The sequence below is a fragment of the Phocoena sinus genome, chromosome X, assembly GCF_008692025.1.
Source record: "Phocoena sinus isolate mPhoSin1 chromosome X, mPhoSin1.pri, whole genome shotgun sequence".
Lineage (NCBI taxonomy): Eukaryota > Metazoa > Chordata > Mammalia > Artiodactyla > Phocoenidae > Phocoena > Phocoena sinus.
In genome coordinates this window covers 120,862,276-120,934,364 of record NC_045784.1, presented here as the reverse complement: position 1 = coordinate 120,934,364, position 72,089 = coordinate 120,862,276, and positions in this window count along the sequence as shown.

The following is a 72,089-nucleotide window of genomic DNA, read 5'->3' as shown; positions in this document are numbered from 1 at the left end:
AGTAAACAGTATCACCATTCACTCAGCTACAAGGCCACCATTGCAAAGAGACCCTAATGAAGCCTAATACCTACTTCCAGGTACTCACATCTTTTTATAAGTCCCTCTCCTTCAGTATAGGCAGGACCTGTGACTTGCTTCTAACCAAAAGAACATGACAAAAGTGATGGATGTCACTACTGTGATAATGTCACATCATATGACTCCATCTTGGTAGCCAACTCACTATAAAAACTCTCCTTGCTTCCTTGACGAAGTAAGTGGCCATGTTGGGAAGGCCTATGTGGCAAGGAACTGTGGGCAGCCTCTAGCAACATGGTGCATTATTGGTACAGTGAGAGTAAGTTAGAGCATAGAGAGTATTGGACAGAAGAGATTATGGGAAAAGAGCCTGGAAAGGTGGTTTAGGGCTAGATTGTGAAAGACATTATCCTGCCAAGTGAAGGATAATTTGTTACTGTGACAACAAAGTAGTTAACTCATTAAATAAATGGTTGTTCCATGCTTACTAATTGCAATCAATTTTCTAGTCACTAGAGATACAGCTGAGAACAAAACCCCTGGCTTCAGAAGCTTATATTTGTAGGCAGAGTCACTGAATGGTTAAAGCAGGGTATATGTGAGGTCACATGTGGATGTTAAAAGAAAAACTAAAATGAAAGATTAAACGACAAATATCATATGATATCGTTTATATGTGGAATCTAAAAAAATGGTACAAATGAACTTATTTACAAAACAGAAATAAAGTTACAGATGTAGAAAATAAACTTATTGTTACTGGGGGGTGAGAGATAAATTGGGATATTGGGATTGACATATACACACTACTATATATAAAATAGATAACTAATAAGGACCTACTGTATAGCACAGGGAAGTCTACTCAATACTCTGTAATGACCTATATGGGAAAAGAATTTAAGAAAGACGGGATATATGTATATGTATAACTGAATCAATTTGCTGTACAACTGAAACTAACACAACATTGTAAATCAACTATACTTCAATAAAAAAAAAAGAAAGAATGATTAAAATAGGAGAAAGTGGAGGCAGGGAGAACTGGAACCCAATTCTGGAAAATTGTTAACTAATAAAAAAATATAGAAAATACCAGATAGGAAGGAGAAGGGTGAACGTGGCAGGGCAGGAAGTATAGCTACTTACTACAAGCAAACACAACATTAGGCACACAGTAGGGCATTGAATGATTGCTGATATGAACCCAGCTTTTGGCTTCATTCTAACTTTTTCCTACTCCCAGCCAGGTGGGGCTAAGCTACTTGGATCTGGGTCCATTAATGCGCATTCTGTGATTGGTCTTTTTAAACAGGTAAAGTTTGGTTCTTTAATTTGACAGCTCTTTCTCTGAGGTGGTAGTTTTTAATCCAAGAATATGTTGGCCATGTGTTGGCATTATTAGAACAGTAGCCCTTCTGCCACTTGGAAATACAATCTGCTTCTGAGAGCAGCTGTTTGTCTTCATTGAAAAAAGTCACTGTATCTGAATTTTACACTTTCCTACTTGACTCTGGGTTTTCATTCTCTATCTGCTACTGATGAACTTATCCTTATTTGGAAGAACTCTTGAGTTTTTGCAGGATCATATTTAAGGCAGAGTAACATTTTCACAGCAAGTTACATATACTTCAATGAGATTTTCAGACTATACTTTAAGAAAAGAATATGTGGGCCTAAATATAAGGGTAAAGGTAGTTTGCCATGTTCCCCTTACTCATATGTATCATCAATGTCCCAAAATTTAGGTCAGGCCTGGGAAGTGAAAATGGGATGAGAGAGCATTCTAATGGAGAAGATTAGCATACTTACAAGTAATTAACACCATATAAGAATTTACATAGCAAACAATATAGTTATCTTACTAAACTGCATGCAGCCACCTTAAAATTTGGAGCCCACTAAAAGTAAATTTGGGTTGCTTCTCAGCACTGGCATTGACAGGTTCATTTTTTATGATGCCTTAATCTAAAGTGGTTTTGTGAACTGAATTTATGTGCTGCTACTAGGCTAATAATACACAGTACATTTTATTTTTTAAAATTTTTAAGTTTTATTTTTTTATACAGCAGGTTTTTTTAGTTATCTATTTTATACATATTAATGTATATATGTCAATCCCAATCTCCCAATTCATCACACCACCACCCCCCACTGCCACTTTCCCCCGCTTGGTGTCCATACGTTTGTTCTCTACATCTGTGTCTCTATTTCTGCCCTGCAAACTGGTTAATCTGTACCATTTTTCTAGATTCCACATATATGTATTAATATATGATATTTGTTTCTCTCTTTCTGACTTACTTCACTCTGTATGACAGTCTCTAGATACATCGATGGCTCTACAAATGACCCAAATTCGTTCCTTTTTATGGCTAAGTAATACTCCATTGTATATATGTACCACATCTTTTTTTTTTTAATCCTTATTAGAGTATAATTCCTTTACAATGGTGTGTCAGTTTCTGTTTATAACAAAGTGAGTCAGTTATACATATACATATGTCCCCATATCTCTTCCCTCTTGCATCTCCCTCCCTCCCATCCTCCTTATCCCACTCCTCTAGGTGGTCACAAAGCACCGAGCCAATCTCCCTGTGCTATGCGGCTGCTTCCCACTAGCTGTCTATGTTACGTTTGGTAGTGTATATATGTCCATGCCACTCTCTCACTTTGTCCCAGCTTACACGTACCCCTCCCAGTATCCTCAATTCCATTCTCTAGTAGGCCTGCATCTTCATACCCGTCTTGACCTAGGTTCTTCTGACTTTTTTTTTATTCCATATATATGTGTTAGCATATGGTATTTGTTTTTCTCTTTCTGACTTATGTAACTCTGTATGACAGACTCTAGGTCCATCCACCTCACAAAAAATAACTCAGTTTTGTTCCTTTTTATGGCTGAGTAATATTCCGTTGTATATATGTGCCACATCTTCTTTATCCATTCATCTGTCAATGGACACTTACGTTGCTTCCATGTCCTGGCTAATGTAAATAGAGCTGCAATGGACATTTTGGTACATGACTCTTTTTGAATTATGGTTTTCTCAGGGTATATGCCCAGTAGTGGGATTGCTGGGTCATATCATAGTTCTATTAGTTTTTAAAGGAACCTCCATACTGTTCTCCATAGTGGCTGTATCAATTTACATTCCCAACAACAGTGCAAGAGGGTTCCTTTTTCTCCACACCCTTTCCAGCATTTATTGTTTGTAGATTTTTTGATGATGGCCATTCTGACCGGTGTGAGATGATATCTCATTGTAGTTTTCATTTGCATTTCTCTAATGATTAATGATGTTGAGCATTCTTTCAGGTGTTTGTTGGCAATCTGTATACCTTCTTTGGAGAAATGTCTATTTAAGTCTTCTGCCAATTTTTAGATTGGGTTGTTTGTTTTCTTGATATTGAGCTGCAGGAGCTGCTTGTATATTTTGGAGATTAATCCTTTATCATTTGCTTCATCTGCAAATATTTTCTACCATTCTGAGGGTTGTCTTTTCGTCTTCTTTATGGTTTCCTTTGCTGCGCAAAAGCTTTGAAGTCTCATTAGGTCCCATTTGTTTATTTTTGTTTTTATTTCCATTTCTCCAGGAGGTGGGTCTAAAAGGATCTTGCTGTGATTTATGTCAGAGTGTTCTGCCTATGTTTTACTCTAAGAGTTTGATAGTGTCTGGCCTTACATTTAGGTCTTTAATCCATTTTGAGTTTATTTTTGTGTATGGTGTTAGGGAGTGTTCTAATTTCATTCTTTTACATGTAGCTGTCCAGTTCTCCCAGCACCACTTATTGAAGAGGCTGTCTTTTCTCCACTGTGTATTCTTGCCTCCTTTATCAAAGATAAGGTAACCATATGTGTGTGGGTTTACCTCTGGGCTTTCTATGCTGTTCCACTGATCTATATTTCTGTTTTTGTGCCAGTACCATACTCTCTTGATTACTGTAACTTTGTAGTATAGTCTGAAGTCAGGGAGCATGATTCCTCCAGCTCCGTTTTTCTTCCTCAAGATTGCTTTGGCTATTAGGGGTCTTTTGTATTTCCATACAAATTGTGAAACTTTTTGTTCTAATTCTTTGAAAAATGTCAGTGGTAGTTTGATAGAGATTGCATTAAATCTGTAGATTGCATTGAGTAGTACAGTCATTTTCACAATGTTGATTCTTCCAATCCAAGAACATGGTATATCTCTCTGTTTCTATCATCTTTAATTTCTTTCATCAGTGTCTTATAATTTTCTGCATACAGTTCTTCTGTCTCCTTATGTAGGTTTATTCCTACATATTTTATTCTTTTTGTTGCAATGGTAAATGAGAGTGTTTTCTTAATTTCACTTTCAGATTTTTCATTAGTAGTGTATAGGAATGCAAGAGATTTCTGTGCATTAATTTTGTATCTGCAACTTTACCAACTTCATTGATTAGCTCTAGTAGTTTTCTGGTAGGATCTTTAGGATTCTCTATGTATAGTATCATGTCATCTGCAAACAGTGACAGCTTTACTTCTTCCTTTCCGATTTGGATTCCTTTTATTTCTTTTTCTTCTTTGATTGCTATGGCTAAAACTTCCAAAACTATGTTGAATAATAGTGGTGAGAATGGACAACCTTGTCTTGTTCCTGATCTTAGTGGAAATGGTTTCAATTTTTCACCATTGAGGACGATGTGGCACTGCGTTTCTCATATATGGCCTTTATTATGTTGAGGAAAGTTCCCTCTATGCCTACTTTCTGGAGGGTATTTATCATAAATGGGTGTTGAATTTTGTCGAAAGCTTTCTCTGCATCTATTGAGATGATCATATGGTTTTTGTCCTTCAGTTTCTTAATATGCTGTATCACATTGATTGATTTGCATATATTGAAGAATCCTTGCATCCCTGGGATAAACCCCACTTGATCATAGTGTATGATCCTTTAAATGTGCTGTTGGATTCTGTTAGCTAGTATTTTGTAGAGGATTGTTACATCTATGTTCATAAGTGATATTGGCCTGTAGTTTTCTTTCTCTGTGACATCTTCATCGGTTTTCATGTCAGAGTGATGGATGCCTCATAGAATGAGTTTGGGAGTGTTCCTCCCTTTGCTATATTTTGGAAGAATATGAGAAAGATAGGTGTTAGCTCTTCTCTAAATGTTTGATGGAATTCGCCTGTGAAGCCACCTGGTCCTGGGCTTCTGTTTTTTGGAAGATTTTTAATCACAGTTTCAATTTCAGTGCTTGTGATTGGTCTGTTCATATTTTCTATTTCTTCCTGGTTCAGTCTCGGCAGGTTGTGCATTTCTAAGAATTTGTCCATTTCTTCCAGGTTGTCCATTTTATTGCCATAGAGTTGCTTGTAGTAATCTCTCATGATATTTTGTATTTCTGCAGTGTCAATTGTTACTTCTCCTTTTTCATTTCTAATTCTATTGATTTGAGTCTTCTCCCTCTTTTATCTTGATGAGTCTGGCTAATGGTTTATCAATTTTGTTTATCTTCTGAAGGAACCAGCTTTTAGTTTTATTGATCTTTGCTATCATTTCCTTCATTTCTTTTTCATTTATTTCTGATCTCATCTTTATGACTTCTTTCCTTCTGCTACCTTTGGGGTTTTTTGTTCTTCTTCCTCTAATTGCTTTAGGTGTAATGTTTGGTTGTTTATTTGAGATGTTTCTTGTTTCTTAAGGTAGGATTGTATTGCTATAGAGTTCCCTCTTAGAAGTGCTTTTGCTGCATCCCATAGATTTTGGGTCGTCGTGTTTTCATTGTCATTTGTTTCTAGGTATTTTTTGATTTCCTCTTTGATTTCTTCAGTGAACTCTTGGTTACTAAGTAGTGTGTTGTTTAGCCTCCATGTGTTTGTATTTTTTACATATTTCTTCCTTTAATTGATATCTAGTCTCATAGCATTCTGGTCAGAAAAAGATACTTGATACAATTTCAATTTTCTTAAATTTACCAAGGCTTGATTTGTGACCCAAGATATGATCTATCCTGGAGAATGTTCCATGAGCACTTGAAAAGAATGTGTATTCTGTTGTTTTTGGATGGAATGTCCTATAAATATCAATTAAGTCCATCTTGTTTAATGTATCATTTAAAGCTTGTGTTTCCTTATTTATTTTCAGTTTGAATGATCTGTCCATTGGTGAAAGTGGGCTGTTAAAGTCCCCTACTATGATTGTGTTACTGTCGATTTCCCCTTTTATGGCTGTTAGTATTTGCTTTATGTATTGAGGTGCTCCTTATGTTGGTGGCATAAATATTTACAACTGTTTTATATTCTTCTTGGGTTGATCCCTTGATCATTATGTAGTGTCCTTCTTTGTCTCTTGTAATAGTCTTTATTTTAAAGTCCATTTTGTTCAATATGAGAATTGCTACTCCAGCTTTCTTTAGATTTCCATTTGTATGGAATATATTTTTCCATCCCCTCACTTTCAGTCTTTATGTGTCCATAGATCTGAAGTGGGTCTCTTGTAGACAGCATATATATGGGTCTTGTTTTTGTATCCATTCAGCCAGTCTATGTGTTTTGGTTGGAGCATTTAATCCATTTACATTTAAGGGAATTATTGATATGTATATTCCTATTACCATTTATTTAATTATTTTGGGTTTATTATTGTAGGTCTTTTCCTTCTCTTGTGTTTCCTGCCTAGAGAAGTTCCTTTACCATTTGTTGTAAAGCTGGTTTGGTGGTGCTGAATTCTCTTATCTTTTGCTTGTCTGTAAAGCTTTTAATTTCTCCATCAAATCTGAATGAGATCCTTGCTGGGTAGAGTCATCTTGGTTGACTTCCTTCATCACTTTAAATATGTTCTGCCACTCCCTTCTGGCTTGCAGAGTTTCTGCTGAAAGTTCAGCTCTTAACCTTATGGGGATTCCTTTATGTGTTACTTGTTGTTTTACCCTTGCTGCTTTTTATTTTTTTATTTTTATTTTTGCAGTACGCAGGCCTCTCACTCTTGTGGCCTCTCCCGTTGCAGAGCACATGCTCCGGACATGCAGGCTCAGCAGCCATGGCTCACGGTCCCAGCCACTCCACAGCATGTGGGATCCTCCCGGACCGGGGCACGAACCTGCATCCCCTGCATCAGCCGGCGGACTCTCAACCACTGTGCCACCAGGGAAGCCCTCCCTTGCTGCTTTTAATATTTGTTCTTTGCATTTATTTTTTGATAGTTTGATTAATATGTGTCTTGGCATGTTTCTCCTTGGATTTATCCTGTATGGGACTCTCTGTGCTTCCTGGACTTGATTGATTCTTTCCTCTCCCATTTTAGGGAAGTTTTCAACTATAATCTCTTCATATATTTTCTCAGTCCCTTTCTTTCTCTCTTCTTCTGAGACCCCTGAAATTCAAATGTTGGAGCATTTAATGTTGTCTCAGTGGTCTCTACACTGTACTCAATTCTTTTCATTCTTTTTTCTTTATTCTGCTCTACTGTAGTTCTTTCCACTATTTTATCTCCAGGTCACTTATCCATTCTTCTGCCTCAGTTATTCTACTACTGAGTCCTTTTAGAGGACTTTTAATTTCATTTATTGTGTTGCTCATCATTGTTTGTTTGCTCTTTAGTTCTTCTAGGTTCTTGTTAAACGTTTCTTGTATTTCCTCCATTCTCTTTCCAAGATTTTGGATCATCTTCACTATCATCGCTCTGAATTCTTTTTCATGTAGACTGCCTATTTCCTCTTCATTTGTTTGCTCTGGTGGGTTTTTGCCTTGCTCCTTCACCTTCTGTGTTTTTCTCTGTCTTCTCATTTTGTTTAACTTACTCTGTTTGGGGTCTCCTTTTTGCAGGCTGCAGGTTCTTAGTTCCCATTGTTTTTGGTGTCTGCCCCCAGTGGGTAAAGTTGGTTCAGTGGGTTGTGTAGGCTTCCTGGTGGAGAGGACTGGTGCCTGTGTTCTGGTGAATGAGGCTGGATCTTTTCTTTCTGGTGGGCAGGACTGTGTCCAGTGGTGTGTTTTGCATTGTCTCTGAACTTATTATGATTTTAGGCAGCCTCTCTGCTAATGGGTGGGGTTGTTTTCCTGTCTTGTTAGTTGTTTGGCATGGGGTGTCCAGCACTGGAGTTTGCTGGTTATTGACTGGGTCTGGGTCTTATCATTGAGATAGAGGCCTCTGGGAGAGCTCTCACTGATTGATATTATGTGAGACCGGGAGGTCTCTGGTGGACCAGTATCCTGAATTTGGCTCTCCCACCTCAGAGACACAGGGAGGACACCCAGCTGAAGCACAAAGACCCTGTCAGCCACACAGCTCAGAAGAAAAGGGAGAAAAATAAATATATAAATAAATAAAATAATGTAAAAAAGTCATTAAAATAAAAAAAGTCATTAAAAATAAAAATGTAATAAAGAAGAAAGAAAGAAGAGAGCAACCAAACCAGTAAACAAATCCACCAGTGATAAGAAGTGCTAAAAACTATACTAAAATAAGCAACAAAAAGGACAGACAGAACCCTAGGACAAATATTAAAAGCAAACACATACAAAATCACACAAAGAAGCATACACATACACACTCATATAAAGAGAAAAAGGGGGGAAAATATATATATTTAAAAAAGGAAGAGAGCAACTAAATCAGTAACCCAATCTACCAATGATAATAACTCTAGATACTAAACTAAGATAAACATAAAACCAGAAACAAATTAGATGCAGAAAGGAAACCCCAGGTCTACAGTTGCTCCTAAAGTCCACTGCCTCAAGTTTGGGATGATTTGTTGTCTATTCAGGTATTCTACAGATGCAAGGTACATCAAGTTTATTGTGGAGATTTGATCCTCTGCTCCTGGGGCTGCTCAGAGAAATTTGTCTTTCTCTTCTTTTTTCGCACAGCTCCTGGGGTTCAGCTTTGGATTTGGCCCCGCCTCTGCATGTAGGTCGCCCTCTGGCGTCTTTTGGACATTCTTAAGTCTTCTGCCAGGGTTCAGTAGGTGTTCTGTAGGAGTTGTTCCACATGTAGATTTTTTTTTTTTTTTTTTGCAGTACATGGGCCTCTCACTGTTGTGGCCTCTCCTGTTGCAGAGCACAGGCTCCAGACACGCAGGCTCAGCGGCCATGGCTCACGGGCCCAGCCGCTCTGTGGCATGTGTGATCTTCCCAGACCGGGGCACAAACCCATGTCCCCTGCATCGGCAGGCGGATTCTCAACCAGTGCGCCACCAGGGAAGCCCTGTAGATGTATTATTGATATATTTGTGGGGAGGAAGGTGATCTCCAGATGTTAGTCTTTCGCCATCTTGAAGGTCCCCCCAGCATTCCTCTTTTGAGTTTTATTTTACAAAATGAGTTGGATCCAGATGTGCTGAATTGACTGCACTCATTCAAGTTCTCTTTTTCTCTCATTATCCTTGTCAATGTGAAGTAAACGTTATAAAATATTCCTCTGTGTATAGTTACTATTATCCTCTTCCTAGATTATTATTTCCTAAACTAGTATCCTCCATAGGCAGGAGGTCCCATGGCCATATATTACTGTATCCCTGAATACTGGATCTTTTTTTGTATTTTATCATATTTGAAATTGTTTTTTTACATTTTATCATATTTGAAATCAAGATTCATTTTTCCTTCAGAAAAAAAATATTACTGCCCTTGTGGAAGTTATATTTGGAGGACAGAGGGGAAGACAATATAAAACAAAGAAATTATATAGTATGTTTGATGGTAATTAATAAGTCCAAAAGAAGGACAAAACAGGATAAAAGTAACAGTGGACCTCATTGGTAAAGAGACTTTGGGAAAACAGTCTTGAGAAAAGTGAGAGAGTGAATCATGCACTTATCTAGGACAAACATATTCTAGGCAAAGTGGAGAACAAATGAAAGGCTGTGAAGCAGGAGGGTGCATGGTGGGTTGGAAGTATTGAAGTGCAATGAGACCAATAAGCCTAGGAGTGTGCAAGGAGGAAAGTAGTAGCAGAGGTCAGAGAGGTAAGTGCAGACATAAAACTAAGGAAGCAGCAGGAAATCTTGACATCAGGGCCAGGAAACTGTAGACATCAAACTAAGGCAGAGGCAGGAAATATTGACATCAAGGCCAGTGAAATATTTGGTATGTGTGCATCCAATTAACCATGGACAATTTGTGCAGGCAATGGGATTAACTAATTTGACTGTCTTTGTTGATCAAAGTAACCTGTTATTGGTACTTCCCTGGTGGCACAGTGGTTGAGAATCTGCCTGCCACTGCAGGGGACACAGATTCGATCCCTGGTCCAGGAAGATCCCACGTGCCACAGAGCAACTAAGCCCGTGTGGCACAACTACTGAGCCCATGTGCCACAACTACTGGAGCCTGCGTGCCTAGAGCCTGTGCTCCACAAGAGAAGCCACCACAAATGAGAAGCCCATGCACCACAACAAAGACTAGCCCCTGCTTGTCACAACTAGAGAAAGCCCTCGTGTAGCAACAAAGACTCAATGTAGCCAAAAAGAAAAAAGTAACTTGCTATTTAATGTTTTATTCTACAGATAGAGCTGAAGACTTCAAGTTAGTACTGGTATAATAAATCAGAAACATAAGCCTTGGTATAATTCTGTTTGCAGAGTTAAGTTTAGGATGACACTGTATTAAAGGGTGAGCAGAAGAGGGGCTTCCATGTTTTTTTTTCTTTAATTCAATTCCCACCAGAAAAAAAAGCCTTTTCAATAAGATATCAACACATCAACAGATATAGATGTCTTTAAATTCAATTATTTGAAATGAATTTTTTAAAAAAATTGTTATGGTATAGTTGAAATGAATTGTGTTAAGTAAATATATCTATGTAGATAATATTAGTAGATAATCAAGCTTTGCAAACATCAGTTGCAAGAAATTAGAGCCATATTCATCTTCCCTATTACTTCTGGGTCCAGTAATTCTTTTTTTTTTTTTTTAAACATCTTTATTGGGGTATAATTGCTTTACAATGGTGTGTTAGTTTCTGCTTTATAACAAAGTGAATCAGCTATACATATACATATGTTCCCATATGTCTTCCCTCTTGCATCTCCCTCCTGCCCACTCTCCCCATCCCACCCTTCCAGGCTGTCACAAAGCACCGAGCTAATATCCCTGTGCCTTGTGGCTGCTTCCCCCCAGCTATCTACCTTACTACGTTTGTTAGTGTGTATATGTCCATGACTCTCTCTCGCCCTGTCAAAACTCACCCTTCCCCCTCCCCATATCTTCAAGTCCGTTCTCCAGTAGGTCTGCGTCTTTATTCCTGTCTTACCCCTAGGTTCTTCATGACATTTTTTTCCCTTAAATTCCATATATATGTGTTAGCATACAGTATTTGTCTTTTTCTTTCTGACTTACTTCACTCTGTATGACAGACTCTAGGTCTATCCATCTCATTACAAATAGCTCAATTTCATTTCTTTTTAAGGCTGAGTAATATTCCATTGTGTATATGTGCCACATCTTCTTTATCCATTCATCCGATGATGGGCGCTTAGGTTGTTTCCATGTCCTGGCTATTGTAAATAGAGCTGCAATGAACATTTTGGTACATGACTCTTTTTGAATTTTGGTTTTCTCAGGGTATATGCCCGGTAGTGGGATTGCTGGGTCATATGGTAATTCTATTTGTAGTTTTTTAAGGAACCTCCATACTGTTCTCCATAGTGGCTGAACCATTTCACATTCCCACCAGCAGTGCAAGAGTGTCCCCTTTTCTCCACACCCTCTCCAGCATTTATTGTTTATGGATTTTTTGATGATGGCCATTCTGACCGGTGTGAGATGATATCTCATTGTAGTTTTGATTTGCATTTCTCTAATGATTAATGATGTTGAGCATTCTTTCATGTGTTTGTTGGCATTCTGTATATCTTCTTTGGAGAAATGTCTATTTAGGTCTTCTGCCCATTTTTGGATGGGGTTGTTTGTTTTTTTGTTATTGAGCTGCATGAGCTGCTTGTAAATTTTGGAGATTAATCCTTTGTCAGTTGCTTCATTTGCAAATGTTTTCTCCCATTCTGAGGGTTGTCTTTTGGTCTTGGTTATGGTTTCCTTTGCTGTGCAAAAGTTTTGAAGTTTCATTAGGTCCCATTTGTTTATTTTTGTTTTTATTTCCATTACTCTAGGAGGTGGGTCAGAAAGGATCTTGCTGTGATTTATGTCATAGAGTGTTCTTCCTATGTTTTCTTCTAAGAGTTTGATAGTTTCTGGCCTTACATTTAGGTCTTTAATCCATTTTGAGCTTATTTTTGTGTATGGTGTTAGAGAGTGATCTAATCTCATACTTTTACATGTACCTGTCCAGTTTTCCCAGCACCATTTATTGAAGAGGCTGTCCTTTCTCCACTGTACATTCCTGCCTCCTTTATCAAAGATAAGGTGTCCATATGTGCGTGGGTTTATCTCTGGGCTTTCTATCCTGTTCCACTGATCTATCTTTCTGTTTTTGTGCCAGTACCATACTGTCTTGATTACTGTTGCTTTGTAATATAGTCTGAAGTCAGGGAGCCTGATTCCTCCAGCTCCTTTTTTCGTTCTCAAGATTGCTTTGGCTACTCGGGGTCTTTTGTGTTTCCATACAAATTGCGAAATATTTTGTTCTAGTTCTGTGAAAAATGCCAGTGGTAGTTTGATAGGGATTGCATTGAATCTGTAGATTGCTTTGGGTAGTAGAGTCATTTTCACAATGTTGATTCTTCCCATCCAAGAACATGGTATATCTCTCCATCTATTTGTATCATCTTTAATTTCTTTCATCAGTGTCTTATAATTTTCTGCATACAGGTCTTTTGTCTCCTTAGGTAGGTTTATTCCTAGATATTTTATTCTTTTTGTTGCAATGGTAAATGGGAGTGTTTTCTTGATTTCACTTTCAGATTTTTCATCATTAGTATATAGGAATGCCAGAGATTTCTGTGCATTAATTTTGTATCCTGCTACTTTACCAAATTCATTGATTAGCTCTATAGTTTTCTGGCAGCATCTTTAGGATTCTCTATGTATAGTATCATGTCATCTGCAAACAGTGACAGCTTTACTTCTTCTTTTCCGATTTGGATTCCTTTTATTTCCTTTTCTTCTCTGATTGCTGTGGCTAAAACTTCCAAAACTATGTTGAATAAGAGTGGTGAGAGTGGGCAAACTTGTCTTGTTCCTGATCTTAGTGGAAATGCTTTCAGTTTTTCACCATTGAGGATGATGTTTGCTGTGGGCTTGTCATATATGGCCTTTATTATGTTGAGGAAAGTTCCCTCTATGCCTACTTTCTGGAGGGTTTTTATCATAAATGGGTGTTGAATTTTGTCGAAAGCTTTCTCTGCATCAATTGAGATGATCATATGGTTTTTCTCCTTCAATTTGTTAATATGGTGTATCACATTGATAGATTTGCGTATATTGAAGAATCCTTGCATTCCTGGAATAAACCCCACTTGATCGTGGTGTATGATCCTTTCAATGTGCTGTTGGATTCTGTTTGCTAATATTTTGTTGAGGATTTTTGCATCTATGTTCATCAGTGATATTGGCCTGTAGTTTTCTTTCTTTGTGACATCCTTGTCTGGCTTTGGTATCAAGGTGATGGTGGCCTCGTAGAAGGAATTTGGGAGTGTTCCTCCCTCTGCTATATTTTGGAAGAGTTCGAGAAGGATAGGTGTTAGCTCTTCTCTAAACGTTTGATAGAATTCACCTGTGAAGCCATCTGGTCCTGGGCTTTTGTTTGTTGGAAGGTTTTTAATCACATTTTCAATTTCAGTGCTTGTGATTGGTCTGTTCATATTTTCTATTTCTTCCTGATTCAGTCTTGGCAGGTTGTGCATTTCTAAGAATTTGTCCATTTCTTCCAGATTGTCCATTTTATTGGCATAGAGTTTGCTTGTAGTAATCTCTCATGATTTTTTTTATTTCTGCAGTGTCAGTTGTTACTTCTCCTTTTTCATTTCTAATTCTATTGATTTGAGTCTTCTCCCTTTTTTTCTTGATGAGTCTGGCTAGCGGTTTATCTATTTTGTTTATCTTCTCAAAGAACCAGCTTTTAGTTTTATTGATCTTTGCTATCGTCTCCTTCATTTCTTTCTCATTTATTTCTGATCTGATTTTTATGATTTCTTTCCTTCTGCTAGCTTTGGGGTTTTTTTGTTCTTCTTTCTCTAATTGCTTGAGGTGCAAGGTTAGGTTGTTTATTCGAGATGTTTCCTGCTTCTTAAGGTGGGCTTGTATTGCTATAAACTTCCCCCTTAGAACTGCGTTTGCTGCATCCCATAGGTTTTGGGTCATCGTGTCTCCATTGTCATTTGTTTCTAGGTATTTTTTTATTTCCTCTTTGATTTCTTCAGTGATCACTTCATTATTAAGTAGTGTATTGTTTAGCCTCCATGTGTTTGTATTTTTTACAGATCTTTTCCTGTAATTGATATCTAGTCTCATGGCGTTGTGGTCAGAAAAGATACTTGATACAATTTCAGTTTTCTTAAATTTACCAAGGCTTGATTTGTGACCCAAGATATGATCTATCCTGGAGAATGTTCCATGAGCACTTGAGAAAAATGTGTATTCTGTTGTTTTTGGATGGAGTGTCCTATAAATATCAATTAAGTCCATCTTGTTTAATGTATCATTTAAAGCTTGTGTTTCCTTATTTATTTTCATTTTGGATGATCTGTCCATGGGTGAAAGTGGGGTGTTAAAGTCCCCTACTATGAATGTGTTACTTTTGATCTCCCCTTTTATGGTTGTTAGTATTTGCCTTATGTATTGAGGTGCTCCTATGTTGGGTGCATAAATATTTACAATTGTTATATCTTCTTCTTGGATCGATCCCTTGATCATTATGTAGTGTCCTTCTTTGTCCCTTTTAATAGTCGTTATTTTAAAGTCTATTTTGTCTGATATGAGAATTGCTACTCCAGGTTTCTTTTGGTTTCCATTTGCATGGAATATCTTTTTCCATCCCCTTACTTTCAGTCTGTATGTGTCTCTAGGTCTGAAGTGGGTCTCTTGTAGACAGCATATATGAGGGTCTTGTTTTTGTATCCATTCAGCCAATCTGTGTCTTTTGGTGGGAGCATTTAGTCCATTTACATTTAAGGTAATTATCGATATGTATGTTCCTATTCCCATTTTCTATATTGTTTTGGGTTCGCTACTATAGGTCTTTTCCTTCTCTTGTGTTTCGTGTCTAGAGAAGTTCCTTTAGCATTTGTTGTAAAGCTGGTTTGGTGGTGCTGAACTCTCTCAGCTTTTGCTTGTCTGTAAAGGTTTTAATTTCTCCATCAAATGTGAATGAGATCCTTGCTGGGTAGAGTAGTCTTGGTTGCAGGCTATTCTCCTTCATCACTTTCAGTATGTCCTGCCACTCCCTTCTGGCTTGTAGGGTTTCTGCTGAGAGATCAGCTGTTAACCTTATGGGGATTCCCTTGTGTGTTATTTGTTGTTTTTCCCTTGCTGCTTTTAATATGCTTTCTTTGTATTTAATTTTTGACAGTTTGATTAATATGTGTCTTGGCGTGTTTCTCCTTGTATTTATCCTGTATGGAACTCTCTGTGCTTCCTGGACTTGATTAACTATTTCCTTTCCCATATTAGGGAAGTTTTCAACTATAATCTCTTCAAATATTTTCTCAGTCCCTTTCTTTCTTTCTTCTTCTTCTGGAACCCCTATAATTCGAATGTTGGTGCGTTTCATGTTGTCCCAGAGGTCTCTGAGACTGTCCTCAGTTCTTTTCATTCTTTTTTCTTTATTCTGCTCTGCAGTAGTTATTTCCACTACTTTATCTTCCAGGTCACTTATCCGTTCTTCTGCCTCAGTTATTCTGCTATTGATCCTATCTAGAGTGGTTTTAATTTCATTTATTGCATTGTTCATCGTTGCTTGTTTCATCTTTAGTTCTTGTAGGTCCTTGTTAACTGTTTCTTGCATTTTGTCCATTCTACTTCCAAGATTTCGGATCATCCTTACTATCGTTATTCTGAATTCCTTTTCAGGTAGATTGCCTATTTCCTCTTCATTTGTTAGGTCTGGTGGGTTTTTATCTTGCTCCTTCATCTGCTGTGTGTTTTTCTGTCTTCTCATTTTGCTTATCTTACTGTGTTTGGGGTCTCCTTTTTGCAGGCTGCACTTTCGTAGTTCCCATTGTTTTTGATGTCTGTCTCCAGTGGCTAAGGTTGTTTCAGTGGGTTGTGTAGGCTTCCTGGTGGAGGGGACTAGTGCCTGTGTTGTGCTGGATGAGGCTGGATCTTGTCTCTCTAGTGGGCAGGTTCACATCTGGTGGTGTGTTTTGGGGTGTCTGTGGCCTTATTATGATTTTAGGCAGCCTCTCTGCTAATGGGTGGGGTTGTGTTCCTGTTTTGCTAGTTGTTTGGCATAGGTTGTCCAGCACTGTGGCTTGCTGGTCGTTGAGTGAAGCTGGGTGCTGGTGTTAAGATGGAGGTCTCTGGGAGATTTCCACTGTTTAATATTATGTGGAGCTGGGAGGTCTCTTGTTGACCACTGTCCTGAAGTTGGCTCTCCTACCTCAGAGGCAGAGCCCTGACTCCTGGCTGGAGCACCAAGAGCCTTTCATCCACACAGCTCAGAATAAAAGGGAGAAAAAGTAGAGAGAATTAGTAGAAGTATGAGTAAAGAAAGAAGGAAAGGAGGAAAGGAAGGAAGGAAGAAAAAAGCAAAGAAGGAAAGAAAGGAGGGAGGGAGGGAGGAAGGAAGGAGGGAAAGAAGGAAAAAAGACAGAAAGAAAGATGATACAGTAAAAATAAAATAAAGTATAATATAGTTATTGAATTAAAAAATATTTAGAAAAAAAAAAGGGACAGATAGAACCTTAGGACAAATGTTGGAAGCAAAGCTATACAGAGAAAATCTTACACAGAAGCATACACATACACCTTCACAAAAAGAGGTAAAGGGGGAAAAATCATAAATCCTGCTCTCAGAGACCACCTCCTCAATTTGGGGTGATTCGTTGTCTAAAGGAGGGAAGGAAGGAAGGAAAGAAAGAAAGAACGAAGGTAAAGTATAATAAAGTTATTCCAATTAAACTTAATTATTAAGAAAAAGAATTTTTAAAAAAAAATCATGGACGGATAGAGCCCTAGGACAAATGGTGGAAGCAAGAGTATACAGACAAGATCTCACAGAGAAGCATACACGTACACATTCACAAAAAGAGGAAAAGGGAAAAAAATCATAGATCTCGCTCCTAAATTCCACCTCTTAAATTTGGGATCATTCCTTGTCTATTCAGGTATTCCACAGATGCAGGGTATATCAAGTTGATTGTGGAGCTTTAATCCGCTGCTTCTGTGGCTGCTGGGAGAGATTTCCCTTTCTCTTCTTTGTTCTCACAGCTCACAGGAGCTCAGCTTTGGATTTGGCCCTGCCTCTGCGTGTAGGTCGCTGGAGGGCGTCTGTTTTTTCGCTCAGACAGGACGGGGTTAAAGGAGCCGCGGATTCGGGGCGTCCGGCTCAATCAGGCCGGGGGTTGGGGGATGGGGGAAGGAGGGGCACTGCGTGCGGGGCGGGCCTGCGGCGGCAGAGGCAGCGTGACGTTGCACCAGCCTGAGGCCCGCCGTGCGTTGTCCTGGGGAAGTTGTCCCTGGATCCCGGGAACCTGGCAGTGGCGGGCTGCACAGGCTCCGCGGAAGAGGGGTGTGAAGAGTGACCTGTGCTCGCACACAGGCCCCTTGGTGGCGCGAGCAGCAGCCTTAGCGTCTCCCGCCCGTCTCTGGGGTCCGCGGTTTTAGCCGCGGCTCGCGCCCGTCTCTAGGGTTTGCGCTTTCAGCCGCGGCTCGCGCCCGTCTCTGGGGTTCGCGCTTTTAGCCGCGACTCGCGCCCGTCTCTGGGGTTCACGCTTTTAGCCGCGGCTCGCGCCCGTCTCTGGAGATCCTTTAAGCAGCGCTCTTAAACCCCTCTCCTCGCGCACCAGGAAACAAAGAGGGAAGAAAAAGTCTCTTGCCTCTTCGGCCGGTGCAGGCTTTTCCCCCGAACTCCCTCCCGGCTAGTCGTGGTGCACTAACCCCTTCAGGCTATGTTCAAGCCACCAACCCCAGTCCTCTCCCTGAGCTCCGTCCAAAACCAAAACCCGAGCCTCAGCTCGCAGCCCCGCCCACCCCGGTGGGTGAGCAGACAAGCCTCTCGGGTTGGTGAGTGCTGGTCGGCACCGAGCGTCTGTGCAGGAATCTCCCCGCTTTGCCCTCCGGCTGTGCACTACTCCGCGGTCCCGAAACTCCCCCCTCCGCCTCCCGCAGTCTCCGCCCGCGCCCGCGGAGGGGCTTCCTAGTGTGTGGAAACTTTTCCTCCTTCACAGCTCCCTCCCACTGGTGCAGGTGCCGTCCTTATTCTTTTGTCTCTGTTTTTTCTTTTTTTCTTTTGCCCTACCCAGGTACGTGGGGAGTTTCTTGCCTTTTGGGAGGTCTGAGGTCTTCTGCCAGCCTTCAGTAGGAGTTCTGTAGGAGTCGTTCCACGTGTGGATGTATTTCTGGTGTATCCGTGGGGAGGAAGGTGATCTCCGTGTCTTACTCTTCCGCCATCTTCAAGGTCCCCCCCTCTCCAGTAATTCTTATACACTAAAAAAGATTGGGCTTATGCTCCAGAACCTGAAAATGGACCCAAATACTGTTTACACTTACTTTACTCATTTTGCTCTAGTTTATACCAAACCTCAGATTAAACAGTAGTAAAACTTCATTTCTTTAATCATTTTATAAAATTAGCACATTGACTTAATCAAATTTGCCTTTCCTTTGCATTACACAATGTTCAAGTCTTACTCTACCCTTTGGATTGCCTAAACCCCTTAATGAAAAGAGGAGCTCTCTGATGCAAGCTTTCACAATGAGATATTTAAAGTAATGTGTTTAAAAACACAGAACAAAGAAATTATATATTAAGTACTCATTTCTCAATGATTTATTAATGGCTGGGTTGAACCATGGGGGCAGAATAGTATCTTGTGATTGTCTATGTTATGTTTTTGCCTTGAAGTTAGATAACTTGGATTTGGTTACAGTTCAGTTATTCACTAGCTCTGAGCCACTACTTCCCAACTGTAAAATAAAAGGTTACATTAGCACAATTATTTGAAAGCTATTTTCTAAGAGATGCAAAGAAGATACTTCAAGGGCTGCTGCTGGGGTTAGGGTAGGGGTGGGATGAACGGGGTACACAGCTGTTCTAAGAACATCTGTTATATATATTGAGATTCTTTGTAAGATTTCACTGGAAGGAAGCTTTCCAGTGTGAAAATTATTTAACAATTGTTGTATTGGGGCAGTGTTCATCAAACTTTTTGCTTTCTTAATCCATTAAAAAACTTTTAATATACTTACTCCCTCAAAAAGTTATATATTAAAAGCTAAAAACGTTCACTGTATGTTTAAATGGTCACAAAGAGTGTACTTTTAGAGCATATTACAAATATTAAATTTTAAAAATAAAAGTACTTCGTCATCTTTTTAAATTCATCCAATAGCATCTATATATCAAACAACTGGGTACACACCATTATCCATTAAAATGGACTTGTACAATCTATAACTGTCAGAAATTTAACATTGTTCCTTTTCGTTTTGTAACTCATATAGCTATTTCCACAATATTTTATACTAGTGTAATATATTTTATGTTTAAACCTTTTATGGAACATAAGATCATATTTCTTGGGCACAAAAATATGTATATACATAAAAATGTTCATTCAAACATTTCCTGTGACCATACATTCCTATGGATTAAAAAAATTCAGGATTGAGTTATCATTACACTTATTTAGTAGTATCCAGTTGATCAAAATAAAAAACATTACACATATGTATAAAATATTAAAAACAAAGTTAATATTTCTTAGAAATCTATTTCTTAAATGCATTGGACAAGAATAATTTTTGCAATGAGTTTATTTGCCCCTAGATAAATATTTTTGTGCTAAAATTAAGTTCATTCATGGAGAACTTTTGTTCTGTGTGTGGTGTTTGGGTTTGCATATATGTTAGGCCTGGAAACTTATTTGTGACAATTACAAGATGGGAAAGGGGTCTTATTTTAGTAATGTCTTATACTCATTTGATCTCTGACTTATCTGGCAAAAATTTATAAGCTGTTAACTGGTTTAGGTCTTCCTTCAATGGACTTGAAATAATTGGAAGCCGCATGGATGGCAAAGAATGTGTCACCAAGTGGTAGTATGATTCACGTTCTCAACAGTTACAACAGTGCTTGTTAGGGACAAGTTGAGAGCACTGCCGTTCTTTCATAAAGTGGAGACAGGAGGATTGGGACAAGAAACAGGGGAAAGGACAGGACAAGCTGCTTGGATGCTGCTTCCAAGCAGATCAGTTTCCAAAAGATGACATGTAGATGTTAGGGAACTGAAAATACTTTCTCTTAGAACTAGCCACATCCAAGTACCCCTTAAAAACTCTTCATGGACCTCTGTACACATATGTGGATGCCCTAGTATAAAAGCCACTGCTCTGGAGGATCTCTTGGGTCTCCTCACATTTTATCATTTGTGATCTCTTGTAGTTTATCATATTATGCATTAGAAACCTAAAATCCCTTTGTAATGGAGAAGCAAGAAGGAAACACGTAGATTTCATGAATGCAAAATATGCCTCACCCTTTCATATTTTTCTTTTGTATTTACATCAGATTAAACTTCTCTAAATAACGGTATCCCCCAAATAAGTTATTGTTCTTCTCATGTGTATCTGACTGAAAAGTGAACTTGAAAACTGAATTTTACAGTTGACTTTTAACTAGATCCAGAACAAATCAGCCCTGTTTCATGCCCCTTGCCTACTGATAAATTGAATTGACTTGAGCAGAAACACATTAAAATGTAACATGAGAAGAATGTAGGAAGAGAGGAAAAGTGGAGTGATAATTACCATAGAGACATTATATCGACCCTGATATTAGGTTTTCATGTCACTAGCAAAACTGAGAAGCAAGCTCTTGAGAGTAAATACAATGACTTATTTTTATGTTACAATTATATTGTCCTAGTTTAGAAGAGAAGCATGACACAGCTACATGAATTCAGTGTGAAGTTCTTCTTTAGGTAATTAACTCCATCAGTGACACACTATTTTCAAGTAACAAGGAACATACAATTTTCACCTGAGGGCTCCAGACATTTGGCTTCCTCAAATCAAGACTATAATGATGGTCATATGAACTTATCTACCAAACATAAACAGGCTCACAGACATAGAGAACAGACTGGTGGTTGCCAAGGGGGAGGGATGGAGTGGGAGTTTGGGATTAGCAGATGCAAACTGGTATATATAGGATGGATAAACAGCAAGGTCCTACTGTATAGCACAGGGAACTATATTCAATATCCTATGATAAACCATAATGGAAAATAATATAAAAAAAGAATACATATATGTATAAGTGAATTACTTTGCTGTACAGCAGTAATTAACACATTGTCAATCAACTATACTTCAGTTTAAAAAACAAAGATGATATAGTGATGGGGACTAATTAACCCATCAGTGCAGGGTGGCCCACTGGTCTGTCCTTGGATATCTTGAGCAGCATGAAGAGTCTTTTACTGCCCATGTAAATATACAATGATATCACCATGAAATGTGGTATCTGGTTTCCACTGTCAGACTTGGAGGTTTACTGGCATAATGCATGCAGGCAGAATGACTGCCTAATGTTCTTGGGTCCTAGTAAGTTTTTTAGGAAGGTTCGATGAATATTTGTGGAAGGAAGAAGGAAAGGAGGAAGAAAAGCATTCTATATATTTTTAAGGAAACCTAGTAGATGATGGCCATTCTGACTGGTGTGAGGTGATACCTCATTGTAGTTTTGATTTGCATTTCTCTAATGATTAATGATGTTGAGCATAGGTTCATGTGTTTGTTGGCAGTCTGTATATCTTCTTTGGAGATATGTCTATTTAGGTCTCTGTCCATTTTTGGATTGGGTTGTTTTATTTGATATTGAGCTACATGAGCTGCTTGTAAATTTTGGAAATTAATCCTTTGTAAGTTGCTTCATTTGCAAATATTTTCTCCCATTCTGAGGGTTGTCTTTTCATCTTACATCCACTATGGAGAACAGTATGGAGGTTCCTTAAAAAACTAAAAATAGAACTACCATATAACCCAGTAATCCCACTACTGGGCATATACCCAGAGAAAACCATAATTCAAAAAGAGTCATGTACCACGGTGTTCATTGCAGTTCTATTTACAATAGCCAGGTCATGGAAACAACCTAAGTGTCCATCATCGGATGAATGGATAAAGATGTGGCACATATATACAATGGAACATTACTCAGCCATAAAAGGAAACAAAATTGAGTTATTTGTAGTGAGGTGGATGGACCTAGAGTCTGTCATACAGAATGAAGTAAGTCAGAAAGAGCAAAACAAATACCGTATGCTAACACACATATATATATGGAATCTAAAAAAAAAAAAAAAAAGGTTCTGATGAACCTAGGGGCAGGACAGGAATAAAGATGCAGACTTAAAGAATGGATCTGAGAACATGGGGAGTGGGAAGGGTAAGCTGGGACAAAGAGAGAGTGGTATGGACATGTATACACTACCAAATATAAAATAGATAGCTAGTGGGAAGCAGCCGCATAGCACAGGGAGATCAGCTCAGTGCTTTGTGACCACCTAGAGGGGTGGGATAGGGAGGGTGGGAGGGAGACGCAAGAGGGCAGAGATATGGGGATGTATGTATATGTATAGCTGATTCCCTTTGTTATAAAGCAGAAACTAACACATCATTGTCAAGCAATTATACTCCAATAAAGATGTAAAAAAAAAAGAAACCTAGTAGAGCATATAGACATAAATGAGTGGAATCATTCATAATAGAATGCACTGCAAGATTTTTGTAATTTACATATTTTGTGTGTATATATACATATATCTCTGAGTATATATGTGTCTATATATACAAACACACATATATGTATACATATATACATATATAGTGTGTGTATATATATATATATATATATATACACACACACACACACACACACACAGAGAGGATTACAATGAAAGTGTGTGCGGGTGCAATTTAAAGCTGTGAAGAGCCATGCAAGTGTGGGCTGTCCTTTTATTGGGAGCACACACCAGTTGTTTCTTGAGAGAGACACAGGATACAACTATACCCGGGAATTGTAGTCAAAGGCCACAGAACCTTTGGTCAAAAGTGTGATTCTTGGAATTAGAGCTGTGTTGGTACCCTAGCTTCATCACTTACTGGCTGTGAGACCTTGAGCAAGGTATTTAACTTCTATGTGCCTCAGTTGTCTCATTTGTGCAAAGGGCATAATAAGAGTTCCTAAAGCATCAGGAATGTTGTGAAACGTACATGATCCAGTGTGTGTACAATATTCCTGACTAAAGATTTATGGATGTAACCATACAGGTCAATATTCCTTCAATTAATCTTTACTAAAAAGATCTTAAAGAAGTGTCCCATTTGTTCAGGTTGCAGAGCTGTGTGGTAATAAGGATAACACAGGTTTCGAGTATGATAAATCTGAATTGATATCCTAAATCTGCTCCTTTCTCAGATTCCTCTCTGTAAAATAGGATAATATATAATCACTGACTCGTATTTAGCAGTGACAACATGCCAGACACTGTTCCAAGAGCTTTACATGTATTTGCACATTTAATCCTCATAGCAACCCCATGGAATCAATGCAGTATCGTTACTTCTCTTAGCTACTCATTGAAGTTGTGGTCATTACCCTAATCTCACAATTGAGACACTAACTGAGAGTTTTCATAAATGGTACTAGATTTTCAACTTCTTGAGGCCTTGAATCCTGTGCAAGGTATCAAAAAGTCCTTGGAATCTATGACATAGTAAATAAACATATGGTAAGTTGAGTCAGGAAGATGACTGTCAGAAGTCAAGCCTGCAAAAATTGATAATGGTTTGGCGAGTATGGCTTGAATACTCTAATAATACTTCAGAAAACCTAGAGCTCCTGAGGATGAGGATGGGGTAAAGTGTGTAGGAGGGTAGACTCCTCAGTTTAGTGGGTGATGAATATACAGGCCTTTTTAAGGGAACTGAGTTGTTCTACTTGCAGCCTGTTGCAGGAGGATGAATTGAACCATTTGAAATCTATGGAAAGTGTACAGAAATGTACTCTAGAAATCTGACTGCTAGAAATTCAGGCCTTAGGCACTTTCTCTTATAAAAAAAATTAACAAACATATTGACATTCATCTATTAGACTAAGAAGGAAAAAAATAAACTGTAAAGCTGGCAATATTTCTAAGTTTGATTGACTTTTTCTTATGAGGAAAAAATGTAAAAAAAAAAAAAAGGATTTACGCTTCTCCAAACAAAATACACGAAGAATACATATGATGTGGTGGAACCTTGAATTGACCTCTTTATTGTCACCAAAGCACCAGGGAAAAACAATATGTATTTCTTGGGTTGGATGTTAGAAATAGGTATGTCTGCTTTTAATACAGGTATGCTTCTTCTGTGTAAAGATGATTCATATCAGTTTGGGCTAATTCATGCTTTACAATTTAACATATAGTTTCAAGAATTGTCTGAGTGGTCCAAGAAGAATGTTGCTGTGGTTGTTGCTGTTTTTGTTGTATTCATTTCTGGTTTTTGGAGGAAGAAATTGAGCCTGCAGAGAGATGAACTGACCTAGTTACAGACATAAGCTAGTATTTAGTGACATGAGACCTATTTGCATAGAAAGGTAACACGAGACACATTTTCCTGTTCGATGTGATTAAATTCAATAACCAAAGATCATGATGTCAGTAATCCCATACTTGGATTTAGATTAAACATAAATGGATTAGGCTGGCAACAAGAAGGGCCACTTCTAAATGGCATCATTGGATCTGTCACAACATGGTTTATACAGAAATATTTGGGAGTTTTGTAATATATCAATATAATCCATATACACCACCCATTCGGATGACCAGATTAATTATGCAAAGGCCCGGTTTTGTTGATATTATTTACTAATTTAACTGTAGGATATGATTTGTTAGGCCTTGTTATTTGTAGATGCCTCCTCGTTTCTGTTCTGCCTCCTCTAATTACCTCCTCCTTAATGTAGTTACATTTTCTATTCATTTTTTTTTTGGTGGTGGTGGTGGTATGCGGGCCTCTCACTGCTGTGGCCTCTCCCGTTGCAGAGCACAGGCTCCAGACGCACAGGCTCAGCGGCCATGGCCCACGGGCCCAGCCGCTCCATGGCATGTGGGATCTTCCCAGACCGGGGCATGAACCCGCGTCCCCTGCATCGGCAGGCGGACTCTCAACCACTGTGCCACCAGGGAAGCCCTCTATTCATTTTTTTAAACATGTTTATTGGAGTATAATTGCTTTATAATGGTGTGTTAGTTTCTGCTTTATAACAAAGTGAATCAGTTATACATATACATATGTTCCCATATCTCTTCATTCATTTATTCAACAAATATTTATTCAATGCTTACAATATACTAAGCACTGTCCTGTGTTCTGAGGATCCAGTAGTGAAAAGACCAACATGGTTCTTTTCCGTGTTGAGAACAAAGTCTGGTGGAGGAGGCACCTGAAAGGCCTTGCTGCTGATGGATTGCATGTGGGAGCTAAGGAAGGTTGAGGAGTCATGGGCGACTCCCAGGCTTCTCACTTGGGCAGCTGGGTGGATGGTGCTGCTATTCACTGAAAGCAGGTGTGCTGGAGGGAGGGCAGATGCTTTTTTGTTGTTGCTTTGGTGTTCTTCTGGCTTGACAAGGGAAAAGTGATAAATTACATTTTAGGTGTGTTGAGCTTTAGGGGCTTCTGGGCCACCTAAGGGGAAATGTCCAGTCAGCAGTTGGTTATACAGGCCTGTATCTATTTAATCTCTGTGAATCCCATCCCTCCCTTCTCGAGGACCTTAATCTATTATTTATCCCCTCTCTGTGTTTTAAGTTCTTTCTGTAAATTTGTTCTTTATCTTTAGTATGAAACATACTTCACACACTTAAAAAACAAAGGGACACACATCTCCAATCCTGGCATCTCCATATACTACCTGTTTCCCATCATTAAGTCATTTATTCAATTAATAGTTACTGAACATATATTGAACATTTTGCAGGTTACTGGACATAAAGTGGTAAATAAGATCAGCAAGAGCCCTGTCTTTATAGTGCTTTCTTTTTTTTTTTTTTTTTTTTTTTTTTGGCAGTATGCGGGCCTCTCACTGTTGTGGCCTCTCCCATTGCAGAGCACAGGCTCCGGAAGCACAGGCTCAGCAGCCATGGCTTATGGGCCTAGCCGCTCCATGGCATGTAGGATCTTCCCGGACTGGGGCACGAACCCGTGTCCCCTGCATCGGCAGGCGGACTCTCAACCACTGCGCCACCAGGGAAGCCCTTATAGTGCTTTCTACAGGCAGTGAACAGATAACACATATGTCACATATTATAAGCAAAAGTATAAGGTATTCAAAGAAGAATATAATAGGAAGACCTAATCTAGACCGAGAAGTCATGAAAACCTGGAGAAAGTGATATTTAGGTGAGACCTACAGGACGAGTAAGATCTGGCCAAGAGAAGAGCATGGAGACTGTTCAGGGTTAAAACAGAGTTGAAGACTGTAGGAAGATTTGTCAAGACTCAAAGATAGGAAAGATCATAAGCCTTTAGGGGGGCTAAAATTGGTCTACAGTAGATGGAATGGAGATTCCATATGGTTAAATCCAACAGAAAGAAGTGGGAGGTAAGATTTTTAAAAAATGCTTTCAGTTATTTGGAAAGTATTTTTTGAGTGCCTCCTATAAGCTAAATGCTCTTCCAGGCACTGAGGATTCAGCAGTGACTAAGACAAAGAATCCTGCCCTCATCAAGCTGCAATTCTAGTGAAGAGAGAAAGAAGGTTAAAGGGTAGTGTGGGAAGTCCTGGACAGATCATACAGAGTCTTATGATTTTGTAATTAATCACAAGGGCAATAAGAAGACATTATAACATGTTAAGCAGTGAAATTACAAGATCAGCTGTATGTTTTAAAGACATCACAATGGCTAAAATGTGATAAAGATGAATGAGTTGGAGGGATCAAAAGTGGAGATAGGAGACGAGAGCAGACTGTTAATCATCAGGTAAGAGATCCCAGTATCCTGGGGTACAGTTGGAATGGAGAAAAGTAGATGACTAGATATTTATTTTTGAGGTAGAATCAGCAAGGCTTTGTAACTGTCAGGATGTGTGGAGGGGAGGTGAAATAAGGTAAAATCTGGAGTCACTTCTGTATTTTTGTATTGTGAGCCTGGTGGACAGCGGTATGATTTAGTAAGGTCAGGAACACATGAGGAAGAATAGGTTTGGGCCATAGCTATGATCAGTTGCAGACATTATAAATGTGAGATATCAAGGAAACAATCAAGCAAAAGGTGTCAATAGACAATTGCACATATCAAAAGTGGAACCATGCGAGCTGTCCCCCCTCCAAGCAGAGGCAATAAATTAGTGCATAGTCTCTAGGGAATTTGTAAGCAATAATAAAATTGACTAAAACGGATCTGCTTCTTATTATTGCCACGTGCTAGTAATACTAAGCAATTCCAGAGACAAAATACTCTTCTCTACTGGATCTGACTCTTCCCATCACCCGTCTTACTCCTTCCTTGGCACACCACTGCAGTTAGGTATGGATGCACATGTAGGAGAGCAAAGTCTGAGCTAGAGATATTTCTTTGGGATTCATCAGCATGTGGGTAATAATAAAATCATGGGAATACAGGGACTATGCAGAGATATTCAATATTGAGAAGACCATAGCAAAGAGCCAGAGCCTTGAGAATGATGATATTTAAGGCGTTAGCCTAGAAAGGAGTACCAAAGAGACTGGGAAGTATCTTCTCGAGAGGTGGAGGAAAATATCAGAAGTGAGTGACATTATAGAAGCCAAAGGAAGAGAGTATTTAAATATGGAGTGGTCAAATGTCAGGTAAGATGAGGATCAAGAAATGTATGATCTATATTCAATGTTAATTGAGCCCTCAACAGGTGTTTGGGGTCACAACAAAGAATAAAACACATTCTCACCCCTGAGAATTTTACAGATAAGTGAGAAAAACAGGTTACATTGCAATATAGAAAGCAATATAACAAGTGTTACGAGAAAGCCATGTAAAATGTTTTCTTGGGAGAAACTAGATTGGAAACAGAAGAGAAGAATGGGGGCAGGGGTTGTGCCAGAGATGGCTTTATGGGAAAGGAGATATTCATTCGTGGTGAGCCTTGAAGAATGAAGCAGCGTTTGGCAGATAAGAGAGAACAGGATATTCAAGGCAAAGGAATGTGCAAATTCATGGAAATATGCAAAAGTGTGTTGCTTTCAGTAAATGAATGCTTGGTGTGCATGTGAAGAAGCAGCAGAAGACTGAAAAATAAGTCAAAATTACCTTGTGAGATGTCGTGTGCCACGCAAAGATTTGACATTTTTTTAACTGTATAAAATAGAGACCAAGGTTGTACAATCCATGACCGCAAAGGTATTTTATTCACATATCTCACCTGCTTTCTAAAATAATTTGAACTGCTTATCATTGTTTGATTTTAAAATGTAATGTTAAAATCAAAATATATAATTATATGCAAAATGCTTATAATTTCATAAAAAGTTCACTTTCTAAAGCACTTTCAAATTTATCTCACTCCATGAATTCATCAAATACTTTAAAAAAGCACTCCCTGCCTTCTACATGCTTCTAAAGATCCCACAAATCTTAGGTCTCATGATTGTTCCTGTTCAGGAACCATCGACTTCAATCATGAAATATTGCACATTTTCAAGAACAACATTGGCCTCAAATGGGTACCTGGGTACCTATTAGAGGCAATATTTGGTACAACTCATTTATATTCATGTTGCATTCTTTCCAAAAGATGCAGTATCTCTTCTATCTGAAGTTTCCCCATTCTAAATTACCACCATGGTGTATTTTCTTTGACTCCAGATTGCTTTTATCCTCTGATAGTTCACAGGAATCTGAGTGAATTTGCCCATCTGCTTTGGGAAGATTTTCCCAGGTTATAACTTTTGGGCAACTGCTATTAATATAGAAACTGGATTTCTCGGGTCTCATGCTGATTAGCCTGTCAAACATATTACAGTTGAATTAGTACATGTTCATCCATTATCAACTATAGTCATATTTGAATTATCACAATTCCAAGTCAATTTTATCTATTGACACAAATATCAAAGCCTCAGTCAAGAAAAGACCATGAGTAAATGTGGTGAGTTAGTTGATCAGCTCTTCCCCTTCAAAATTCTTAGCAAATATCCCTGGTTGACAGTTAAACTTTTGGACACTATAACCAGAAAAGGCTTTTCAATGTATATATGTGCAGTTTTTCTCTCCTGAAGTGGAATGCTTTAGTAACAAATATGGCAAGGGTATAAGCATTGCATGTGTATGCTATTGCATTCCTCAAATAGTATTGTTACTCTCCTATTATTAGCAAAGGAAATGGAAATCAAAGAATGTCTAGACATTAACTTCAACCATTCTAAGTTTATGTTATCTGAATGAAGGTATTATACACGACTACATCTATTTTTTGCATCTCCATTGAATCCACTTCATTTCAGTTTTTACCAAACACATGGACCCTGACAAAATAACACGGGAAACTCCATTCAGAAATGCAATGGTAAATGAATGCACGTCCTGTGGTCATTTACCTTTAGATGAGCAGGCCACAGAGAATCTCAGAGGACTGGCAGTCTCTTCTCAAGTAGTTCACAAGGCTAATTGTTGACTTAAATGGACTATATGTAGATAAATTAGCACAATCCACAAATAGTGGGAGACATGTCTCCATGGGTCTCTCTTCAAGTCCTTTGATCAAGTGGCATTAACATCTTTGTTCCAGACTCTTCTCAAGGATGTCTGTATAGCAAACTGCCTTGGAAGATAGAGATAGTGTCTCCCTCTAGGGCCAAGAATAGGTATGCTTTCTTAGCAGGATAATGAAAATAATGTCATTCTCTGGGGCAAATGTTAGGCAGATTGGCCAGCAGCCCTTTTATAAGATTGTTTAAGCACAGGGTTCCTCAGTTATGACCCAGACCTGCTGCTTGTACACCATCCACCTGGTCCACTCTGTATCATCCCTATGGGACTTGTGGGGGTGGGCAAGAGGAACTAATGCAAGTATGAAGCTCGTTCTGCCTGCCCTTCTGTTTGTAACAAGTCCTTTGTCTCTGACGCAGGAATCTTATGCCTTCTGCTGGCATGTATGAAATAGTGGCAGGCTAACTTTTATCTTTCAAGTATGATAAAAACCCAGACACTTCATAGTTCTTAACACCATTAATAAAAAACAACTCAAGTCAATGTTCTAATGACAGTAGGGCATCACATTAAAGTTCTGTGCAAATCAATAGACCAGGATAGTGGTGAATGAAGAGTCAGTCAAAATATTAGCAACATCTTAGATGCCTCTAAGTACAAGCTTATTAATGTTAAAGTCATTATCAAACACTTGCATCTTACTGAATAAAGGTCACAAAATACACAAAGAAATGTAAATTCTTCATGTAATATAGTGTCATGGTATATTATTAGGTGGTATGCTGCTTGGGCTTCCATTCCATAAAGGAATTGACATGCATTGGTTATAAGCATTGACTTGGCTATGTGTGCATAATGCCATTAAAATAACTAGCTAAAAATGGAAATGTCATTAAACAAGTAATCTGATGCCACGTTAATAAAACATAGTGATATGATTGAAAACAACCTTTTAAAAAGGACACTTTTAGACAAAACTTAATTTTTTGTACATGCCAGTAAATTTAAATTCTGTGACAATTTGTAGAGAATAAATTTACTACTGAATATGCTAAGATTATAAAAGCTAATAATGCCTGATATTTACTGTTGGTATGATTATAAATAATTATTTTCTCACTCTTGCTTAATTCAATGTTAATATATTTCTTCTGGATACCTTTGTGGTTAACTTGTTAATTGTAACATTACCAAGACTTCTCTGTTCCTGGTGACCATTCAGAAATCTTGGCAGAGGCTGTGTTGTATATCTTTATGTTCCTCAGTATTCTGCATGTAGTAGGAGCTCAGAAATGTGACAAAGATATGGTGCAATGTTTTCGACTTCCATTGCTTCTAGAAAAAAGACAACTAACTTCCTTTTTTAAATAACAGCAGCAAACATATTTTTCAGCATAGGTGCTTCTGTGAAATTGCTTGAAACCATCCCCATGAAATTCAAAAGCCATTTGTTAGAAGGCAGCTCTATTTTTATGTCTATGGTGTCTTTTATTCTGGGTAGAGCTTTACTATTTAAATCAATATTCAGGAAAGTAACAGCCTCATGACTTTATTAACATTTTGTTCAACTTTTCCCCTCTAAGTAAACCATTTTCCAAATGATAATATGTCTTATACTAACTGTAATTTGGAAGAAAATTTTTCTTGTGATCATTCTTTTGTGTTGTAAATAGTAAAAACCTATAACTAGCACACAAACATATAACTTACAAAGCAGAAATATTAAACTTTAGCATCCTAATGGTTTTTGATATTTAAATTAAGATTCATCTTAGCACATTTGTTGCTCTCAGGGCTGTCACCTCCAAATTTCTCTATGTGAGTTGATTGATCTGATATAGACACCACATTATTTGGGAAGAACTCTGAACACATTGACTACAAATATTAATGGAACTAGTGACAAAAAATGCCATGTCCACTCAAATATAAGTTCCACGATGGCAATGACCTTCTCTGGGTTTCTCTATCCTCATTGACTAGAATAGTTCAATAGAATGGATGTTCAATAAATAGTTGTTTAATTAAACACAATGAATTAATCTTGTCATGAGTCTGATATGGCTATAAAGAAGGAAAGGAAGTATTTTATGGAAGAGTTGGTCTGTGAGTCTAGCATTTGTATTTGTCACACTCCATCACATTCCCTGTTTTATTATATCTGTGAGTTACATCATTCCAAATAATTATTTATCCACTTATTTGTATATTATTTCTCTCCTCTACTAGATTACAAATTCTATGAGGAAAGGTACCATGTCTGTCTTGTACAGAAGTATGTTCTGGGCACCTCAAGTAATGTCTAGCATATAGTAGATCCAATATATATCTGTTTAATGAGATACTAAATTTTAATATGAACTTGGTATATCTATAAATTGTAACACAAAAAAACAGAAAGCTATGAAAATTCCAATTGTTGGCATGGTGAGACAGACCCTCTAGAAGGACTTCTGCATCTGTTCAGTGTGTGAGGCCAGGTTATGAAAGACACTTTTTATAATGAGCTAGAACCTGCTTATGAATCTTTAATATTTGTGGGGATTAAAGATTTCTAGAGAATGCTGAATAATCTTGGTTTTCGAGGAAGTTAATTTAGTCCTCAAGGCAGAGAGATAACTACATGGGATTGATATATCCTAGCATTAAGGGGTATTTTAAATGGAATGAGGTATAATCTGATCATTATTATTTATAGTTTTTTTTTTATTATTAGTGGTAGTAATTGTAGTAGTTTTAGAAGTGATAGTTTCTGGCATACGGCAGGCACCAAAAATAATTGTCAAATGAATGAAAGGCCTGTCATGTTTAGATTTGCTGTCCTCCTTATTCTGAGATGTCTTCAGAACAAAATTTTCCAGTCCTCCCAAAATTCCTGAGTTAGATGTACAGTGATTGGAACACCAGGATAAACTCTGAGAGGAGCCATGGAACCAATCTGTTCCAACTCTTTTCCAAGAGATAGATATCAATTTTTTTTGTACATAGACTTGACCTCACACACAGAACAAAGGCTCACAAACATTTCCACATGTTCATTACTCAGTTTCCATTTCATGTCAGGTGTTTCAAGAGATGTCAGGTGTTGGCTTCAGGAAGGGTATTTATTAAAGGGGAGCAGTATGTTGGAGGAAGGATCACAGTCTAGGAAATCAATGGTATGAGTTAAGCCAGGATTACTCAACTAATATGTGGCTGGAAAACATTTATCAAACTCATAATAATAAAACCACGATAATAAAACAGAATGCCAATTTAAGAATTTACAAGAAAAGTATATATTTGGCTCAAGAACTGGATCCAATTATCTGCAAGAGGCTTCCCTGCTGATATGCAAGGAGATAACTTTGTAGATATAATCACAATGTAGCTTATGGGGAGAGGAACACTTCTCTATAACAATAATATTTGTTTTGCTCCCATATTCCACATAATTATGCACAAGAACCTGTCAATTCCACCTCTGAAATGTATATTGAATTTTTTTATTCCATTCTTTTCTTTTTCCAGTTTTTAATTCACCACGTTTCTCCCTGAACTGAAGCAATGTCATTTTAACTGCTTTCTCTATCTTCACTCTTTCCTATCTTTAGTCTCATTCTTTTTTAATCCACTCTCCACACTACAGTCTAAAGAATCTCTCTGGTAATCAAGTCTGCTTGTATCACACCACACTAGCCCTCCTGAGCAAAACCTGCAATGACTCTTTGCTGCATTCCAGGAAGAAACAAAACATACACATATGCATGCACATGCACAGACACATACTTTTAAGCAGGATAACCAATCAGCCTTTATAATCGGCCCCAATCCACATTTCCATCTCCTCCTAAAAAAATGTCCCCAAATAACCTACGCTGTCATAATGATTGCCTTAACATTTGCCAGTTCTACATTGTACCAAGTCTTCACCTGCTTATGCTGTTCCTGCATCATGGAGTGTCTTTCCACCCTTCACCTATAAAACACCTTTTTCATCAAGACCAAAGTCAAATGTCACTTCCTCTGTGAAATTTTCCTTGAGCTACCTACTTGAAATTATTAATTCTATTTTCACAATACATATCCTATTAATACTATTTTGCACTTTTCTATTGTCTCTTTTATTATGTGGGTATGTCTGCATCCATCGTTATATCGTTAGCACCTTTAGGACATCTTCCTCACCTTTGTATCTTCCTTACCTACCCTTGTATCCTACTGTCGTAGTCTGCTCAGGCCGCTTTAACAAAATACCTTAAACTGGGTGGCTTAAACAACAGACATTTATTTCTCATGGTTCTCGATTATGAGACATGTAAGAGCAAGACGCTAGCATATTTGGTTTCTTATGAGAGTCCATTTCCTGGCTTGCAGATGGTCACCTTCTCACTGTGTCCTCACATGGTGGGGAGAGTGGAAGCTCTGGTGTCATTTCCTTGTCTTATAAGGGTAATAATCTCATCATGGGTCCTAACCTCATGCCCTCATCTAAACAATTACCTCCAAAAGGCCCCACCTCCTAATACTGTAACACTGAGGTACTATAACACTGAGGGTTAGGGCTTCACCATATAATTTTTGGGAGGACACGAACATTCCATACATAACACCTACCCACTTGTCTCTACCCCCTTTAGTGTCTAGTAGAGTGCTGATACAGTGTTGAGCATGTAATAGTCTTGGAAACTTGAAAATCAACCTTCCAGATATCCAACTGCTCTCAGATTTCTGACTGTGGTTGACCAGCAGTTCCCACTACTAAACCCTGAGCCTACCAGGACATTTACATAGAAAGAAAGTCCTCCTTTCCTCTAGGCTGCTCTCAACCAGTGATGAAGTGCAGCAGGAATACTAATACAGACCAAGCTCTGGGACATTTGAGACTCCTCTGATGACTGACTTTGCCTCAAGGACTCTCCATTGGCCTGCTGAACTTTCTTAGGACTGCTCTGTAAGTCTAAGACACATCCATGCAATCTTCCTTTCTTCCTTCTCTCCTTCACAAGGGTTAGACCTTTGTGTTGTCTGATGGTTCCTCTTGCATCTTCTCCCCATTTTCCCTCACAAGCAATACCCCTAAATTTTTCTTTTATGTGTAATACTCTCTTAGTGTCTGCTTTTCAGAACACCTTGAATAACACAATATGTTTCAATAAATCAAGGAACAGTGCATGCTGTCTCCTATCTCCCAGAAGCCTTGGTGCTACTCTCTGGCCATTCAAAGTCCTTAATATGATCATCAACCTAGATCTTCCTTCCTTTTCAGTACACTCCTATATAATGACCTGAGAGCCTCTGGCATTATTGATCCTTAATTAATGCCAAACACCATATATGGGTCTAGGACTAGTGACTAGTCACTTACTCATTCTTTTGTACTTATTTTGAAACAAGTAGCTGAGGAAATAAGATTTGTAGTGAACTGGTGACATTATCAAAAATTATAAACTTGCTTTATGTTTATATAAAATGTATCAAAATATTTCGTATCTGTCCTGACTTTGTTTTCAGCTACACTTTTTGAAGAGAAAACTTAAAAGATGTAAAAATAACATCAGAAGAAGAGCAATATAGTGGCTGGGCCACTGAGCTTGTCACCATCTTTCTATTATTACCTGTCAATTGAATATTGGCAGTGTGACCAACAAAACAGAGAGTGTTCCAAGCAATGTCTAGATGTAGTTTCACATGAGACACGTGTAAAAAAAGAAGGGGAACGTTAACTCTAATAATCATGGAAATGTTTTTAAACTCTGATCTGTCAGCAAGCAGACAGGCAACAAAATCAACTCCTAGCTTCTAAATTATACTATCTGGTCCAGGGCTGGTACTTTACTGTCTCCCTCTTTTTCTTTTCTGTACCTTTTTTGACTTCAGATGCAGAACAGTATGTTAATCATAATCCTCAGGACATGGTACTCTTTCATTATTGATTTGTGCAAGTTTACTGTCTTATTCTATCATTTCGTCCTGGTTCCTGCCCCATCGTCATAATGTTTCTAATATATGTCCTTGGATATGTATATGCCCTTACAACATTGTATAATGTATATATCATAGTGGTTAAGAGTGAAGAATATGGAGCCAGATTGCTTCAGTTTAAACCATGGCTCTTTCACTAAATAGCTATGTAACCTTATAAAAACTGCTTAAACTCTTTGCTCTTCACTTTCCTAGTATTATTGTGTGGATGTAATGAACATGTGATGCCCTTGGGAAAGCATCAGGCACATAGTAAGTCCACAATGAATGTTCGCTATTCTTTGTGTAAGCATGAATCTTTAAATGATATGAATGATAGTCCTATAGGTGTCATTGTATTTCTTTTTTCACTTAACACTATATTTGTACAATTTATCCATGAAGAAGCATGCACATCTAGTTTATTAGTTTGACTTGTTTAGAGCATGCCATGATACTCATCTATTACCTATTATATACATAATGGACACCTAGGTTGCCTTTAACTCTCAGATACCATAAACAAACAAAAAAATTCTAATATATCCATTGAGATTACATTCTGCCACAATAAACAGAAACCAAATAGTGGTTCATTTCTTCCACAAAATATAAAGTCTATAGGTATTGATAGATGGCTTCAATCTTTACAATGATTCTGTGTTAAAATATACTTTGTCGGACTTCATGGTGGCACACTGATTAAGAATCTGCCTGCCAATGCAGGGGACACAGGTTCGAGCCCTGGTCTGGGAAGATCACACATGCCACGGAGCAACTAAGCCCACGGGCCACAACTACTGAGCCTGTGCTCTAGAGCCTATGAGCCACAACTACTGAGGCCATGTGCTGCAACTACTGAAGCCTGTGCACCTAGAGCCTGTGCTCTGCAACAAGAGAAGCCACTGCAATGAGAAGCCTGTGCACCACAACAAAGAGTAGCCCCTGCTCGCCACAACTAGAGAAAAGCCCGCATACAGCAATGAACACCCAATGCAGACAAATATATATATATATACACACACACACACACACACATATACATACACTTTGTCTACTGTTAATAGAGCTATACCAGCTTGCTTTATGTTGGCATACTTAGTGTTTGCCACACACACACATACATGTACACACACAGATATGTGTGGTGTGTATGCATGTGTGTAAGAATACATGTATATATTCTTTTATTAACTGTTAACCTTATACTTTATGTGTGTATTTTATAAACAGCATATGGTTGAATTTTTAGACACACCTTAAAATTTTTTGTCTTTTACCCAGGCATGTGGCCTGTTACCATTTGTTTTGATTGTTAGCTTACTGGAATTATTTCCACAATCTTAGCTTGTGCATTCTATTTGAGTTTTTAGATGCTTTTATTATTTCTCTTCCTTTTTATATTGTAATGGCTTCAGAGCCTAAGTTTCATTTTCCCCTGCTGTTGCAAATTTTGGAAGTTTCACAGTCTATTTATACACTTTTAAAAACTGTCCTTTATATCTTAATATGTAAATTTTAACATTGATAAACATTACAGCTTTACTCTGAGAAAAATAGAAGATCTTTGGAACACTATAATCACAAGCTTCCCTCCTTGTAGTTTTTGTTTTATTTTCTGGTGCTTATTTTTTTTTATTATATTTGTTTTCTTATACTTTAATTCCATATTTTAATTTTTCATTTTTTTACAGTTGATTTCTTTTTTTTTAATCGAAGTACAGCTGATTTACAATGCTGTGTTAGTTTCAGGTGTACAGCAAATTGTTATACATATATCCATTCATTTTCAGATTCATTTCCACTATACTTTATTACAAGCTATTTAATATAGTTCATGGTGCTATACAGTAGGTCCTTGTTATATATATTTTTTCACATCTTTATTGGAGTATAATTGCTTTACAATGGTGTGTTAGTTTCTGCTTTATAACAAAGTGAATCAGCTACACATAAACATATATCTGCATATCTCCTCCCTCCCACCCTCCCTAGCCCACCCTGCTAGGTGGTCACAAAGCACCGAGCTGATCTCCCTGTGCTATGCGGCTGCTTCCCACAGGCTATTTTACATTTGGTAATGCATATATGTCAATGCCACTCTCTCACTTTGTCCCAGATTACCCTTCCCCCTCCCCATGTCCTTAAGTCCACTCTCTATGTCTGTGTCTTTATTCCTGACCTGCCACTAGGTTCATCAGTACTGCTTTTTAAAATTCCATATATATGTGTTAGCATATTTGATTTTCTCTCTCTGACTTACTTCACTCTGTATGACAGACTCTTGGTCCCTCCACCTCATTACAAATAACTCAATTTCATTCCTTTTTATGGCTGAGTAATATTCCATTGTATATACATGCCACATCTTCTTTATCCAGTCATCTGTCAATGGACATTTAAGTTGCTTCCATGTCCTGATTATTGTAAATACTGCTGCAATGAACATTGTGGTACATGACTCTTTTTGAATTATGGTGTTCTCAGGGTATATGCCCAGTAGTGGGATTGCTGGGTCGTATGGCAGTTCTATTTGTAGTTTTTTAAGGAACCTCTATACAGTTCTCCATAGTGGCTGTATCAATTTACATTCCCACCAACAGTGCAGGAGAGTTCCCTCATCTCCACACCCTCTCCAGCATTTACTGTTTGCAGATTTTTTGATGATGGCCATTCTGACTGGTGTGAGGTGACACCTTATTGTGGTTTTGATTTGCATTTCTCTAATGATCTGTGATGTTCAGCATATTTTCATGCATTTGTTGCCAATCTGTATGTCTTCTTTGGAGAAATGACTATTTAGGTATTCTGCCCATTTTTGAACTGGGTTGTTTTTGTGATATTGAGCTGCATGAGCTGCTTGTATGTTTTGGAGATTAATCCTTTGTCAGTTGCTTCGTTTGCAAATACTTTCTCCCATTTTGAGGGTTGTCTTTTTGTCTTGTATATGGCTTCCTTTGCTGTGCAAAAGCTTTTAAGTTTCATTAGGTCCCATTTGTTTATTACTCTAGGAGGTGGGTCAAAAAAGATATTGCACTGATTTATCTCAAAGAGTGTCCTTCCTATGTTTTCCTCTAAGAGTCTTATAGTGTCCAGCCTTACAGTTAGGTCTCTAATCCATTTTGAGTTTATTTTCGTGTATGGTGTCAGGGAGTGTTCTAATTTCATTCTTTTATATGTAGCTGTCCAGTTTTCCCAGCACCATTTATTGATGAGGCTGTCTTTTCTCTATTGTATATTCTTGCCTACTTTGTCAAAGATACGTGACCATAGGTGCCTGGGTTTATCTCTGGGCTTTCTATCCTGTTCCATTGATGTATATTTCTGTTTTTGTGCCAGTACCATACTGTCTTGATTATTGTAGCTTTGTAGTATAGTCTGAAGTCAGGGAGCCTGATTCCCCCAGCTCCATTTTTCTTTCTCAATATTGCTTTGGCTATTTGGGATCTTTTGTGTTTCAATAAAAATTGTAAAACTTCTTCTTCTAGTTCTGTGAAAACTGCCATTGATAATTTGACAGGGATTGCATTGAACCTGTAGATTGGCTTTGGGTAGTATAGTAATTTTCACAATATTGATTCTTCCAATCCAGAAGCATGGTATATCTCTGCATCTGTTTATGTTATCTTTGATTTCTTTCATCAGTGTTTTATAGTTTTCTGAGTACAGGTCTTCTTCCTCCTTGGGCAGGTTTATTCCTATGTATTTTATTCTTTTTGTTGCAATGGCAAATGGGATTGTTTCCTTAATTTCTCTCTGTGATCTTTCATTGTTAGTGTATATGAATTAAAGATATTTTGTGCACTAATTTTGTATCCTGCAACCTTACCAAATTCATTGATTAGTTCTAGTAGTTTTCTGGTGGCATCTTTAGGATTTTCTCTGTATAGTATCATGTCATCTGCAGTGACAGCCCTACTTCTTCTCCAATTTGTATTCCTTTTATTTCTTTTTCTCTCTGATTCCTGTGGCTTGGACTTCCAATACTATGTTGAATAATAGTGGAGAGAGTGTATATCCTTGTCTTGTTCCTGATCTTAGAGGAAATGCTTCCAGTTTTTCACCACTGAGAATGATGTTTGCTGTGGGTTTGTCATATATGGCTTTTATTACGTTGAGGTAGGTTCCCTCTATGCCCACTTTCTGAAGAGGTTTTATCATAAATGGGTGTTGAATTTTGTCAAAACCTTTTTCTGCATCTATTAAGATGATCATATGATTTTATTCTTTAATTTGTTAATATGGTGAGTCATATTGATTTTTTTTTTTACGTATATTGAAGAATCTTTGCATCCCTGGGATAAATCTCACTTAATCATGGTGTATGATGCTTTTAATGTGTTGTCAGATTCTGTTTGCCAGTATTTAGTTGAGGATTTTTGCGTCTATGTTCATCAGTGATAGTGCTCTATAATTTTCTTTTTTTGTGATATCTTTGTCTGGTTTTGGTATGAGGGTGATGGTGGCCCCGCAGAACGAGTTTGGCAGTATTCCTCCCTCCACAATTTTTTGGAAGAGTTTGAGAAGTAAATGTGTTAACTCTTTTCTAAATGTCTGATAGAATTCACCTGTGAAGCCATCTGGTCCTGGACTTTTGTTTGTTGGAAGATTTTTAATTACAGTTTCAATTTCATTACCTGTGATTGGTCTGTTTATATTTTCTAATTCTTCCTAGTTCAATCTTGGAAGGTTTTATTTTTCCAAAAATTTGTCCATTTCTTTCAGGTTGTCCATTTTACAATCTTTCTTTTATATTTTTGTGGTGTCAGTTGTAATCTCTCCTTTTTCATTTCTAATTTTATTGATTTGAGTCCTCTCCCTTTTTTTCTTGATGAGTCTGGCTAAAGGGTTATCAATTTTGTTTATCTTCTCAGAGAACCAGGTTTTAGTTTTATTGATCTTTGCTATTTTTTACTTTGTTTCTATTTCATTTATTTCCGATCTGATCTTTACGATTTCTTTCCTTCTGCTAACTTTGGGTGTTTTTCCTTCTTTCTCTAATTGCTTTAGGTGTAAGGTTTGGTTGTTTGAAATCTTTCTTGTTTCTTGAGGTGAGCTTGAATTGCTGTGAACTTCCATCTTAAAACTGCTTTTGCTGTATCCCATAGGTTTTGCAACATTATGTTTTCATTGTCATTTGTTTCTAGGTATTTTTGATTTCCCCTTTGATTTCTTCAGTGATCTCTTGGTTATTTAGCAGCACACTGTTTAGCAACCACGTATTTGTGCTTTTTACTGTCTTCGTCCTGTAATTGATTTCTAATCTCATAGTGTTGTGGTCAGAAAAGATGCTTGATATGATTTCAATTTTCTTAAATTTTCCAAGGTTTGATTAGTGACCCAAAACGTGATCGATTCTGGAGAATGTTCCATGTGCATTTGAGAAGAAAGTGTATTCTTCCACTTTTGGGTGGAATGTCCTAAAAATATCAATTAAGTCTATCTGGTCTATTGTGTCATTTAAAGCTTGTGTTTCCTTATTTATTTTCTGTCTGGACAATCTATTGGATTAAGTGGGGTGTTAAAGTCCCCCACTATTATTGTGTTACTGTCAGTTTCTCCTTTTATGGCTGTTAGCATATGCCTTATGTATTGAGGTGCTCCTATGTTGGGTGCATAATTATAATTGTTATGCTTTCTTCTTGGATTGATCCCTTGATCATTATGTAGTGTCCTTCCTTATCTCTTGTAATAGTCTTTATTTTAAAGTCTATTATATCTGCTATGATTATTTCTACTCCAGCTTTCTTGTGATTTCCATTTGCATGGAATATCTTTTTCCATACCCTCACTTTCATTCTGTATGTCTCCCTAGGTTTGAAGTGGTTCTTCTTGTAGATTTAAGGGTCTTGTTTTTGTATCCATTCAGCCTGTCTTTGTCTTTTGGGTGGAGCATTTAATCCATTTACGTTCAAGGTGATTATCAATATATATGTAGGTTCATTTCCTTAATGTTTTGTGTTTTTGTAGGTCTTTTTCTTATCTTGTGGTTCCTGCTTGGGGAAGTTCCTTTAGCATTTGTTGTAAAGCTCATTTGTTGGTGCCTGAATTCTCATAACTTTTGCTTGTTTGGAAAGGTTTTGATTTTTCCATCGAGTCTGAATGAGATCCTTGCTGGGTAGAGTAATTTTCTTGGTTGTAGATTTTTCCCTTTCATCACTTTAAATATGTCTTGCCACTCCCTTGTGGCTTGCAGAGTTTCTGCTGAAAGATCAGCTGTTAATCTTATGGGGATTCCCTTGTATGTTATTTGTTGCTCTTCCCTTGCTGCTTTTAATATTTTTTATTTGTATTTAATTTTTGATAGTTTGATTAATATGTGTCTCAGCGTGTTTCTCTTTGGGTTTATCCTGTATGGGACCCTCTGCACTTCCTGGACGTAATTGATTATTTCCTTTCCCATGTTTGTTAGGGAAGTTTTCGACCATAGTCTCTTCAAATATTTTCTCAGACCCATTCTTTCTTTTTGTCTTCTTCTTCTGGGACCCCTATAATTCGAATGTTGGTGCATTTAATGTTGTCCCAGAGGTCTCTGAGACTGTCCTCAATTCTTTTCATTCTTTATTCTGCTCCCTGACAGTTATTTCCACCATTTTATATTCCAGGTCACTTATCCATTCTTCTACCTCAGTTATTCTGCTATTGATTGCTTCTAGAGTATTTTTAATTTCAGTTGTTGTGTTATTCATCACTGTTTGTTTGCTCTTTATTTCTTCTAGATCGTTGTTAAATGTTTCTTGTATTTTCTCCATTATGTTCCTGAGATTTTGGATCATCTTTACTATCATTACTCTGAATTCTTTTTCAGGTGGGTTGACTATTTCTTCTTCATTTATTTGGTCTTGTAGGTTTTTACCTTGCTCCTTCACCTGTAACATATTTTTTTGTCCTTTCATTCATTTCTGTGTGTGTGTGTGATGGCTGAGGCTGTTTTCCTGTCTTACTGTTTGTTTGGCCTGAGGCATCCAGCACTGGAGTTTGCAGGCAGTTGGATAGAGCTGGGTATTGGTGCTGCGATGAGGACCTCAGGGAGACCTCACTCAGATTAACATTCCCTGGGGCCTGACGTTCTCTGTTAGTCCAGTTGTTTGGACTTGGAGCTCCCACCACAGGAGCTCGGGCCTGACCTATGGACTGGGAGCCAATATCCCACAAGCTGTGTGGCATGGCAAAATTTTTTAAAAAATGGAAAGGAGCAATACAGTAACAAAGAATAAAAAACAAAAGTAGAAAAGTAAAGAGTGTATTTATTAGGAAAGAAAAATATAATTGAAACAACTGCAACAAGTTAAAATAAACCACAACAGAAAAAAAGGGGGGGAACAAGCCAAAAGGAGCAGAACAATAACAAAGTATAAAGAATAAAATAAAATTAGAAATATAAAAGATTTATTAGAAAAAATATAAATATAAATGTATCAACAACAATGAATCAATAAGGTACAACAGGACACCAATCTAAAAGAAAAAAAACCTTTGGCTATGGAGTGGCAGAGTTTAGGTGGGGTTGGAACTTAGGAAGGGGTGTGGTTTAGGGTGGGGTGGGACCCAGGTGGGTGGGAGGTGACATTTGAGCATGGGGTGGGGCCTAGGTTCAGGACCCATGCAGCTGGAAAAGGCCTTGGGGGCAGTGCCTAGGCAGGGCGATATTCAGGCATGGGGCAGGGCCTCTGCTTAAGACCTTCACAGAAGGGGATAGGCAGCACATTGAAAGGAGAGCCTCCAGATTGTGGAGTTTCGGGGTTTGGACGTAAGACCCTGGGTGAGGGTTTGTGGGTGGGTGGGGTTTAGGCACAGCATTGTTGAAGGGGATCTCCTAGGGGTCTCTGAGTGTAGAGGTATGGCCCTGGGTGGGGGTGGAGGGGCAGGTCTTGCATTCTGTGTGGCAGGAGGGAGGCTCAGAGGGAAGAGGATTAGGCCTGGGAACTCAACAGGCTCCCCAGTGCCTAAGTGGACAGGGAAAGCACTGGCCATGTTCCCTTCCATTTCTCTGTGACCCTCCCCCCGTCTCCCCCATCCCCACTGGACCTCTAACCGTGGGCAGGTCCCACTGGGTGTAGGAACTCCTCCCTTCCCCCAGCCACCCCTCAGGGGTGCCAGTCCCATAGGTCCGGCCTTTACTTTTGCTCACCCTTCCCTCCCTCCCATGCTCTTAGGATGTGCACAGCTGCAGGGGGCCTCGGTGGGCAGAGGATCAGGCCGGGGATCTCAGCAGGCTCCCGGGGGCCCATGTGGGCACAGGAAACCTGGCCATGCTACCTTTTGATCCTCTGCTCTCCCAATGGTCCCCCAATTTCCCCCTTCAGGCGTGGGATCCCTTTGCCTCCCCAAGCTGCCCCTCAGGGGCACCAGTCCCATCCCATCTCCACTTCTCCTCCCTCCTCACTCCCCCCCATGCCCCAAATCCTACCCAGTCGCTGGGGGTTCCCCCCATCCCCTTAGGTATCCATGGTCCCCCACCAGTGCCTGCTAAGTGCCCTAGTTGTGCAGAGACGTGAATTCCACATCCTCCTAGCTGCCATCTTAACTCCAGCCCATTAATTTTTCAAATTAAACATTTTTGTTATTGTAGGAACACCCAAATTCATAAAACAAGTACTAACAGACAGAAAGGGGTAAATTGATGGGAATAAAATAATAGTAGGAGACTTCAAAACCCCACCACATCAATGGACAGATCTTCTAGACAGAAAATCAGTAAGGCAACAGAGATCCTAAATGATACAACAGAACTGTTAGGTTTAATTGATACTCTCAGGGCAAAGGAAATTTTAAAAAAAAGATACACATTCTTTTGAAGTGCACATGAAACATTCTGTAGGCTTGACCACACACTAGGTCACAAAACAAGCCTCAACAAATTTAAGAGGACAGAAATTATCTAAAGGATATTTTCTGACCACAAAGACATGAAACTAGAAATCAACCCCAGAAAAGAGAAATGAGAAAAAAAAACAATTACATGGAGACTAAACAACATGCTACTAAAAAACTAATGGGTTGGTTCTGGGGGGAAGATGGTGGAAGAGTAAGATGCGGAGATCACCTTCCTCCCCACAGATACACCAGAAATACATCTACACGTGGAACAACTCCTACAGAACACCTACTGAACGCTGGCAGAAGACCTCAGACCTCCCAAAAGGCAAGAAAGTCCCCACGTACCTGGGTAGGGCAAAAGAAAAAAGAATAAACAGAGACAAAAGGGTAGGGACGGGACCTGCACCAGTGGGAGGGAGCTGTGAAGGAGGAAAGGTTTCCACACACTAGGAAGCCCCTTTGCGGGTGGAGACTGCGGGTGGCAGAGGGGGAAGCTTCAGAGCCATGGAGGAGAGCACAGCAACCGGGGTGCGGAGGGCAAAGAGGAGAGATTCCCACACAGAGGATTGGTGCTGACTGGCACTCACCAGCCCAAGAGGATTGTCTGCTTACCCGCCAGGGTGGGCAGGGGCTGGGGGCTGAGGCTCAGGCTTTGGTACAGGGAGAGGACCGGGGTTGGCAGCGTGAGCACAGCCTGTAGGGGATATTAGTGCACCACAGCTAGCCGGGAGGGAGTCGGGGGAAAAGTCTGGACCTGCCAAAGACGCAAGAGACTTTTTCTTTCCTCTTTGTTCCCTGGTGCACTAGGAGAGGGGATTAAGAGTGCTGCTTAAAGGAGCTCCAGAGACGGGCGTGAGCCGGAGCTAAAAGTGCAGACCACAGAGATGGGCATGAGACGCTAAGGCTGCTGCTGCTGCCAGCAAAAAGCCTGTGTGCAAGCACAGGTCACTCTCCACACCCACTTCCGGGGAGCCTGTGCAGCCTGCCACTGCCAGGGTCCCGGGATCCAGAGACAACTTCCCCAGGAGAATGCATGGCTCACTTCAGGTTGGTTCAACATCACGCTGGCCTCTGCCGCCACAGGCTCACCCTGCACTCCGTGCCCCTCTCTCACCCTGGCCTGAGTGAGCCAGAGTCCCCGAAGCAGCTGCTTCTTTAACCCTGTCCTATCTGAGCAAAGAACAGACACCCTCTGGTGACCTACATGCAGAGGCGGGGCCAAATCCAAAGCTGAGCCCCTGGGAGCTGTGAGAACAAAGAAGAGAAAGGGAAATCTCTCCCAGCAGCCTCAGAAGCAGCAGATTAAAGCTCCACAATCAACTTCATGTACCGCGCATCTGTGGAATACATGAATAGACATGAATCATCCCAAATTGAGGAGGTGGACTTTGAGAGCAAGATTTATTTTTTCCCCTTTTCCTCTTTTTGTGAGTGTGCATATGTATGCTTCTGTGTGAGATTTTGTCTGTATAGCTTTGCTTCCACCATTTGCCCTACGGTTCAATCCGTCTGTTTTTTTTTTGTTTGTTTGTTTTTAATTTTTTCTTAATAATTATTTTTATAACTTTATTATATTTTATCTTTATTTTATTTTACTTTATCTTCTTTCTTTCTTTTTTTCCTTCCTTTCGTCCCTCCCTCCTTTCATTCTTTCCTTTCTTCTTTCTTTCTTTCTTTCTTTCTTTCTTTCTTCTACTTCTTTCTACTTTTTCTCCCTTTTATTCTGAGCCATGTGGATGAAAGGCTCTTGGTGCTGCAGCCAGGAGTCAGTGCTGTGCTTCTGAGGTGCGAAAGTCAAGTTCAGGACACTGGGCCACAAGAGACATCAAAGCTCCACATAATATCAAACGGCAAATACCTCCCAGAGATCTCCATCTCAACACCAGCACCCAGCTTCACTCAACGACCAGCAAGCTACAGTGCTGGACACCCTATGCCAAACAACTAGCAAGACAGGAACACAACCCCACCCATTAGCAGAGAGGCTGCCTAAAATCATAATAAGTCCACAGACACCTCAAAACACACCACCAGACGTGGACCTGCCCACCAGAAAGACAAGATCCAGCCTCATCCACCACAACACAGGCACTAGTCCCCTTCACCAGGAAACCTACACAACCCCCTGAACCAACCTTAGCCACTAGGGACAGACACCAAAAACAACGGGAACTATGAACCTGCAACCTGCAAAAAGGAGACCCCAAACACAGTAAGAAAAGCAAAATGAGAAGACAGAAAAACACACAGCAGCTGAAGGAGCAAGATAAAAACTGACCAGACCTAACAAATGAAGAGGAAATAGGCAGTCTACCTGAAAAAGAATTCAGAATGATAGTAAAAATGATCCAAAATCTTGGAAATAGAATAGACAGAATGCAAGAAACATTTAACAAGGACCTAGAAGAACTAAAGATGAAACAAACAATGATGAACAACACAATAAATGAAATTAAAAATACTCTAGATGGGATCAATAGCAAAATAACTGAGGCAGAAGAACGGATAAGTGACCTGGAAGATAAAATAGTGGAAATAACTACTGCAGAGCAGAATAAAGAAAAAAGAATGAAAAGAACTGAGGACAGTCTCAGAGACCTCTGAGCCAATATTAAACGCACCAACATTCGAATAATAGGGGTTCCAGAAGAAGAAGAGAAAAAGGGACTAAGAAAATATTTGAAGAGATTATAGTTGAAAACTCCCTAATATGGGAAAGGAAATAGTTAATCAACACCAGGAAGTACAGAGAGTCCCATAAAGGATAAATCCAAGGAGAAATACGCCAAGACACATATTAATCAAACTGTCAAAAATTAAGTACAAAGAAAACATATTAAAAGCAGCAAGGCAAAAACAACAAATAACACACAAGGGAATCCCCATAAGGTTAACAGCTGATCTTTCAGCAGAAACTCTGCAAGCCAGAAGGGACTGGCAGGAAATATTTAAAGTGATGAAGGAGAAAAAACTGCAAACAAGATTACTCTACCCAGCAAGGATCTCATTCAGATTTGATGGAGAAATTAAAACCTTTACAGACAAGCAAAAGCTGAGAGAGTTCAGCGCCAAACCAGCTTTACAACAAATGCTAAAGGAACTTCTCTAGACAAGACACACAAGAGAAGGAAAAGACCTACAATAATGAACCCAAAACAATTAAATGGGAATAGGAAGATACATATTGAAAATTACCTTAAATGTAAATGGACTAAATGCTCCCAACAAAAGACAGAGATTGGCTGAATGGATACAAAAACAAGAACCATATTTATGCTGTCTACAACAGATCCACTTCAGACCTAGGAACACATACAGACTGAAAGTAAGGGGATGGAAAAAGATATTCCATGCAAATGGAAACCAAAAGAAAGCTGGAGTAGCAATTCTCATATCAGACAAAACAGACTTAAAGATAAAGACAATTAGAAGAGACAAAGAAGGACACTACATAATGATCAAGGGATCGATCCAAGAAGTCGATGTAACAATTGTAAATATTTATGCACCCAACACAGGAGCACATTAATACATAAGGCAAATACTAACAGCCATAAAAGGGGAAATCGACAGTAACACAATCATAGTAGGGGACTTTAACACCCCACTTTCACCAATGGACAGATCATCCAAAATGAAAATAAATAAGGAAACACAAGATTTAAATGATACATTAAAGAAGATGGACTTAATTGATATTTATATGACATTCCATCCAAAAACAACAGAATACACTTTTTCTCAAGGGCTCGTGGAATATTCTCCAAGAGAGATCATATCATGGGTCAAAATCAAGCCTTGGTAAATTTAAGAAAAAATTGAAAGTGTATCAATTATCTTTTCTGACAACAATGCTATGAGATGAGATATCAATTACAGGAAAAGATCTGTAAAAAAATACAAACACATGGAGGCTAAACAAACACATGGAGGCTAAACAATACACTACTTAAGAACGAAGTGATCACTGAAGAAATCAAAGAGGAAATTAAAAAAACACCTAGAAACCAATGACAATGGAGACACGACGACCCAAAACCTATGGGATGCAGCAAAAGCAGTTCTAAGGGGGAAGTTTATAGCAATACAATCCTACCTTAAGAAACAGGAAACATCTCGAAAAAGCAACCTAACCATGCAGCTAAAGCAATTAGAGAAATAAGAACAAAGAACCCAAAAGTTAGCAGAAGGAAAGAAATCATAAAAATCAGATCAGAAATAAATGAAAAAGAAATGTAGGAAATGATAGCAAAGAGCAATAAAACTAGAAGCTGGTTCTTTGAGATGATAAACAAAATTGATAAACCATCAGCCAGACTCATCAAGGAAAAAAGAGAGAAGACTCAAATCAGTAGAATTAGAAATAAAAAAGGAGAAGTAACAACTGACACTGCAGAAATAAAAAAAATCATGAGAGATTACTACAAGCAACTCTATGCCAATAAAATGGACAATCTGGAAGAAATGGACAAATTCTTAGAAAAGCACAACCTTCCGAGACTGAATCAGGAAGAAATAGAAAATATGAACAGACCAATCACAAGTACTGAAATTGAAACTGTGATTAAAAATCTTCCAACAAACAAAAGCCCAGGACCAGATGGTTTCACAGGCGAATTCTATCAAACATTTAGAGAAGAGCTAACACCTCTCCTTCTCAAATTCTTCCAAAATATATCAGAGGGAGGAACACTCCCAAACTCATTCAACGAGGCCACCATCACCTTGATACCAAAACCAGACAAGGATGTCACAAAGAAAGAAACCTACAGGCCAATATCACTGATGAACATAGATGCAAAATTCCTCAACAAAATACTGGCAAACAGAAACCAACAGCACGTTAAAAGAATCATACACCATGATCAAGTGGGGTTTATTCCAGGAATGCAAGGATTCTTCAATATATGCAAATCAATGTGATACAGCATATTAACAAATTGAAGGAGGAAAACCATATGATCATCTCAGTAGATGCAGAAAAAGCTTTTGACAAAATTCAACACCCATTTATGTTAAAAACCCTGCAGAAAGTAGGCATAGAGGGAACTTTGCTCAACATAATAAAGGCCATATATGACAAACCCACAGCCAACATCGTCCTCAATGGTGAAAAATTAAAGCATTTCCACTAAGATCAGGAAGAAGACTAGGCTGCCCACTCTCACCACTCTTAGTCAACATCATTTTGGAAGTTTTAGCCACAGCAATCAGAAAAGAAAAGGAAATAAAAGGAATCCAAATCAGAAAAGAAGAAGTAAAGTTCTCTCTGTTTGCAGATGACATGATACTATACATAGAGAATCCTAAAGATGCTACCAGAAAAATACTAGAGCTAATCAATGAATTTGGTAAAGTAGCAGGATACAAAATTAATGCACAGAAATCTCTGGCATTCCTATACACTAATGATGAAAAATCTGAAGGTGAAATCAAAAAAACACTCCCATTTACCATTGTAGCAAAAAGAATAAAATATCTAGGAATAAACCTTCCTAAGGAGACAAAAGACCTGTATGCAGAAAATTATATGACACTGATGAAAGAACTTACAGATGTTACAAATATATGGAGAGATATACCATGTTCTTGGATTGGAAGAATCAACATTGTGAAAATGACTCTACTACCCAAAGCAATCTACAGATTCAATGCAATCCCTATCCAACTACCACTGGCATTTTTCACCGAAGTGGAACAAAAATTTCACAATTTGTATGGAAACACAAAAGACCCCGAATAGCCAAAGCAATCTTGAGAAGAAAAACGGAGCTGGAGGAATCAGGCTCCCTGACTTCAGACTATACTACAAAGCTACAGTAATGAAGACACTATGGTACTGGCACAAAAACAGAAATATAGATCAATGGAACAGGATAGAAAGCCCAGAGAGAAACCCAAGCACATATGGTCACCTTATGTTTGATGTAGGTGGCAGGAATGTACAGTGGAGAAAGGACACTCTCCTCAATAAGTGGTGCTGGGAAAATTGGACAGGTACATGTAAAAGTATGAGATTAGATTATTCCCTAACACCATACACAAAAATAAGCTCAAAATGGATTAAAGACCTAAATGTAAGGCCAGACACTATCAAACTCTTAGAGGAAAACATAGGCAGAACACTCTATGACATAAATCACAGCAAGATCCTTTTTGTCCCACCTTCTAGAGAAATCGAAATAAAAACAAAAATAAACAAATTGGACCTAATGAAACTTCAAAGCTTTTGCACAGCAAAGGAAACCATAACCAAGACCAAAAGACAACCCTCAGAGTGGGAGAAAATATTTGCAAATGAAGCAACTGTCAAAGGATTAACCCGCCATATTTATAAGCAGCTCATGCAGCTCAATAACAAAAAAATCAAACAACCAAATCCAAAAATGGGCAGAAGACTTAAATAGACATTTCTCCAAAGAAGATATACAGACTGCCAACAAACACATGAAAGAATGCTAAATGTCATTAATCATTAGAGAAATGCAAATCAAAACTACAATGAGATATCATCTCACACCAGTCAGAATGGCCATCTTCAAAAGATCTACAAACAATAAATGCTGGAGAGGGTGTGGAACAAAGGGAACACTCTTGCACTGCTGGTGGGAATGTGAATAGGTACAGCCACTATGGAGAACAGTATGGAGGTTCCTTAAAAAACTATAAATAGAACTACCATATGACCCAGCAATCCCACTACTGGGCATATACCCTGAGAAAACCATAATTCAAAAAGAGTCATGTACCAAAATATTCATTGCATCTCTATTTGCAATAGCCAGGAGATGGAAACAACCTAAGTGTCCATCATCGGATGAATGGATAAAGAAGTTGTGGCACATGTATACAATGGAATATTACTCAGCCATAAAAAGAAACGAAATTGAGCTATTTGTAATGAGGTGCATGGACCTAGAGTCTGTCATACAGAGTGAAGTAAGTCAGAAAGAGAAAGACAAATACCGTATGCTAACACATATATATGGAATTTAAGAAAAAAGTGTCATGAAGAACCTGGGGGTAAGACAGGAATAAAGACACACACCTACTAGAGAATGGACTTGAGGATATGGGGAGGGGGAAGGGTGAGCTGTGACAAAGCTAGGGAGAGGCATGGACATATATACACTACCAAACCTAAGGTAGATAGCTAGTGGGAAGCAGCCGCATAGCACAGGGAGATCAGCTCGGTGCTTTGTGACCACCTGGAGGGGTGGAATAGGGAGGGTGGGAGCAAGGGAGACATAAGAGGGAAGGTATATGCGAACATATGTACATGTATAACTGATTCACTTTGTTATAAAGCAGAAACTAACACACCATTGTAAAGCAATTATACTCCAATAAAGATGTTAAAAGAAAAAGAAATAAAAAAACACTAATGGGTCAACAATGAATTCAAAGATGAAATTGAAAAATACGTTGACACAAATGATAATGAAAACAGAGCCATACGAAATCTATGGGATGCAGCGAAAGCAGTTATTCGAGGGAAGTTCATAGCTATATAGGCCTTCCTCAAAAAACAAGAAAAATCTCAAAGAACCTAACGTACCACTTAAAAGAATTAGGAAAAGAACAAAACCTAAAGTCAGAAGAAGGAAGGAAATAATAAAGATCAGAGAGGAAATAAATAAAATAGAGATTTAAAAAACAGTAGAAAAAGTCAATAAAACCAAGAGCTGGTTCTTTGAAAGGATAAACAAGATTCACAAACCTCTAGCCAGGCTCACCATGAAGAAAAGAGAAAGAAAAGAAATAAAGAAAATAAGTATTGAAAAAGGAGACATAACCACTGATACTGCAGAAATACCAAAAACCATAAGAGAATACTGTGAACAACTATATGCCAACAAATTTGACAACCTAGAAGAAATGGGAAAGTTACTAGAAACATATAGCCCACCAAAATTCAATCAAAAAGAAATAGATAATTTGAACAGACTGATCACTAGAAGTGAAATAGAACCTGTAATTTAAAAACTCCTTACAAATGAAAGTCCAGGACCAGATGGATTCACAGATAAATTCTACCAAACATACAAAATAACTTATACCGATCCGTCTTAAACTCCTCCAAAAAGTTGAAGAGTAGGGAACACTCTCAATGACATTCTATGAAGCTACCATAACCTTGATACCAAAACCAGACTGACACCACCAAAAAAGAAAAGTATGTACCAATATATTTGATGAATATAGATCCATAAATTCTCAACAAATTAGCAAACCGAATCCAACAACACTTAAAAAGATCATACACCACGACCAAGTGGGATTCATCCCAAGTTCACAAGGATGATGCAACATACTCAAATCAATGTGATACACCACATAAACAAAGACAAAAACCACATGATCATCTCAATAGATGCAGAAAAAATATTTGAGAAAATTCAATATCCATTCATGATAAAAACTCTTACCAAAATGTGTACAGAGGGAACATATCTCAAAATAGTAAAAGCTATTTATGCCAAACCCACAGCGAATATGATACCCAATGGTGAAAAGTTGAAAGCCTTCCCTCTAAAATCTGGAACAAGACAAGGATGCCCATTCTCAGCACTTCTCTTCAACATAGTATCAGAAGTCCTAGCCACAGGAGTCAGACAAGAAAAATAAAAGGTAACCAAATTGGAAGTGAAGAGGTAAAATTGCTGTTATATGCAGATGATATGATACTATATGTAGAAAACCCTAAAGACTCCACACAAAAGCTACTAGAACTGATAAACGAATTTAGGAAAGTAACAGGATACAAGATTAACATGCATTTCTTTACACCAACAATGAAGTATGAGAAAGGGAATGTAAAAAAAAAAAACAAAACAGTACGTTTTAAAATTGTATCCCCCCAAATAAAATACTTAGGAATAAACCTCTCCAAGGAGGTGAAAGACTTATATGCTGAGAACTATATAAAACATTAATAAAGGAAACTGAGTATGATTCAAAGAAATGAAAAGATATCCTATGCTCTTGGATTGGAAGAATAAATATTGTTAAATGTCCATACTACCCAAGACAATCTACAGAGTTAATGCAATCCCTATCAAATTACCCATGACCTTTTTCACAGAACTAGAGAAAATAATCCTAAAATTTATATGGGACCATAAAAGACCCAGAATGCCAAAGCAATCCTGAAGAAAAAGAACAAAGCAGGAGGCATAACATTCCAGGCATCAGACAATACTACAAAGCTACACTAATCAAAACGTCATGGCATTGGCAGAAAAACAGACATATGGATCAATGGAATAGAATAGAGAGCCCAGAAATAAACCCACACACCTATGGCCAATTAATCTTCAACACAGGAGGGAAGAATATACAATCTCTTGAGAATATATAGTCTCTTCAGCAAGTGGTGTTTGGAAAGTTGGACAGCCGCATGTAAATCAATGAAGTTAGAACACACCGTCTCACCAGACATAAAAATAAACTCAAAATGGCTTGAAGGCTTAAACATAAGACATGACACCATAAAACTCCTAGAAGAGAACATACGCAAAACATTCTCTGACATAAATCATACCAATGTTTTCTTAGGTCTCCCAAGGCAATAGAAATAAAAACAAAAGTAAACACATAGGACCTAATAAAACTTACAAGCTTTTGCACAGCAAAGGAAACCATAAACAAAATGAAAAGACAACCTATAGAATGGGAAAAAATATTTGCCAATGATGCGACCTACAAGGGCTAATTTCCAAAATATACAAACAGCTCATACAACTCAACAACAAAAAGACAAACAACTCAATTGAAAAATGGGTAGAAGACCTAAAGAGACATTTTTTCAAAGAAGAAATACATGAAAAGATGCTCAACATCACTAATTATTAGAGAAATGCAAATCAAAACTAAAATGAGGTACCACTTCATGCCAGTCAGAATGGTTATCATTTTAAAATTCTGCAAATAACAAATGCTGGAGAGGGTGTGGAGAAAAGGGAACCCTCCTACATTGTTGGTGGGAATGTAAGTTGGTGCAGCCAATATGGAAAACAGTATGGAGGTTCCTCAGAAAACTAAAAATAGAGTTGCCATATGATCCAGCAATCCCACTCCTGGGCATCTATACAGACAAAACTATAATTCAAAAAGATACATTCACCTCTATGTTCATAGCAGCACTATTTACAATAGTCAGGATATGGAAACAATCTAAATGCCTATCGACAGATGAATGGATAAAGAAGATATGGTACAAATATACAATGGAATACTACTCAGCCATAAAAAAGAATGAAATAATGCCATTTGCAGCAACATGGATGCAACTAGAGATTATCATACTAAGTGAACTAAGTCAGAGAAAGACAAATACCATATGATATCACTTATATGTGGAATGTAAAATATGACACAAATGAACATATCTATGAAACAGAAACAGAATCAGGGACATAGAGAATAGACTGGTTGTTACCAAGAGTGAGGGATGGGGGAGGGATGCATTGGGAGTTTGAGATTAGCAGATGCAAACTATCGTATACAGGATGGATAAACAAAAAGGTCTTACTGTATAGCACAGGGAACTATATTCAATATCCTGTGATAAACCATAATGGTAAAGAATATGAAAAAGAATGTCTATATATGAGTCACTTTGCTGAACAGCAGTAATTAACACAACATTGTAATTCAACTATACATCAATAAAAAATAAATAAACATTGTTTTTGTTTTAGGCCGTCAGTGTCGCTTGAAATTAACCTACACATTTAATGATTTCTTTGTTCAATTAATTGTTTTCCACTTCTGTTTCTTTCCTCCTTCCCTACCTTCCACTGGAAACATCAAATGTTTTTTTGCTGGTTTAAAAATTATAGATTCTCTTTTGAAAGTTTAGTGGTTATTCCTAACTTACTAAGATGCATGCTAGTATTTTTTCCCATAAGCTTATTAACCTTATTTATAGTTGTGTCTACCTGGTGACCTTGGCATGCTCTCAGTTTCCTCTAAGCCCAGAATCTAACATAAATGTCATGCACATGAGAGGGGCTCAGTATTTGTTGGAATCAGGTGTAATCTCTTCCCTAGTGTCTGAGTAAGTGCTTGGCAAATTAACTCAGTATAGTTTAGAACAAGACAACACAATGGAAAGGGATTATTTGCCAAATACTTATTAGGAATTCTAGTATCATTGCATCCTGACCCAGGCATCCTAGTGATCCTGTCTTCCAAAGACATCAAACATAACCCATCCTCAATATCCCTATCCTCATGGCACAATGGTCAGCTTTCTTACTGCCCTGTATTGGATACTAAATGGTCAAAGAGCCAAATGAGGCAAGCACATCACCATTACAGACACGGGTCCCATCTAACATGGCAGAGGGGAGAAACCCACCTACTAAGGAATGTAATCCAAGTACTTTGCTCATGTAATGAATTCCAGCTGAATAGTTCTTGGAAAATTTTTGAAAAGACTGGATTAGATAGTATCAGTGGACAGTATGAAAGTTCCCCATGAGAAGATCTCAATGGGAAGTTAAAGGAAATGGGGAAAGTTAGCTTATCTCATCCTCAGGAAATCTGGACTGAAATTCAAGGATATTAGGATTCCTTCCTTCTCTCTCTTTTTCTTTCTTTCTGTGCCTGCACTCTCTCTCTTTCTTTCCCTCCCTCTCTCTTAGATTTTTACTTCTTCAGTTTTTAATCAATAATGCTTGCCTCATATCTATGCCACAGAAAGATTAAGATAAATAAGTCATATTCAGCTACAAAAAGCACTTTCTGAGCCCTGAAAGATTGATTTTCACCACTCCTCACCTCCAGGATCCTTTGTTGATTGCAGCCTTGGACACAGTCTGAGTGAACACTCACGTGCCCCATAGCCAAGCAGCAAGGGAACTGCCAAAGCAAGAGACTTCCCCCTGGGGCACTGCATACCCCATGACCTAAGGGGCATTCAAGTGCCCCTGCTGTGCCCTTCCCCATTTTCATATTTCAGAGGTGGACACTCTCCCATTTTCCTTGGGCCTCAGTGCTCCCTTCTATGTGTCAACAGAATAAGTTCCCCCACCATGTTTTCTTATAATTCTAGAAAATAATATTTTACATTTGTAGGAACAGCTTTATAATGCTGTCATATTAGGGAAAACACTTCAAATGCTTTCGGTCACCCCCTAGTCATATGCTTACTGTGCCTCTTTCCTTCTGTTTCTTTCTTCTATTCATTTATTAATTTTCTTCCTCTCTCTTTCTTCCCTCTCTCTCTCCTCCCCCTCTCCCTTTCCTTCTTCTTTTCTCTCTTTGCTTCTTTTATTTTGTTCCATATATTTATTTTCTTCATACTACCAGACAATAAAATGTTAGCATTTATTGCTTCTTCAGTTGTATTAACAACCATATTAGCAAAACTTCACATAGGCAGTATAAGTTAATCATCAAAAGAATTCTAGGCAGAAAATATTATCATCATCCTCAACCCTAATCTACATATGTAGAAAATCAAGCTCAGAAAGTCAAATTCAAGAGAGTAAAAAATCAAGCTAAGTAACTTGCCAAAGGTCCAAACTCATCACCAAACCCAGGCATGTGCGAAGTCCTTGGTCTCAGCACTGAGATATCTACTCCTGATCACTATATCTCTTTTCTATCATATGCCATTTGTCAGGTAGGCGGTATTTTAAGAACCAACTTGTGGTAGACATTTTTAATGTCAGCATGTCAACTGCATTTTCTATTTAATGTTTGTAAGATTTCCTACAGATGGCCCCATTATTTTAGGTATCTCACACCCAACTGCAAGATAATGAGGAGGCTGATTTCAGCAAATGAATACATGTAAAATTTTTTTTTCTTATTACGTGTCTGTCAACTACAACAAATTATTCACGGTGCTACTTATAGCCTGACTTAGATTGAAAGTCCAGTTTGGGTGCCACAGTCATGATGCTACTTAGAAATAGTATTTGAGGGTATGTTGTCACATGCCTCCCTGTCATTTTCCATAGAAGGTAGTCGTTTCACAGAAACTACAGCCATACACAGATTATAAGACATTCTCAGTCAGGTTTGGCTTCCTTCCATGTTGGTGTCTCCAGTATTGCATATTTTAAAAAATTTCTGTTGTGTTGGGAGACATTTTAGAATGTTCCTTCTCCCACAACTACCATATCAAGTCTAGTAGTTTTTACTTCCTAAATTCATCTTTTCCTCTATATCCTAACTGCTATCACCCCATCCTAGGCCTCCTTGTCTCTCTCCTGGAATACCAAAGTAGCTGCCTAGATGGTCTCTGGGTTTCTAGGATTGGACCTCTCCAGTCTGAACTCCACCCTCTAATCTGAAGACATTTTGAAGACCAGAGCTGATCTAATCTGTCTTCTGCTTAAAAGCCATCAAGTTTTCATAACAAGTTAACAAAAATATACCCAAATTCCTAAACATGGCATACAAGGCTCTTAAAATATATCCCTGAACATTCATCTATCTCATTTCTTCCTTATATTAACTGTATGGAATGCCATCCTCAACCTCTCTCCCTGAGAGACTCCTGGAGTTTAAGCATTTTCTTTTTAAGTATTCCCTGATATTCCCTAGTTGAACTGACCACTTGCTATATTTTGTCTATCCCATAACTTATAGTAAACTATTATAGTAAACACTCTACTGAATACCATTTATTTAAGTCAACGTGAACTGTGGCCTCCAGTGTATCTCCTGTAGAGTTTGTCTCTAGTGTACTGTGAGCTCCTTGAGGGCAAAGTGTAACTTATTGGCCTATTTACCTAGAGTCAAGCACAGAGCTTTGTAAATTAGCAATAAACATTAGTAATGTTTATTGAATTTAAAGAAAAAGGTAGTATAACACAGAATTTAGAATAAAATATGACCTGACCCTAGTGCAACCAATAAAACCATCCCCAGAAACTACTGAAACACTCTCACATCTTTCATTTCTCTTTTCCTCTTTATCATCACTGCTACTTTCCTAATTTAAATTCTCATCATCTCTCACTTGGGTTATTGAAATAACCTGGATACTGATCGCCATCCAATTTTTCCACTCCTCCCCCAAACCATCCTCCACACTATCAGACTGATCATACCAAAACAACTTGCTGATTATGTCAGTCTCTGGCTTTCACACACTCAGTAGCTCTCCACTAGCCTTTGGATGAAGTTCAAACTTCTTAGCTTGATATATATAAAGCCCTTCAAAACTTGGCCACAGTGTATATTCCATAATCTCCTGTAACTCCTCCAAATATACAAACTCTTTCACGGCTCTGACTAGTATCCATGCAATTCTCTCTCCCTGGAATATTTATAACTATTAACTTCAACAATAAAAGCTTACTCATCCTTCAAAGACCAGTATAAATACCTCCTCCTCTTACTTTCTCTTATCATCTCCATTCACTTCACCCCACTCCAGAAGAATGAATCATTTATATACACATCCATTATACCATACATTGCATCATTGTATTTGTGTATGCATCTGTCTTTCTCACTGGACTGTAATCTACTTGAGAACGAGGGCTGTGGACTACCCATTTTTGTCTTTAAAGTGAAGTGCAGTACCTAGATGACAACTGGTAACTGGAGTTTGTGGCACGTTATATGCACCCAAATTATTCAGCAATGTATACCATAATGTGGTGAGGGTACAGGGTATGTAAATATATACATAAATATGATATATATATATATATATATTACACACATCCTGTGAAGTATCTATCTTGTACATAGAGTAAAATTAATGCTGGAATATTCCAAATATAGGCTATATCTTCCAATGTAGCTCAAAATTTATGATTATTAATTTCATGTAAATTGTCTTATCTAATTTATACCATATCTTGTAGACAAAGTACCATCTCAGAAAACCAGTTATGTGGCTGCTGAATGACACTGGATGGAATAAAAGTTTCATTTGTAAATGGACAGTTTAATCATGAACACATGCATATCCTGAAACATTTCTGCCTTTTTCTCTTAAAACTTGAATTAAGATGATAAATGTTGTCAATGGAATTGTAATCATTGATTTATTCAACGAGTATTTGTCAGTTACTAAATGGCAGGTACTCAGGTTTTGTGACAAAGCCAAAATAGAACTACAATGGCCTCTGCCTTCTTAGAACCTATAATCCAGAGTGTAGAGTAACAATAAACAAACATACGTTATTCAATAATAATTTTAAAAAATTTATGAAGGAGAAGTCCAGGGTGTTATGAACATATGTAACATCTCTGAACCTCAATTTCCTCATTTTTAAATATTCACAGTACTTTTGACATAATAATAATACCAATTGCTATTTATAGAAACCCCTTCTGTTTACTGTTCACAAATAGTTTCACTTCATACATTTATTCTTGCAACAAATATTTACTAAAAGGCTACTCTGCACAAGGGATTATCCTAAGCACAGTGAATATAATGGTAAAGCCTAACTGTACATGTTAAATAATCATATAAGTATGATGAGCACTATGAAAAAGAAAGTCCTGCCAACACAGAATACGAACTATTTTAAAGGATGATGGTAAGTAAAAAGGGCAGTCACCAAATAGTGCGATAATTTAACATTAGCTATTTTAACAATGAGAGGTTTAAAAATACTTTCTAATGGTAATTTTTTTCTTTAATTAATATGTAGGCACTGCATGATTCCCTGGAAATCCTATATGCTCTAAAATCCCTTTCCCAATTAAAAGTCCCATTCCATCTGTTTACAAAACTCAGGTAGCTATTTGATAGAAAGCAATTTCATCAGATTAAACTATGGTATACACGAATCAATTGTCAGCCTTTCCAGAGATAACTGTATTTTAAAATGATTATTTATACTTTCAAATTCCTATATCTCTAACTGTGATAGGTGTGGTTAGGAACATTTTGGAAGTCAGGAGACTCCCTAAGAACCCCCAAACCATGCCCAGAAGACAATCGCCTTTACTGCTGGCACAGGAGGGCGGTGCTTTAAAAGAAAGTGGGAAATCAATGTAAAAGAAATTCACATTATATATTTATTTTTACAAATTATTTCCAGAGTATCCTAGGTTCACCCATGAGTCCATTCTATCATCATAGTTGTGCACAATTGGAATTTATGGCATTGAAGAATGTCGCAAGATCCACAAAGAATAATGACCTTGAAGCATTTCACTATCCACAAGGAAAACTGCAGTGATAATCCCTAGGCATTATTCAGCTACTTTGGAACAATTTTCAACAACAATGGCTGAGATACAATTGGGTTTTAGAGTAACTTTCACCTAACCAAAAAATATTAAGTCAAACACCTGATTCCCCAAGCAGTCTAGATAACTGGGGTTTTATGTTACATTAACATAAACGTTAGACGATTATTTTCCCCATCTGTTTCCCTGTTTTAAAACACCCAGCAAAAGTCTTTGTAGGAGCTCTTGAAAATCTTCCTGAAATTTTAACCCATTTCAGTAGCTCTTATCTAAATTGTCTTTGCTGATATTTTTGTCTTATATGGAGATCTTGTGTGCCAAGTATTTTTCTCATTTCAACTGTGTCACAGTTTCTTTTTTATTTATTCAATTTAAAAACAAACTCTTCACATCATATCACAACTGATAATATCAGGTTGGCAATTAAAATACTGGCATTCTTTAACATTTAATGTGATTCATCCATTTTCGACTATTTTCAAAACTCAGCAAAGTATAAGTCTTCCATAGATATTAAAGAACAGTGTTCAATAAATTAACAACTTAGGATGCCTCACATTTATCAGCAAATCTGGTGAGTTGTATATGTGCCAAGGAGATGCTGGGTTATGAAATCAGCAACAACAGCTGTTGCAGCAAGTGTACTTTTTCTTTTTTCTAGTATATACTGAATAGCTGTTTTTCTCTTCAAAGGCAAAAACTGGACCAAAAAAATACAAGAATCGAATGAGAAAGAAAATGGTGGTTTTCTATCTGACATCTTTCACTTCTATCTTGGCATGCTTTCTTAATATTTAATATTGATGACATAATTGTGGATATTATTAACACTGGAAACTAACCTTTTTGATTTGAGTTTCTTTCCAGAGCATAAAGGTTTTGAGAGTTTTAGACAGTTCTTAATATAAATTTGAGTATCTGGAAGCCTAACATATAAAACTTATATTTTCTATGTTTTGGCAAATTATTTTAACAAATTATTTTTAAGTAGAGTATGTATACTCTCTAGCTATTGTTATACTAATAATTAAAATTACACTAACGGCCTACCTTTTGAACTTTAAATGTCTTTTATCCAATTGGAAGATTTTGGGGAATTGGAAAGGGTTGCAAAGATGAGATTTATGGGAGGAGCTTCAAGATGGTGGAAGAGTAAGTCACGGAGATCACCTTCCTCCCCACAAATACATCAGAAATACATCTACATGTGGAACAACTCCGACAGAACACCTACTGAACACTGGCAGAAGACCTCAGACCTCCCAAAAGGCAAGAAACTCCCCACGTACCTGGGTAGGGCAAATGAAAAAAGAATAAACAGAGACAAAAGAATAGGGAAGGCACCTGCACCACTGGGAGGGAGCTGTGAAGGAGGAAAGGTTTCCACACACTAGAAGCCCCTTCATGGTTGGAGACTGCGGGTGGCGGAGGGAGGAAGCTTCAGAGCCGTGGAGGAGAGCGCAGCAACAGGGTTGCGGAGGGCAAAGCAGAGAGACTTCCACACAGAGGATCGGTACCGACCAGCACTCACCAGCCTGAGAGGCTTGTCTGCTCCCCCACCAGGGCGCATGGGGGCTGGGAGCTGAGGTTCAGGCTTTGGTCGGATCCCAGGGAGAGGACTGGTGTTGGCCACGTGAATACAGCCTAAAAGGGGCTAGTGTGCCACAGCTAGCCGGGAGGGAGCCCAAGAAAAAGTCTGGACCTGTCGAAGAGGAAAGAGATTTTTTCTTCCTTCTTTGTTTCCTGGTGCGCGAGGAGAGGGGATTAAGAGTGCTGCTTAAAGGAGCTCCAGAGATGGGCGCGAGCCATGGTTAAAAGCACAAACCACAGAGACAGGCATGAGATGCTAAGGCTGCTGCTGCCATCACCAAGAAGCCTGTGTGCGAGCACAGGTCACTATCCACACCCCCCTTCCGGGGAGCCTGTGCGGCCTGCCACTGCCAGAGTGCCGTGATCCAGGGACAATTTCCCCGGGAGAACACACGGCACCTCAGGCTGGTGCAACATCCCGCCAGCCTCTGCCACCACAGGCTCGCCCCGCGCTCCGTGCCCCTCCCTCCCCCTGGCCTGAGTGAGCCAGAGCCCGCAAATCAGCTCTTCCTTTAAACCCATCCTGAGCGATGCCCTCAGGCGACCTACAAGTAGAGGCGGTGCCAAATCCGAAGCTGAACCCCGGGAGCTGTGCGAACAAAGAACAGAAAGGGAAATTTCTCCCAGCAGCCTCAGGAGCAGCGGATTAATCTCCACAACCAACTTGATGTACTCTGCATCTGTGGAATACCTGAATAGACAACGAATCATCCCATATAGAGGTGGTAGAATTTGGGAGCAATGATATATTTTATTTCCTTTTTCTCCTTTTGTGAGGGTGTATGTGTATGCTTCTGTGTGTGACTTTGTCTGTATGGCTTTGCTTTTACCACTAGTTCTATGGTTTTGTCCATCCATTTTTGGATTTTTTTTTTTTTTTTAGTATACTCCTTAGTGCTTGTTATAATTGGTGGATTTGCATTATGGTTTTGTTGCTCTCTTCATTCTTTCTTTTAAATTACTTTTTAATTTTTTAAATTTCTAATAATTATTTTTTATTTTAATAACTTTATTTTTTCTTTCTTTCTTTCTTTTCTCCCTTTTATTCTGAGCCATGTGGATGACAGGGTCTTGGTGCTCTGGCCAGGCATCAGGCCTATGCCTCTGAGGTGGGAGAGACGAGTTCAGGACATTGGTCCATGAGAGACCTCCCAGCCTCACGTAATATCAATTGGCAGGAGCTCTCAAAGAGACTTCCAGGGCTTGCCTGGTGGTGCAGTGGTTGAGAGTCCGCCTGCCGATGCTGGGGACACAGGTGCGTGCCCTGGTCTGGGAAGATCCCACATGCTGCGGAGCAGCTAGGCCTGTGAACGATAGCCGCTGAGCCTGCGTGTCCGGAACCTGTGCTCTGCAATGGGAGAGGCCAAACAGTGAGAGGCCTGCATACCACAGAAAAAAAAAAGACTTCCATCTCAACGCTAAGATGCAGCTCCACTCAACGACTAGCAAGCTACAGTGCTGGACACCCTATGCCAAACAACTAGCAAGACAGGAACACAACCTCACACATAAGACAGAGGCTGCCTAAAATCATAATAAATTCACAGACAACCCCAAACACACCACGGGTCATGGCCCTGCCCACCAGAAAGACAAGATCCAGCCTCATCCACCAGGACACAGGCAGGAGTCCCCTCCACCAGGAAGACTACACAAATCCCTGAACCAACCTTAGCCACTGAGGAAAGACACCAAAGACATTGGGAACTACAAACCTGCAGCCTGTGAAAAGGAGACCCCAAACACAGAAAGTTCAGCAAAATGAGAAAACAGAGAAACACACAGCAGATGAAGAACCATGATAAAAACCCATCACACCAAACAAATGAAGAGGAAATAGGCAGTCTACCTGAAAAAGAATTCAGTGTAATGAAAGTAAACATGATACAAAATCTTGGAAACAGAATGGAGAAAATACAAGAAACATTTCACAAGGACCTAGAACAACTAAAGAGCAAACAAACAATGATGAACAACACAATAAATGAAATTAAAAATTCGCTAGAAGGAATCAATAGCAGAATAACTGAGGAAGAAGAACGGATAAGTGACTGGTGATAAAATAGTGGAAATAACTACCACAGAGCAGAATAAAGAGTGAAAAGAATTGAGGACAGTCTCAGAGACCTCTGGGAAAACAATAAATGCACCAACATTCAAATTATAGAGGTCCCAGAAGAAAAAGAGGAAAACAAAGGGATGGAGAAAATATATGAAGAGATTATATTTGAAAAATGCCCTAATATGGAAAAGGAAATAGTTATTCAAGTCCAGGAAGTGCAGAGAGTCCCATACAGGATAAATATAAGGAGATACACGCCACGACATTTTAATCAAACTATCAAAAATTAAATACAAAGAAAAAATATTAAAAGCAGAAAGGGAAAAACAACACATAACAACAAGGGAATCCTCATAAGGTTAACAACTGATCTTTCAGCAGAAACTCTGCATCCAGAAGGGAGTAGCAGGACATATTTAAAGGGATGAAAGGGAAAAACCTACAACCAAGATTACTCTACCCAGCAAGGATCTTATTCAGATTCAATGGAGAAATTAAAACATTTACAGACAAGCAAAAGCTAAGAGAATTCAGCACCACAAAACCAGCTTTACAACAAATGGTAAAGGAACTTCTCTAGGCAGGAAACACAACAGAAGGAAAAGACCTACAATAACAAACCCAAAACAATTAAGAAAATGGTAATAGGAACATACATATTGATAACTACCTTAAATGTAAATCGATTAAATTCTCCCACCAAAAGACACAGACTGGCTGAATGGATACACACATAAGACCCATATATATGCTGTCTACAAGAGACCCACTTCAGACCTAGGAACACATACAGACTGAAAGTGAGGGGATGGAAAAAGATATTCCATGCAAATGGAAATCAAAAGATAGCTGGAGTAGCAATTCTCATATCAGACAAAATAGACTTTAAAACAAAGACTATTACAAGAGACAAAGAAGGACACTACATAATGATCAAGGGATCAATTCAAGAAGCAGATATAACAATTGTAAATATTTATGCACCCAGCATAGGAGCACCTCAATACATAAGGCAAATGCTAACAGCTATAAAAGCGGAAATCGACAGTAACACAATCATAGCAGGGGTCTTTAACACCCCACTTTCACCAATGGACAGATCATCCAAAATGAAAAATAAGGAAACACAAATTTAAATGACACATTAAACAAGATTGACTTAATTGATATTTCCATACAAAAATACACTTTCTTCTCAAGTGCTCATGGAACATTCTCCAGGATAGATCATATCTTGGGTCACAAATCAAGCCTTGGTAAATTTAAGAAAATTGAAGTCATTTCAGGTATCTTTTCCGACCACAACACTTGCAATGAGACTAGATATCAATTACAGGAAAAAATCTGTAAAATATACAAACACATGGAGGTTAAACAATACACTACTTAATAACCAAGAGATCACTGAAGAAATTAAAGAGGAAATCAAAAAATACCTATAAACAATGACAATGAAGACATGATGACCCAAAACCTATGGGATGCAGCAAAAGCAGTTCAATAGGGAAGTTTATAGCAACACAATCCTACCTCAAGAAACCAGAAACATCTAAAATAAGCAACCAAACCTTACACCTAAAGCAATTAGAGAAAGAAGAACAAACATAACCCAAAGTCAGCAGTAGGAAAGAAATCATAAAGATCAGATCAGAAATAAATGAAAAAGAAATGAAGGAAATGATACCAAAGATCAATAAAACTATAAAAGCTAGTTCTTTGAGAAGATTAACAAAATTGATATACCATTAGCCAGACTCATCAAGAAAAAAATGGAGAAGACTCAATAAAGTTAGAGATGAAAAATGAGAAATAACAATTGACAGTGCAGAAATACAAAGGATCATGAGAGATTACTACAAGCAACTCTATGCCAATAAAATGGACAACCTGGAAAAAATGGACAAATTCTTAGAAAAGCACAACCTTCCGAGACTGAACTAGGAATAAATAGAAAATATAAACAGACCAGTCACAAGCACTGAAATTGAAACTGTGATTAAAAATCTTCCCAAAAAAAAAGCACCCAGGACCAGATGGCTTCACAGGCGAATTCTATCAAACATTCAGAGAAGAGCTAACGCCTATCCTTCCCAAACTCTTCCAAAATATAGCAGAGGGAGGAACACTCCCAAACTCATTCTACAAGGCCACCGTCACCCAGATACCAAAACGAAAGATGTCACAAAGAAGGAAAACTGCAGACCAATATCACTGATGAACACAGATGCAAAAATCCTCAACAAAATACTAGAAAACAGAATCCAACAGCACATTAAAAGGATTATACACCATGATCAAGTGGGGTTTATCCCAGGAATGCAAGGATTCTTCAATATACGCAAAACAATCAATGTGATAAACCGTATTAACAAATTGAAGAATAAAAACCTTAAGATCATCTCAAGAGATGCAGAAAAAGGTTTTGACAAAATTCAACATTCATTTATGATAAAAACCCTGCAGAAAGTAGGCATAGAGGGAACTTACCTCAACATAATAAAGGCCATATATGACAAACCCACAGCCAACGGCATACTCAATGGTGAAAAACGTGTAACGATTTCCACTAAGATCAGGAATAAGACAAGGTTGCCCACTCTCAGCACTATTATTCAACATTGTTTTGTAGGTTTTAGCCACAGCAATCAGAGAAGAGAAAGAAATAAAAGGAATCCAAATCGGAAAAGAAGATGTCACTGTTTGCAGATGACATGATACTGTACATAGAGAATCCTAAAGATGCTACCAGAAAACCACTAGAGTTAATCAATGACTTTGGTAAAGTAACAGGGTACAAAATTAATGCAGAGAAATCTCTTGCATTCCTGTGCACTAAGGATGAAAAATATGAAAGTGAAATTAAGTAAACACTCCCATTTACCAATGCAACAAAAAGAATAAAATACCTAAGAATAAACCTACCTAAGGAAACAAAAGACCTCTATGCAGAAAACTATAAGACACTGATGAAAGAAATTATAGATGATACAAACATATGGAGAGATATACCATGTTCTTAGATTGTAAGAATCAATATTGTGAAAATGACTATTTTACCCAAAGCAATCCACAGATTCCATGCAATCCCTATGAAACTACCACTGGCATTTTTCACAGAACTAGAAGATAAAAATTCACAATTTGTATGGAAACACAAAAGACTCCGAATAGCCAAAGCAACCTTGAGAAAGAAAAATGAAGCCACGGGAATCAGGCTCCCTGACTTCAGACTATACTACAAAGCTACAGTAATCAAGACACTATGGTACTGGCACAAAAACAGAAATATAGATCAATGGAACAAGATAGAAAGCCGAGGTATAAACCCATGCACATATGGTCACCTTATTTTTGATGAAGGATGCAAGCATATACAATGGAGAAAAGACAGCCTCTTCAATAAGTGGTGCTGGGAAAACTGGACAGCTACATATAGAAGAATGAAATTAGAACACTCCCCAACACCACACACAAAACTAAACTCAAAATGGATTAGAGACCTAAATGTAAGGACAGACCACTCTAAAACTCTTAGAGGAAAACATAGGTAGAACACTCTATGACATAAATCACAGCAAGATTCTTTTGCCCCACCTCCTAGAGAAATGGAAATAAAGAGAAAAATAAACAAGTGGGACCTAATGAAACTTAAAAGCTTTTGCACAGCAAAGAAAACCACAAACAAGATGAAAAGAAAACCCTCTGAATGGCAGAAAATATTTGCCAATAAAACAACTGACAAAGGATTAATCTCCACTATTTACACGCAACTCATGCAGCTCAATATCAAAAAAAAAAAAAACAACACAATCCAAAAATGGGCAGAAGACCTAAATAGACATTTCTCCAAAGCAGATATACAGATTGACAACAAACACATGAAAGAGTCCTCAACATCATTAATCATTAGAGAAATGCAAATCAAAACTACAATGAGGGGAAGCTTCAGAGCCACGGAGGAGAGCACCACAAAAGGGGTGCAGAGGGCAAAGCGAAGAAATTCCCACACAGAGGATTGGTGCTGACCAGCACTCACCAGCCTGAGAGGCTTGTCCGCTCACCTGCCGGGTGGGCGGGGATTGGAGTTGGGGCTCAGGCTTCGGTCGGATCGCAGGGAGGGGACTGGTGGCGTGAACACATTCTGAAGGGTTTACTGCACCATGGCTAGCCCAGAGGGAATCCAGGAAAAAGACTGGACCTGCTGAAGAGGCAAGAGACTTTTTCTTCCCTCTTTGTTTCCTTGTACACGAGGAGAGGGGATTAAAAGCGCTGCTTAAAGGAGCTTCAGAGATGGGTGCAAGCCGTGGCTAACAGCATGGACCCCAGGGACGGGCATGAGATGCTAAGGCTGCTGCTGCAGCCACCAAGAAGCCTGTGTGCGAGCACAGGTCACTATCCACACCTCCCCTCCTGGGAGCCTGTTCAGCCCGCCACTGCCAGGGTCCCATGATCCACGGACAACTTCCCAGGGAAAACACACGGCGCACCACAGGGTGGTGGAACATCATGCTGCCCTCTGCTGCTGCAGGCTCACCCCGCCTCAGTACCCCTCCCTCACCCACAGCCTGAGTGAGCCAGGGCCCCCAAATCAGCGGCTCCTTTAACCCTGTCCTATCTGACTGAAGAACAGACGCCCTCAGGCGACCTACACATACAAGGTGGCCAAATCCAAAGCTGAACCCCGGGAGCTGTGTGAACAAAGAACAGAAAGGGAAATTTCTCCAGCAGCCTCAGGAGCAGCGGATTAAAGCTCCACAATCAACTGGATGTACTCTGCATCTGTGGAATACCTGAACAGACAACGAATCATCCCAAACTGAGGAGGTGGACTTTGAGATGTGTATGCTTTTGTATGAGATATTCTCTGTATAGCTTTGCTTTAACCATTTGTCCTAGGGTTCAGTCTGTCCGATTTTTTTTACTTACAAAAATATATTTTTTCTTAATAATTATTTTTTATTTTAATAACTATTTTTTATCTTACTTTATTTTATTTTATCCTCTTTCTTTCTTTGTACTATTTATCCCTTTTATTCTGACCCGTGTGGATGAAAGGCTCTTGGTGCTCCAGCCAGGAGTCAGTGCTGAGCCTCTGAGGTGGGAGAGCCAACTTCAGGACACTGGCCCACAAGAGACTGCTCAGCTCCACATAATATCAAACGGCGAATATCTCCCAGTGATCTCCATCTCAACGCCAAGAGCCAGCTTCACTCAACGACCAGCAAGCTAAAGTGCTGGACACCATATGCCAAACAACTAACAAGACAGGAACACAGCCCCATCCATTAGCAGAGAGGCTGCCTAAAATCATAATAAGGCCACAGACACCCCAAAACACACGAGACGTGGACCTACCCACAAGAAAGACAAGATCCAGCCTCATCCACCAGAACACAGGCACTAGTCCCCTCCACCAGGAAGTCTACACAACCCACGGAACCAAACTTAGCCACTGGGGACAGACACCAAAAATAACGAGAACTACAAACCTGCAGCCTGCAAAAAGGAGACCCCAAACACAGTAAGATAAGCAAAATGAGAAGACAGAATAACACACAGCAGATGAAGGACCAAGGTAAAAACCCACCAGAACTAACAAAAGAAGAGGAAAAAGGCAGTCTACCTGAAAAAGAATTCAGAATAATGTTAGTAAAAGTGATCCAAAATCTTGGAAATAGAATAGACAAAATGCAAGAAACTTTTAACAAGGACCTAGAAGAACTAAAGACCAAACAAACAATGATGAACAACACAATAAATGAAATTAAAACTTCTCTAGAAGGGATCAATAGCAGAATAACTGAGGCAGAAAAATGGATAAGTGACCTGGAAAATAAAATAGTGGAAATAACTACTGCGGAGAAGAATAAAGAAAAAAGAATGAAAAGAACTGAGGACAGTCTCAGAGACTCCTGGGACAATATTAAATGCACCAACATTCGAATAATAGGGGTTCCAGAAGAAGAAGAGGAAAAGAAAGGGACTGAGAAAATATTTGAAGACATTATAGTTGAAAACTTCCTTAATATGGGAAAGGAAATAGTTAATCAAGTCCAGGAAGCACAGAGAGTCCCATACAGGATAAATCCAAGGAGAAACACGCAAAGACACATATTAATCAAACTATCAAGAATTAAATACAAAAAAAAACATATTAAAAGCAGCAAGGCAAAAACAACAAATAACATAAAAGGGAATCCCCAGAAAGTTAACAGCTGATCGTTCAGTAGAAACTCAGCAAGCCAGAAGGGGTGGTAGGACATATTTAAAGTGATGAAGGAGAAAAACCTACATGCAAGATTACTCTACCCAGCAAGGATCTCATTCAGATTTCATGGAGAAATTAAAAACTACAGACAAGCAAAAGCTGAGAGAATTCAGCACCACCAAACCAGTTTTACAACAAATGCTAAAGGAACTTCTCTAGGCAAGAAACACAAGAGAAGGAAAAGACCTACAATAACAAATCCAAAACAATTAAGAAAATGGGAATAGGAGCATACATATCGATAATTACCTTAAATATAAATGGATTAAATGCTCCCATCAAAAGACACAGACTGTTTAAATGGATACAAACAAAAGACCCATATATATGCTGTCTACAAGAGACCCACTTCAGACCTAAGGACACATACAGACTGAAAGTGAGGGGATGGAAAACGATATTCCATGCAAATGGAAATCAAAAGAAAGCTGGAGTAGCAATTCTCATATTAGACAAAATAGACTTTAAAACAAAGACTATTAGAAGAGACAAAGAAGGACACTACATAATGATCAAGGGCTCTATCCAAGAAGAAGATATAACAATTGTAAATATTTATGCACCCAACATAGAAGCACCTCAATACATAAGACAAATACTAACAGCCATAAATGGGGAAATCAACAGTAACACATTCATAGTAGGGGGAGTTAACACCCCAATTTCACCCATGGACAGATCATCCAAAATGAAAATAAATAAGGAAACACAAGCTTTAAATGATACATTAAACAAGATGGACTTAATTGATATTTATAGGACATTCCATCCAAAAACAACAGAATACACATTTTTCTCAAGTGCTCATGGAACATTCTCCAGGATAGATCATATCTTGGGTCACAAATCAAGCCTTGGTAAATTTAAGAAAATTGAAGTTGTATCAAGTATGTTTTCTGACCACAACGCTATCAGACTCAATATCAATTGCAGCAAAACATCTGTATAAAATACAAACACATGGAGGCTAAACCATACACTACTTAATAACAAAGTGATCACTGAAGAAATCAGAGGAATTCAAAAAATACCTAGAAACAAATGACAATGGAGACACAATGACCCAAAATGTATGGGATGCAGCAAAAGCAGTTCTAACAGGGAAGTTTATAGCAATACAACCCTACCTTAAGAAACAGGAAACATCTCAAATAAACAACCTGAACTTGCATCTCAAGCAATTAAAGAAAGAAGAACAAAAAAAACCCAAGGTTAGCAGAAAGAAAGAAATCATAAAGATCAGATCAGAAATAAATGAAAAAGAAATGAAGGAAACGATAGCAAAGATCAATAAAACTAAAAGCTGGTTCTTTGAGAAGATAAACAAAATTGATAAACCATTAGCCAGATTCATCAAGAAAAAAAGGGAGAAGACTCAAATCAGTAGAATTAGAAATGAAAAAGGAGAAGTAACAACTGACACTGCAGAAATACAAAAGGTAATAAGA